Source organism: Camellia sinensis, chromosome 3 (genome assembly GCF_055761805.1).
Source record: "Camellia sinensis isolate YWXY chromosome 3, ASM5576180v1, whole genome shotgun sequence".
Classification (NCBI taxonomy): domain Eukaryota; kingdom Viridiplantae; phylum Streptophyta; class Magnoliopsida; order Ericales; family Theaceae; genus Camellia; species Camellia sinensis.
Genome location: NC_138963.1, coordinates 113,270,720 through 113,342,808, shown reverse-complemented (window position 1 = coordinate 113,342,808; position 72,089 = coordinate 113,270,720). Strand labels below are relative to the sequence as shown.

The following is a 72,089-nucleotide window of genomic DNA, read 5'->3' as shown; positions in this document are numbered from 1 at the left end:
GAGAGAGAGAGAGAGAGAGAAAGAGAGAGAGACAAAGGCAGAGTGATGAGCGAGAGAGAGACAAAGTGGTCGCTAAAAGTACATTTTCTTGTAGTGGATAGATAAATCAAAAGGGAGCTCAGTAAATAGAGAAGCCGGGAGAGAGAAAGTGAGCAACGCGAACACAGAGGGAGAGAGAGAGAGAAAGAGAGAGAGAGGGACAAAAAGATAAAGAGATAGAAAGTGGGAGACAGAAAAAGAGACAGAGAGAGAAAAGAGATGAACGAAAGAGACAGAGAGAGATAGAGAGAAGAGAGATGAGCGAGAGAGACATAGAGAGAAGAGAGATGAACGAGAGAGACAGAGAGAGAGATAGAGAAGAGAGATGAGCGAGAAAGACATAGAGAGATGAAAGATGAGAGAGATAGAGAAAAGAGAGATGAGCGAAGAGATAGGAAGAGAATAGAGATGAGAGAAGAGATAGATGAGTGAAAGACACAGAGAGATAGATAGACAGAAAGAAAAGAGTGATGAATGAGAGAGAGAAAGAAAAGAGAGAGAGGAAGATGAAAAAATGGGTAAAAAGATATAGACAAAGAGAGAGAGAAGAAAAAGAGCGAAAATAGATAAATGAGAGAGAGACAGAGAAAGATGAACGAGAGAGATAAAGAGAAGAGAGACAGAGAGAGAAGAGAGATGAAAGAGATAGACAGAAGAGAGATGAACGAGAGACACAGAGAGAAAGAGAGAAAGAGAGAAAGAGAGAAAGAGAGAGACAAACAGACAGATAGAGAAGAGTGATGAGTGAGAGAGAGAGAAAAATAAGAGAGACAGAGACACAGAGAGAAAGAGAGAGACAGACAGACAGAGAAGAGTGATGAGTGAGAGAGAAAGAGAAGAGAGACAGAGACAGAGAGATAAGAAGATGAAAAAATGGGTGAAAAAGTTCCGTGTCTAACGTCTCATTTTCTAGTAGTGAGTCGTCTCTATCATTCATGGGTAGAATAGAGGCGCGGATTTGGGAATTGTATATTTTATATAAAAATCAAATTGAAATATTTTATACAATCACACCTATTTAGGGAGTGTGATTAAATATATATATATATATATATATAATTACACTTATTTAAAAAGTGTGATTAAAAAGTAGTAATGTATATATAATCATACTTTAATTAAAATGTGTGATTAAAAAATATATATATAATCACACTTATTTAAAAAGTGTGATTAAAAAGTAGTAGTGTATATATAATCACACTTTAATTAGAAGGTGTGATTAAAAAATATATAAATAATCACACTTTAATTAGAATGTGTGGTTAAAAAATATATATATAATCACACCTATTTAAAAGTGTGATTAAAAAGTAGTAGTGTATATATAATCACACTTTAATTAGAAGGTGTGATTAAAAAATATATAAATAATCACACTTTAATTAGAATGTGTGATTAAAAATATATATATATAATCACACTTGTTTAAAAAGTGTGATTAAAAAGTAGTAGTGTATATATAATCACACTTTAATTAGAAGGTGTGATTAAAAAATATATATATAATCACACTTGTTTAAAAAGCGTGATTAAAAAGTAGTAGTGTATATATAATCACACTTTAATTAGAAGGTGTGATTAAAAAATATATAAATAATCACACTTTAATTAGAATGTGTGATTAAAAAATATATATATAATCACACTTGTTTAAAAAGTGTGATTAAAAAGTAGTAGTGTATATATAATCACACTTTAATTAGAAGGTGTGATTAAAAATATATATATATAATCACACTTAATTGAAAAGTGACATAAAAAATAAATATTATCACACTCAATCAAATTAAGTGTGATTAAAATATCAATCTAATTTTTTTTATCACACTTCCAATAAAAGTGAGATCTTTTTTTTTGTCAAAGTGTGATCTTTAACTATTTTTGTAGTAGTGGTTTGAGTGCAGTCGAGCTTCCTTTGCAGGATTAGTTGGACAACGGGGGTGACAAGAAATAACTACAGTCGTAGGTGTAAAGAAAAGCATCACGCAGCGGAAAAATATTATCAGATCATACCTTAGGTGATAGAACCTGAAGCGAAGAATCTCGGGAGTAAATCACGTGCTTTAAGAATGCGACCAACGAACCCAGCAGTGGAGTGACACTACAATATGAGTATCACCCACACAAGTCACAGTGCAGAGGCTAGATCGTTCTCATATGAAAGAGAGTTAGAGAGAGAGTCTGGGAAAAAAGGTTATGGGTTAAAAACCACATAACATATATGATATCAATCCCATCATATCAGATGTATATAATCAAATATATAACAATCAATATCTATCTATCCATCTATCCATATCTCTTGATAAGATATCGTAGATATAGATATTTATTGGAGTTCAAGTTTTTTAGCACATACCTATCTCTTCATCCTCTCTCTCTCCATTTTATAGAGCCCCTCTCCTCGAGACTTGATCCATGCAACTTAGCTCTTTATCATCATTTTGTCAGGGCCCATCTCTCTACTGTACTTCCTTGGAAGGGACATTTTGGTCCCATCTAATGGGTTAATGCCGATTCTCCCTACACATTCGGCCATATTTAATCGGCAATGGCACCCACAATTCGGTACTCCATGCTCTATTTCTTCAAATATCTACTCAGGAATGATGTGGTCTAGTGGGCCTTGACCTTATTCAGCCCATTTTGTTTGGGTTTGGAAGCTCTATTTTCCATTTAGATTTATCATTTGTTTGGCTTCCACAACCACCCATCACTTCTTCCTCCGACTGCATTACAACTACATTCTATCTTCTCATTGTTTTTAAATCTTTATTTTATTTTTATGGAAGCAAGCAACCAGATTCCTCAACCAAACTAGCAGACCCACACACATACACACACACACACACACATAGTTATATAGACATATACATATGTACATCTATAAACCATGGTTCTTCCCTCTCTTTCAGTTCACTACAATGAAGACCCGCACCTATATATATATATATATATATATATATATATGTACATATTTCATGTATGCTCGGTGGGAATCATCACAGCATGGTTGGGGAATATAACACTGACATTCGTGTCTATATTGGCTAATGAAAGAGTTTTTGATTGTGGGCACAAATTGAATAACGAAAATGTCTCTTTTGATTATCAAAGAATTGGAATGATCTCAATTTGTTATAATCTCTATGAACAATTATGAAAATTCCAAATCAATAATCCATTTCAGTGGCTTTGTTATTGGGTAAGCTATCAATATGTTCTAATAGTTTGACATAATTCCCATTAAATCCTATTGAAAATTAATTACAGTAAAATTATTGTTAAAAATAATTTTTTGTAAAGATTTTTTACATATGTTGTTGAAAATTGACAATTAGTAACTTCTTTTTTTTTTATCATGATTTTTATAAGTTATCGCTAAAACCTACAATTAGTGATGTTTTTATGTGACAAAATTTTCAAACTGTTGCTGAAAGTTGAAAATTACTGGCTTTTTGTGACAATTTTTTTAAAATGTCGCTAAAACTTATAATTAGTGACATTTTTTGTGACAGTTTCTAAACTATCGTTGAAAATTAACAATTAGTGACATTTTTTAATAGTGTTTGATAAAAAATGCCATTAATTATTATAAGATATATTGGACAATAAGTTTAACTATTAGGACCTAAACATAAGTCCTCCATTGTCATTTGTGTTCTACGGTGAGGTAGTGGTCCCATGGTGGCTTTGGATTGTTGAAGGAAGTGAGGAGAAAGAAAGGGAGATGAGAATGTGGAGATAATGTGCAGTTGAGAAAAGAACAGGGAAGATAGATTTGGTCACCATTGTGCAATGGTAGAGAAAACAAAGAAGGAAGAATAAAAGAAAAGAAAATAAAATAAAAAACAAAAGCAACAAAAAAAAAAAAAGAGGATAAAAATGTTATTTTTTTAATTATGGACTTAACATAAGTGCTTAATTTAGTGCATGTTATACATGTGCTATTAACATAAACAGAATTCAAAACTTTTACATTTCACTCCGAACTAGAGGGAGGTTTTTATTTTTATTTTTATTTTTATCAGCAAAGAAAAGGAAAACTTTATTGATGGGATGAGCAGATATAAGAAAAAAACTAGAGGGAGGTTAAGTATATATTTATAAACCACATGAGTAATGTGTTTTTAAGCTAAACTACAAAGGGAAAAATGTAATTAACCCAAGAATAAATGATGAGTGCTTCTATTAGCACTCCATTTATTATTTTGGACCCCCAATTTCTATTACAATAATAATCTTAAATGAAATTATTAAAGAGGGCATCAATCATTTTGAGATACCACATCTCACAATTAAGCCCACACACCCACTAAATAGTGAGATAGGGTTTATGAGAGTACCTACTTCCATCACTACCCAACTATCTTCCCCAAATCTCACCCTCAAAACCTTGAGAACCTTCTGGTGGTGATCCAGTAGCAACAATGGCAACCATTCAAGTACACACACATTTTAGACAATGGCAATGGATGAAAGTTTTTTCGACAATCACAACTTAATGAGATGAGAGAAGTACAACAATGTAAGTTTAGAGCCAGTTCGTACCTTTCATGGTATTCTTAAATCCGAGGAGGTTGGCCTTGTAAGGGTAAGTCTCTTGAAAAACACGACAAAAATGATGAAAAATGTTTGTATTTTTTTTCAATACTGAACTCTAGAATATATGACTAAAATTCAGAAACACAAGTCCAAACATTGGTTATTTGTTCGGGAACACAGGTCCGAACATGGAAATTTGATACACTTTGACGAATTAAAATTGTTCACATTTGCAAGAGTTTTCGTTTTAACAAGTTCAGGAACACAGGTCCGAACATTGGTTATTTGTTCAGGAACAAAAACCCGAACATAGCTTTTGTTTGGGAACACGAGTTCGAACATTCTCAGTGAAAAAAGAGAGGAGAGAGACTTTAGGAGATTGGGGAGAAGCAAGATTGAGACTGAGCAAAATGCGGATTTGCTATCTTTGAACTATAAATACATATAGATACACACACACACACATATTTATATGTTGTTTTTAGGGTTTTGAGTTGATCAAATAAATGGATGGAATTGAAGGAAGATATATGACCTGATGCGAAGAAAAAAGTGAAAATTATAGAAAACACATTCTTTACACCAATTGATTCACATCAAAATATTTTTTTTCCACCGTTATGAGAGAGAGAATAGGTTGTAGGGAGTTTTTTTTTTTTTTTTTTTTTTGGTTAGGAGTTTGGGAGATAATGGTTTTTAGGGTGTGGGAGTGTGCATTTAAGAGTAGTGAAATTTTCATAAGGATAATTTTGGGAAATAAAAGACATTTTAAGGGTTTTTATATGAGTGTTGCTATTAGCACCTCATAAATTATTTTGGACCCCCCAATTTTTAAATTTTTTTATTACAATAATAACCTCAAACAAAATTACTAAAAAGGACATCATTAATTTTGAGACACCCTATCTCACAATTAAGCTTACACACCTACTACATTATGAATTAGGGTTTATAAGAGTACCCACCTCCATTACCACCCATCCATATTCCCCAAATCCCACCTTAAAAAACTACACACCCTCAAAACCTTGAAAACCCTTTGACGACAATATTCCGGCGGTAACAGTGGCAACCATTTGACTACCTACACTTCTCTAGCAATGGCAATATTCTGACAGTAACAGTGGCAACCATTTGACTACCTACACTTCTCTACCTATACTTCTCAAACATGGAAATTTTTTCACACATTGAACGGTCAAAATTGTTAACGCTTGCAAAAATTTTCATTTTTTCAAATTCAGGGAATATAGACCCGAACATTACTTATTTGTTCGAGAATTCCCGAGCAAATAAGTAATGTTCAGGAATGCAGGTCCGAACATGAAAATTTCTTAACACATTTGTGGACCGCCCCCGAGAACTCTGCTCTCCGCGCGCGCGAGGGTACGAATCCGTTTTGTTCTAGGGCTACTACAGTTTGGACTCAATGTCATGGATCTGAATCTAATCTCGCAAAGTGCAATGCAAGATCGATAAATCACCAAAGAGTCCAAATCCGACAAATCGTTTTGGAAAACTGATTTTTATAAAGAAGTGCCAAACATGGACTGCTTTGCCAGATACAGAGTCGCCACCGAAATGTTTTATTTTGGGAAATTTAGGAAACCCTGACTCGTGCCTAAGGTCACGTGTCCGTCATTACCAAAGTTGCCTCGGCTCGGGAACTTGGGTACGAGAGGGGAAGGTCATGCAATGAGCACCCCCGCTCGTCCGATCAAAGATCAGCCTTTACTAACATGATATTTTGTTTTTAAAAACACATGTGTTCTTATTCCGGTTATTAACCTAGAATTACTATGTGATGCGCACAGCACACAAGTATAGACTAGATCGCCTAAGTTGGAACAAAACATTTCATGTTCGTTTGTTTGAAAACGGTTTGAAGTTTGCCACTTGCAAGTAGGCTAAGTCGCGGATTTCAATGAATTGTTCCAATTCAAGCAATCCAACCTTCATCCACAGACATTCATGCAGTTATATCAGTTAAGCAATTAACCTCATGGCACGCATGCTAATAGGGCAACATACACATCTCATGTAGTATGCTAAAGCGTAAACACTCACAGTGTACTCCGAGCCAAAACAGAGAACTAGTTAGAAATCATGTATGATCCTAGTTCATGTTAAGATAGCTAATGCAACACATGCAAAAATGCAATTAAAATAGGCTTGGCTATCTAGAATGTCATGTGAAATGCAACTTGATAACATGTTGTTGAACACGTATTCAAGTAAATGTATTAAAATACAATGCAGTTAGTATGATACGCCGAGCCCGGTGCATGCAAGACAGATGAATGAATACACGCATGTGAAGCATAAGGTATGTTAATCGAAATATGCCCTAAAACTAACCATTGTAAGTGGTTAAGTAAAAGGGAGAAAGAAATGGAGGTTGAAAGACATGCATCACACACACACACACACGCTTATTACAACAGTTGGCCCTCTCGGCAGAGTGTCCGAATAAGAAGCTAACTAGCTAATCTAAGCTAATTAAACTAATTATTACATCACAAAACTAATTAACTGACAAGCTAACTAATTAAGTACAAAACCAAGCTAATTAACTAACAAGTTAACTAACTAGTTATTACAATACAAATAAGCAGCTAGACGCATTAACTACTTAAATACAGAACCAAAGCATAAACTAGCTAAGGAAAGTAGTAAAGAGAGTTCCACTGGAAGAGGAGTGCATGCGTGCTCGGTCGCCTCGTTCGGAAATCCAACGCGATACCCCAACTTGCCTCTGTTTGCAATTGTTCTCAGAACCTTGCACCAAGCTCCACAAAGCTTCCAACTCACCTTGGAGACCTATAGGAACATGGCTGACCAGTTTTTGATGTTGCCAGCCACTGGCCGACCACTTTTCTTTGCTACAGACCAGAAAAAGTGGTCGACCAGCTAGTTTTTTTGGTCGAGCGACCAGTTTTTGCTGCACTTCTCCACTTTGCTGCAACAGAGAACTAGAAAGGGCAAGGCAATGTATTTGCAATGTATGTGTGCACAACCACCCTTCCTATCACTTCATAAGCTCAAGGGAGTGTAGTACTTGACCCTCGGGCCACCAATCACGCATTTCGATGCATGATGGCCAAGAAGCCGAATTGCACAATTCAATGTGAAATGAACACACATATAAACACATAAAGGCTTGAACTTTATCTTGTATGATCAAGAGCGTCGGCAACTGAGAATTGAGGCACGTTTTATCACTTCAACTATGAAATGTCTCTCGTTTCTCGTGTTTGGACTAACATCCTATCCAAACACAATGCAATGCAACTCAAGCATGCAAACATGCAATGCAACTTAAGCATGCAAACATGCAATGTAACTACATGGCATACACAATGCAAATAATAACATGGCATACACAATGCTCAATGGACTTAAACCAAAATGGACAGACCTCGGTCATGCCCAAAATCAGTGGCCATAATGATAAAACTAAGGCATGAAGATCAAGACAAAACATGCAAATGCAATGACTCATCAACTAGGCATAAGAGCACAACTCTCAAGAGTGCTCAAGGAGTGACAATTATGGAAGTGTAACAACACTAAATGCACTGAAATTAGGCAAGAAATGATGCCAAATCATTCAAACAACACAAGCAAGGCATGCTATGGTCCTTAAAGCATGAAGCTAGTAAAGAGGATTACAAAGGGGACATGCAATACATGGCACAAATGCATGAACCAACCATGGACAGAGCTTAATTAGGTCAAAACAAAGACCAAAACATGCTAAGATGGGGGCTCAAGGACCTAGGCAAGATGGCATACATGTTAGGCCACTAACAAGGCAACAATGCATAACACTCAAAGGCACTTAAAGAGTGAAAGAAGTAAGAATATGGAAATTCTATATGCTCTGAAATGTCATGATAAATGATGCCAAATCATGTACATGATGCAAACGAAGCATGCTATGGTACCCAAAGCTTGAAGCTAACATGGCCAATTGCACTACAGCTATGCAATACATGAAGCATATGGTCGAGGCAACCCAAAAGAGTCCTAGAACATGTCAAAATGAGTTTAAAACATGCATGGAAGGAAGCCAAAACAAGCTAGCATGAAGGGCATAAGGCATGATGCATACAAGGCCAAAAGGGAGGATTACACTACACCTATCAAGACCAAGCATGAGATGACTTAACCAAAAAAAATCAGAGTCATATCATGGCAAAATAACCCCAAAAACACACTGAAATGATAGCTCGCAAGCTTAGGCATGAAGGCATACACAATGGCTCATGTTTAAGGCATAAAGGACCAACCCTCCAAAGCATTGAAAGAGAGACAAATGTGAGTGCATGAACATGAAACATAGACTGAAATCACATTTCAAATGATGCCAAATCATTCAAATAGGCCAAGCAATGCATGCTAATGGGCTCAATACACAAAGCTAACAAGCTAGAATACACTATAGCTATACAAAGCATGGCATGCATGACCAAAACAACACAAATTAGAGCTAGATCATGCTAAAACATGGACAAAAGCTTCTTGAAGTTAAGCCAAAATCATGCTAGAATGATGGTCTAAAGCATGGTATACATTAGGCTAGTTAATGGAATTGCACTACAAGTGCATGGAGCATGCAAGGGGCTAACAAACCAACCCAAAACAGATCTAAGGCATGTTCAAACAACACCTAAAACCTACTGAGATGGCCCCAAAACAAGCTAGAAAGACATGCTACTTCATGAAGCATATAAAACTAGTTTGCAAAATTTACACTACAAGTGTATAAGGCATGCAAGGGATGACAAAACCAAACCAAAACAGTGGTATGCTATGCCAAAATAATCCTAAATACATGCTAAGACATAGCCAACATAAGCTTAACAAACATGCTCAAACATGAGGCAAATGAAGCAAGCATTCAAAACACAAGGAGAGTGGATGGCCCTCTCCTATTTGGGACTTCAAAACTACCTTTCCACCACTGAAAATCCTCTGAGTTTCAGTGGTGAGAAGGCCAAATCAAGGTGGTCCCAATAGCTTAAAAAGATGGCACAAGAACAAGGCCAAACAAGGCCTAAGAGGGGGTAGACCACCCCAACACAAAAGTGACCTTAAACAAACATTATAAGCATGCAAAATTAGAACTTTTTGCAGTAGAAAGTAAAGCCCAAAATAGCATGAAAATGGGTTCAAAAGCTCAAGCAAAAATAAGGGTTTAAGAGGTTAAAGGCTCACCCTTGTAGAACCACTTTGAAGCTACAAACTCCAGTAACTTTTTTGAGCTCAAACCAAACCAAAAACACCAAAACCAACTTCTAAGAGCCTTAGCAACCAAAGCATGGTGTTTGAGTGTGTGTTTGTGTGCAATAGTGTGACAAAAAGGCACTTTTGAACACAAAAATGAAGAGAAGATGCAAGATAGATACAAAGATGTACGTATAACTCTCAAGCACCAAAATCTTAACCTGGAGAAGGTTGGGAGGGCCTTCCTCTTATAGAAAAATAAAGTGTAAGCTTGTTGGACAAGCTTAGGCCTAAAGCCGAGGATCACTTCTGTGTCCTTCAGCTGTTACAACTGGCTAAAAAATATCTCCAAAAAGGTGCTGGAAAGCTGCCGACAGCTACTTCTACTGGTCGGCCGACCAGTGGAAGTGGTCGGCCAGGGCAAAAAGTGGTCGGCCATGGGGGGAGATGGTCTGCAGCATGAAAGCAAGGCAGTGGTGTGGTGGCCGATCAGAAAAGGTGGCCTAAAGACCAAGAAAACCAGTTAGTTGACCAGAAAACTGGCTGGCAGGAAGGAAAGTGGTCTCCAAGGAGAAGAACTGGTCTTCCACCCTTGTACCACCTTCCAAACAAGGAAAACAAGATTTGTACCAAAAAAAAATCAAAAAGGATGCAAGACGAAAGTCCATGAGGCAAGGCGCGCAGCCGGAAGCCTCGAAAACTAGTTTACGAGCACCAAAAGTGGTCTACGACCACAAAATTGGTCTCCAAGACCACAGTGTTCCTCTAGGCAGAGGCAACAAGGTGTGGTTCAAAAACCATGCCAAACGGAGAACGTTAAGCGGTTCCGAGACAAAGCGCGCTCAGCCGAAGGCTCTGAAAACTGAAAACTAGTCTCCAAGCAGGAAAAGTGGTCTACGACCACAAAAAGGTGGTCTACAGGACCTCTCCCTCCCTCCAGGGAAGGGAAACAAGGCTTGGTTCACAAATTGAGAGGAAACACAAAGAATTTAGAGGCCTGGAGGCAAGACACTCAGCCGAAAACTCCGAAACCTCGAAACGAGCAGAACATGCGCAATCACTGAGCGCTCGATCGATGACGTCTGAGTCTTAAGGTCGGTAAAAAATGGGGTGTCTTCAACGTTAAACAGTGAAAATTTTTAACGCTTGCAGAAGTTTTCATTTTTTCAAGTTCGGGAATACTGGCCTGAACATTACTTATTTGTTTAGGAATGCAGGTCCGAACTTGAAAAATTCTTAACACAATGAATGATCAAAAGTTTTAACACTTGCAGAAGTTATCAAAAGTAGCTCAAATCCATTATTAGGTTCAAAAGTTATTCTTTCATCATGTAACTTTGATAATATTGCCGCGTAGATCTCTGCTGAACTCACAATTTTATAATATTTACCAATAAAACCAACCAAACCAATTATTATAATTTTTTCCAGCAAGAGAAGAAAATGTTACGAGAAAACTAAGAAATTATGCATATATATATAGAGAGAGAGAGTATACCAATCGTGACAATGGTGGATGAGGCAGCATAAACAGTAATCACATTAGATCTTCTTCTTCTTGGTGGGTTTTGTTAGAGTTTTTTGGTAGAGGGGTTTTTTTTGGGGTGTGGATGTGTAGGGGGGTGCATTTAATGGGTGGAATGTTTTCAAAAAGATAATTTTGGAATTATTTGGAGGGGAAAAAAAAATTTTGAGGGTTTCAAAATTTGTAAATTGGGAAAGAAATGGAGGGTCCAAAATAATTTATAGGGTGCTAATATCACCACTCTTTATATTCATAAGAGTCCAAAAAAATAGGAGTCTAAAATAATAAATAAGGTGTTGGTAACCGCCCTCTAAATGATAGGTATAATTTTAAATATTAATCTAGATATAAATATGATTAGATTAAAAAGTTATTGATATTTAATTAATTTAATTTGTTTTTTTTTACTACAATATACTAGTGGACAGATTCTAAAACGATCATCAAGATAGAATCCAAATGAGTTTGACGGGGAACAACCGAAGGATCCGTTTGTTCTCAAAGTTCAACCTCTAGACTGGACTAATAGTGAGCTTCTTCTCACTAAATTCATGTTTGTTTTCCTTTTTCGCCAACGGAGTCTGTAGCAAGCCCGCGGAGGGGACCTTCGCTGCTACAGTTCGGACTCGCGATTTTTGTTGTCGCGGTTCTTAATCTGAACCAAAGAGTCCAAATCTGGCAAATCATTTTGAGAAACAGATTTTTGAAAAAGTAGTGCCAAACATGGACTGCTTTGCCAGATACAGAGTCGCCACCTAAATATTTTTAAAATGGGGAAATTTAGGAAACCCTGACTCGGTGCCGAAGGCCACATGTCCGTCATCACCGGAGTTGTCTCGGCTCGGGAGCTTGGGTACGATCAGGGAAGGTCAGCTATGAGCACCCCCTTTCGCCCGGTCCGAAGACCGGCCTCTACTAACCATGATATCCGATTTTGAAAACGTTATGTGTTCTTATTCCATTTATTAGCCTAGAATTACTATGTTATGCGCGCAGCAAACAAGTATAGACTAGATTGCCTAATTTGGAAATAAGCATTGCATATCCGTTTGTTTTGAAAAGCGCTTTGGAATTTGCTACTCGCAAGTAGGCTAAAAACACAGATTTCAATGAGTTTTTCAAACTCAAACAATCCAACCTTCATCCACAGGCATTCAAACAATTTAACACATAAGCATTTAGCCGCATGGCAAGCATACTGTCATGTTAACATTCACACACATGCGAGATGCTAAAGCATAAATACTTACATCGTACTCTGTGCCAAAACAGTAAACTAGTTAGCAAAACGCGTGTCCTAGTTCATGTTAAATTGCCTAATGCAACACATACAAGATGCAATTAGATAGGCTCGGCTAACCTAAGCATGGCATATGAAATGCGATCAACTATCACATATTCAATTTTTGAATTTAAAGTACAAATGCAGTTAGCGTGATGTACCGAGCCTAATGCATGCAGTACAAATGCATGGATGCACGCATGCATAGCATAAGGTATGCTAAATTAAACGTGCCCTAATCTACCATCATAAGCAGGTAAATAAAAGGGAAAAAAGAAATGGGGATTGGAAGACATACACACCACCCACGCACACTTACTACATATTTACCCTCACTCGGAGGGACCAAATAAATATTACAAATTAATTAACTACGCAAGCTAATTAATTTTACAAATTGCCTAATCAACTAAGCAAAATAACTTAAACTAAGAAAACAGGAAAGACGCCTCGGGAAACGCGCCGCCATGCATATGCTGCCTCTGTTTTCCTTCCTTCACTCCTCTGGAGGCTGTCAAAACCTCAGGACTGCATCCCTGGACACTGGGGAGTGCCACCGGCTGAGTGGAATTACCACCGGCAGTGGTGTGTGGCCATCGGCACAAAATGAAGCTGTCGGCAGAGGAATTGTTGCCGGTCGGCACCTTACACTGCCGGTCGGCAGAGTGTTCCTGCAGAATCTGCAAATGATAGCAACAGAGGGCAAGGCAAAGCATGGCAGCACAATTCAAGGCATATATGCACCAACCATGTCCCTTATCATGATAATGACTCAAAGGGGCATGTGCCTCGATTCTCGGACCACCAATCACGTATTTCTATGCATGATGGCCCAAAGAACCAAGTATGCAACTTTGATTTCAAATGCATGCAAACAAAATCAAACCAAACAAGGCCCAATTCCTATCACTAAGTCAAGGAACAAGGCATGCATGCAAGATGCAATGCAACCTAAGCATGCAAGCTAAGGATGCAACATGGCATGGCGATACACTTATGCAAGCATGCAAGCATACATATGGCAATGCAAATAGACGGAAAGATGGACTTAAACATGAATTAGGCAACTCTAAATAGGCCTAAAACAGTAGCCAAAATGCTATAATATGGGGGCCAAATACATACACACATGCACATAATTGAGGGCCAACACTTAAGCACAAATTGAACAACTCTCAAACACATTTGAAAGGGGGTAATCATGGACACATAGCACGCAACATAAGCATTGAAATCATGCTAAAACATGGTGCCAAACCAAGCAATAAATCAAGCCAAGCATGCACCAAATGGCCTAAATGCTCAAAGCAAACCAATAGAGTATTGAACTACACTTAGCAAGACCAAACATGGCATGAACTCATTGACCAAAACCAGCGTTTTGGGACATTAATACAAGGCCTAAGGACCACTTAGATGGCATCTAAGTGGCTCAAATTTAGAGGCATGCACAAGTGCCAAAACAAGGAGCATTGCTACACAAGCTTATGAGGCATTAAAGATGCATCCAAGGTAAACATATAGGCATGCAAATAGGACTAAAATGACATGGTGGATGATCCCAAATCACCAAATCAATGCAAAGATGTCATGCTATACATTCATATGCTCAAGGCCAACAAGCCCAAATACAAAGGAGCTATACCAAGCATGCCAAAATCAACCCAAACACTTATGGACAGACCTAAAACATGTCAAGATAAGCACAAAATCTTCACAAATGTAAGCCTAAAACATGCTAGAAACAAAGGCACACAACCTAAGACATGTTAAGGCATAACAAGGCATTACATGGCAACTATGCTAAGCATGCATGGAGTACCAAAACCAAGTAAAAACAGAGGCATAACATGACATATTAAGCATAAAAAGTGGCCAAGTCATGGTCAATACACCCTCAAACATAATGCTCTCTCAAGAGGATAAAACATGCCCTTTTCAAGGACAACAAGGAGAGGGGGTGGCCCTCTCCTTCTTGGGACTTCAAGGCATCACCTTCACCACTAAAATCTTTCAAGATTTCAGTGGTGAAGAGACCCCAACACCAAAATCCCAGAGTTCACACAAAAGGGCCCAAAATGAGGCCTTTCAAGGCCTAAGGGTATTCAAACTTACCCAAACCACAAAGCACTCTTAACAAAAAACCAAGAGGGCTTAAAAACAGAACTTTTTTGTATTATACACTAAGCTCAAAAACGAATTTAAGATAGGTAGAAATACAATGCAAAAATGGGGTAAAAAGGGGTAAGATTCTTACCCTTGAAGCCTTCTTCAACAATGATGCTCCAATGGCCTTCCTTAGCTTGAATCCAACACCAAAACCTCAAAATCAGTCCCTTAGAACCTCAGTTCCAAGAGGAAGGTGGAACACTAGGTGCTTGTGTGCAATAGTATGGACTAAAACACACACAAGAGCACAAAAGAGAGGGAAAGAGAGATAGAATGTGTATCTAACCCTAACCCTAGAACTCAAACCCTAACAATGGCTGTCTAAGCTCTCAAAATATCTTAAGTCTCTAACCTCTTAAGCCAAGAGACCAACCTCTCTCTATATGGCACTTCTTGTCTTGTAAAGCTTACAAGACAAGCTTCATAAGAGGGAGATCCCTCCATACACGTGTATGGAGGGGAGCAAAAGGCAAGACAGCTGTCTTAAAATATCTGCAAAAGCAGATGCACAGTAGTCGGCCGGCCAAAAATGCCATCTTGGCCAAAAAGAGTGCCGGCCGGCACTAAATAGTGCTGACCGGCAACAAATAGTGCCGGCCGGTGGTAGCAAAAACCAGCCGGTGGCCTCTAGCCACTGCCGGTGGTGGGTGGGGATGGTCTACAAGCCCTACCCTGCCTCTCAAAGGCAAAACACAAGTGTTTGGTGTGAAACCAGACACTAAACAGTCAAGTTCGGAGATCCTGAGGCAAGGCACGCGAGCCGAGGCCCCCGGGAACTCCAAACGAACACAAACATGGATAATCACCGAGTGTTCAAACGGTGACGTCCAAGTCTTGAGGACGGTCAAAAATGGGGTGTCTACAGAGTCACAGTCCCAATGGACTCTGAATCCCCTCCAATGAGCGAATTAGCATATATAGACCCAGGGGACTTGGTATTAGAGATGAAGCTATTGGTAGTACAATGTGAAAGATAATTTTGCCCATAACAAGATTTAGCCACATCAATGGTATTTCATAGTTTCCAAAATTGAAATTTGCAAGAAGGAATCTCTACTGATGGATAATGGATGAAGCTTTGCAAGAATTGAAATTTGAGGGTGATGATTGGTGTCGGTGTTGGTGTCGGTGTCGGTGTCGGAGTCATCGTTGACGGTGATGATCATGGCGTGTGTATCGAAAGAAGCTCTGCTGACGGATAGATGAAGAAAAACAACAATAATGGGCTGATAGATGGATGAAGGCAAAGCAATACATTGTTTTAAAACCATGGACTGATTTTTGTTATTTATTTTTTGATTCTCTCATTATTTCATAATTATGTTTTATAAAAATAATTTATTAATTATATTATTTTTATAAAACATAATTTTTAATATTGAAATATATCACAAATAAATACAATTTTTCATAATCCACTATCAATTCCCAAATTTGATAGAAATGAGACAAGGGTAGTTTTGGAATTTTACTAGTTAATTCCACTCATATCTCTCAAAACAAACAGGAATTATTGTTAATCTATGAGTTATCAAATAAACACAAATTTTCTTAATTCTCTCAGTATTAGTCCCCTCATTAACAGTCTCCTCACTAATAATCCCCTCATTAATAACCTCCGTCAATCTACCTTTGAAAATAAACAGACCCGAAATTCCTGTGCAAAGAGCAAAACAGTTGTATTGGCTTTTAATTTTTTAATTATTTTGACTAAAATATTGGGCTTGTTTGGTTTACTTTTGACAAAGTTCATTTTTAAAAAAAAAATTTAAAATTTTGTTTGGGTTGTGGTTTTTCTCAAAAAAATTTCAAAATCACTTTCTCTATTTTACATATCAATCAATCACTTTTTCTATCTCCTTTCTCGTTCTCAATAACTTTTTCTCTCAAATACATTTACTCAATTATAATAAAATATCAAATCATTCTAAATTGAGAAAATTAGTCTAGGGTCCCTCTCCCACTTTTCTTAATGGAAGAGATCTACAAAATTATTTTTTGATGTCTAAGGTCCCTAAACATATATCAGAGAAATTTGACTCTTTGTCTCTCTTCCTCTACTGCAGAGCAGCTACAAACCGAATCATCGCCAGTAAACTTGGTCATATGACCTAGAATTGAAAACCCTAGCTTATCCGCACACGACTCGAGTGAGGATTTGTGATCAAAACCTACAAAGACTGCGTGAAAGCGGCAAGGGAAGACCAGTGGAGTCGATTCGATTGCATTTGAAAGTGAATCGATGTCACAAAATGGAAGAGGTGCACAGTATATCTCGATGGATTTCAGCAAGAATGGAAGACCTGTCAACACAATCGAAACACCAAATTCATATATATACATATATATATACACAGAGAGAGAGAGAGAGAGAGAGAGAATGAATGACCTAAGCGGAAGGAGAAGAGAACAGTGAGGGAGAGAATGAGGCGCTTCAATTCGGGTTTGGTGATTCGCATGGTGTTGGGGTCGAAGTCCAAAGGAATTTCTGATTTGTTGTTGTTTTCTGGGGAGTCTGGTGAAGAAGATATGAGTGGTTCTGCTTCTGAGATTTCCGCCATTGTTGGAACAGCTGAAGCTTTCTTCTAATTAGAGACTCTCTCTCTCTCTCTTGATGGTGAGGATGATAAGGCTCAATCCTCACATGAAGAACCAAGGGAAGGGCAGGTTTGCAGTGGCAGTAAAAAGCTGATTCAGATGATCCATTATCAGGAAGAAATAGTAAATCACGATCACCTTAACTGAATTTTCTCTGGGTTGAAACCAGAGAAATTCTCTGGTTTGAACTGAAATTTCTCTGGGTTGGTCCGGAGAAATTCTCTGGTTTAAACTGAATTTTCTCTAGATTGGTCTAGAGAAATTCTATGGTTTGAACTGAATTTTCTTTGAGTTGATCCAGAGAAATTCTCTGGTTTGAATTGAACTAGTCCTCAAGTGTTGTCCAGAGAAATTTGGCATTTTCTCTGTGAATTTTCTCTGGTTTGGAAATCATGTTTTTTGAATCTTTGGTATGTATAAAGGTGTAATGATGTCAACTTGAAAAATGAATTCATTTTATAACCCATAGAGTTCTTCTCTCAGTGCTCTAATTCATTTGAATTCTTTTTTCTTTTTTTGTCCATTGATTAAAATTTCTTTACAAAGTTGCTCATTTTATTCTCCCAAAACGAAAACCACATGTGATTTAAGGCAATTATTGACAAGATATTCTAGTGTTTCATCCCTATAATATGTGGAAGCATTGGATGATAAGGCTCAATCCTCACATGAAGAACAAAAGCAGCAAATCAAAGAGTTAGTTGTGAGAAAATTAGAGAAAATTCAGCCCTAGAGAAATTTCAAAACATAGAAAATCAAAAAAACTGAACAAACCAGAGAAATTTGATTTGAAATTTCTCTGGATGGAAATTTCTTTGGGTTGAAATTTCTCTGGACAGAATTTCTCTAGAGCAGAATTTCTCTGGATCAAATTGAGGGACCTTAGATATTATGAAAATATTAAATGTCCTTTATACTTTAAAGTCTTAATACCAGGTACCCTAAAAAAAAAAACCCTTATAAATTTCCAAACTCCAAAATTATTTTTAAAATATACAATAAAATAAACCAAAAAGATTTCTAAACTCTCTAATTTTTTTTATTTTTTTTTAAAAATCACTCTTTCAAAAAAAACCAAACACACCCACTATGTTTGTCAAAAGAGATGTTAATATTTTTTTTTAAGATTAATGGCAGGGACTCAATATTTTTAAATATTTTGTATGAGCGTGTAATCATATGAACTTGTAGTGTTTCATACATGTGAAATATTTTTTTCATTTTTTACTTTATCCGGCAACGATTGGTAACATCAGTGTAACAAAATTCCAATGAGGACAGCAGGGTTGTCTCTCTTTCCATGGCGACGTTGCAGCAACATCCACATGTCTTGAACACCAACCACCATTGAAACAGAGCCGGTCCTAGTCTAAGGTGAGTAAGACTCGTGCCTTTTTAGATATCAAATTTTGACCAAAAAATAGGACTTCTAAATTTAATAAAATGTTTTCGGGCTAATATTTGTTTTTTTTTGGGGTTTAGGATTAATTTAAACGGCCTCAAAATATTTTATTAGATCCATATATGGTTTAGTTTATATTTATTTATAAGTATAGTTTGGAGCATATTTATTAAAATGAAAATATATATTAAAAAAAAATGTTTGAGCTCAAGAAGAATAATACATATAATATATAGGCCCTAATTTTTTTTTAATCTTCTTTATCTATTAGATTTTAGTAGAATAAATAATTTTACCTTAATTTTTTTACCCAAATCTTTATCAGTTTTAATTGAATATTTTTTTTCTAATTTTTTTGCTATAATATTGTTTCATTAAATTATTTTATTTATAATTTTAATAATTATATGTGCAAGTGAATTTTTTTTGTGGTTACAAACAAATAAAAAAAAAGTTATAACGTATCGTTTATCATTTTTTTGGATAAATTACACTGACACCGTGAGATTTATACTTATTATAGTTCACCCCTTCACATTTGGGAAATTACACTAACCCTGTTAATTTAATTTTATATATAATGATCATTACAGTGAGGGGAGGAACTGCTATGAAACTTTAAATCTCAGGGGACAATCTATAATGAAACTTTAAATCTCAAAAAAAAAATATAATTTCTAAAAAGTGAAGGGAGAAACTGTAATAAACATAAACCTCAGGGGTGTCAATGCAATTTACCTTTTTTTTTTTTTTTTTTTAAATTCAATGCAACGCCTCTATTTTCGAAATTCGCCTTTTAAGTCCTAAATCTCAGGCCGGCCCCGCATTCAAATGACTCACTGGAACAACCCCTTTTACTCGACTACTACCACTCACAATCGCCGAACAAGGCGCCTAGTACTAGTAATCTCCAAGAACAACAACGATGAAGCTTGGATGGAGAAGAATCTGAGCTTCGTAGACTCGGCAAAGGTATTCACAAAGACAGTGTTGAATTGAGTGGTCTCCGTAAAGTAAATCAGATGAACCCATGCACTACAGGCTTCGAGTCCAAGGCGATCGGTTCCACAAGGATTGGACCATCACGCAAGTGGTTCACAAGGTTTTGGAGCTCAATCATTGGCACGACATTCAAGGATTGCTCAATCGTTGGCTTGGAAGGTTTGCCAGAAACAACTTTCCTCTTCTTATCAGGGTAATCAAAAAGTATCACTCCTTTCTCTCTTTCTGTTTAACTTGAATAATTTTTATTTTTATTTTTATTTTTATTTAATTTAATTAATTAATTTATTTTTAACACTGTAAATATACAAATGCAGACATTTGGGAATTACTTAAAATAATTACATATATTGGTATTTGTATGCATATATACATATTTTATATCTAGGGATTCATATAATGGCAATTAGAAATGTAAGATTTGTGACCCAGCCCCTATTTGAAAGTATTGCCTGCTATGGCTCAGGTTTTACGGATTGGGGTTTCGGACTTCCAATGCTGTCTGATATTGACTGATATATGACTGTATCATTGATATGATATATATTTTGATACTGTTAGTTATTTGAAACCTTGAACCTAACAGCCTATCTCACGGGTTGCCTATTTGGGTTCCAAGCCCAAGAGGCGACTCCAAAATAGGAGTGTCAGGCACCATCTTCTAAGTCGATCCTGGACATCATTTGCATTGATGCCAATTGGAAAGGACCCTCTTGTTCTTAAGCGGGCAATTTAAAGGAGCATTTTTTTCCTCTTTGTATATATATATATAGAGAGAGAGAGAGATAGATGGTTAGATATGATAAACACATATACAGACGAATATTATGATAATTGGAAATTGTAGGATGGAAATTAGGTTGGTGATAAGAGCTGTTTTATGTTTTGATCGCTCTTATAGTAGTGAAATGGTCTCTGTGAAGACAGTAATCTTGTTTGTCTCTAAAATTTGGTGATTAGCACCACTTTTGGTCATGGGAAGATATAATGTTGTTACATTGTTGACTCTTCCTACTAGGTGCCAAAAGTTTTTGTGAAAAATTGTTAACTGGAAAGAAAGGAGAAACTTGGCTTTTAAAAAGCTCTTTGTGGGGTAGATCTATGTGATTTTTTATTATGTTTATTTGAAGCACTAAAGCACCATAAAATGGTGCCTACAGGTGAGTGAATATTCCAAGTTTTATCAAATTAATACAAATTTTAATGTTAACAATTGATTACTTGGTCCCTAGACGTTCGAAAACACAATCAATTATCCAATCAATCCATCAATTAAGTAGTTGTAATAAAAATAATTTGCCAGTTTCATCAAAATAGAAATCAATTAATCACAAGACTCTAGATTTGACATGGAAGCTTTATAGAAACCCCCATCCATAGGGAGAAAACAACGATCCCGACACCCAAAGTCGATCCACTATTGAATCTAATGGGTACAAAGACAAAGTTGAAGGAACGACTGCTTCTTAATCAAGTTTATCCATAATTGAGTCCACCACAAGCTTGAACGAGCTTGATCTATGCTCCAAAGCTGCCTTGACACATCAAGTACTGTAGATCCGAGTCTCATCATGAAGCTCCTTGATCCGATTTTCGTCTTCAACATCGCTGTTGCTCAAATGACCATGGTATTATAGGCATATGAAGTACATGGTGAAGGTTTAGATGTGTACTAATTCAATCTAGGTGAATTGAATGGTTTCAAATCATTTGAATTAAAGCTCTAGATTGAAATAGAAGTGAGATTCATCAATAGTCTTGATGAACAACTCGTGAAGCAACTATAGATAGAGAAAATAAATCTAAAGCTTCAATAATTGTGATGCTTAAAGAGCCGAAAATGATGAGTTTTAAATGTTGAAGGGCAAAATGGTTATAAATTTAGACCTCAAAACTCACTGCTAGTGCTTGAGCGCATGTCGAACGCTAAGTGAGCCCCTTGTCAAGTGCTAACCGAATGGGCTTCCAAGAGCCAGAGCCCAACCACTTGTAAAGTGCTGAGCAAGAAGGCTCAAGTGAAGCAAGGATAATGAAAAAAAATGGAAGTACAAAAAAAATAAAGTCCCAATGAACCCAAGATGGGTTGGTGAAAGTGCAAGTACGATTTGAAGTAGTGATGTACAAGGGTTCAGATGGATCTTACACCTGCTATCAACGAAACCAAGTATTGCATCACTTCTCAAAGAAGATCTTTCATGTGGTGAACTCAATCTTGCTAGCTCAACTAAAAATCCTTCCAACCCAAAGCCTCATAAGTACAAACTTCGGAGAATTTGTTCAACTGAAATTGCCAACTTAGCTAAAATGATCATAACATTATCAATTAAAAAACACGATGAAATGCTGCTTTTATGACTTCTATACAATTGTTTGCTAAGTTATAAAGTTTGAAATATTTAATTTCCAAGTAAAAAGAGGTCATATGAATTATTAGTATTGAAAGGGCATACGGTGTATTGAACAGTAGTTGTATGATTCTTAGCTTCACTCTTAGTTTTGTTGGTGTTTATAGATAGCAAAATCATTAAGTGGAGCATGGTTAGATCTCAACTTGTACAAGTATGACAGTCTTAGTTAAACCCCTTTTGTTTTTTGGTAATTTTCTTATATGCCTTAGGATTTCAAGTTTCTTAAAAAAAATAAAAATAAAAATAATCTTGTCTACATAAATGTATAACTTATCTTGATTGATTGTAAGTAATTTTGGCTTTTGGTTTTTGTTAGAGATAAGATTCACAACGTTAATCGTATATTTGGAGATTGGTATATGATGATATTCTTAAGAGATAAGAAATTTCAAAACAATCTTCTCTCTGTTGCTATAATTTTATAAATATGGTTGAATCCTTAAATTTGTTTAAGGTGAGTAAACATAGTGCTATTGACTTCCTCACGCGGATGTAGGCAATACAATCCAACCATATAAACCTTGTTTATTCTCTATTTCTCTATTTTCTTTTATTCTATATACTCCCTCCGTCCCAAAATATTGGTCCCTTTTGGGGAATCCAACTTTTTTTGGTAGTACACTTATTGGATTTGAAAAAAGTTAATTTTTCAAAATTACCCTTTTGATAGTACATTTTTTGGGAATATCAATGTCATAATTGTACTTTTTAAATTGTTTATTAATTTAAAAGAAGGGCAAAATAGGAAATTTACATTATTTTGTACTTGATTTATAAAGAGGGACTAATATTTTGGGACAATGAAAAATGGAATAAGGGACTAATATTTTGGGACGAAGGGAGTATTTCATTACTATTTTTATATTTCTACTTGGTACCAGAGTTGTCAATCTCGTCTTGTATAGGCCAGTACTTACCGTATTGGGAGAAAAACAAGATGCAATTAACCAAGTTCTGTTTCGCCTATAATCTTGCCCTAGTCCAGTGTGTTTTGGTCATACCGGAAAAATACTGGCCAAAAACATGAATCTCGTGGTATACCAGTACTTGACATACAAGATTTCTGTTATATAAAAAAAATAAAAAAAGAAAAGAAAAGAAAAAGAAGCAACTTGACATACAAGGTCTAACCTCTAAAACTTTTCCCTAGACTCCAAATATGCTTCAGCTGCTCACTGTTTACTGCGATCAACATTCAACCTTCATCAGCCGAAGAATCTCTAAATTTCGGCTTCAATGAAGCAGCCACGATTGAGTAGCCATAAAAATAAAAATAAAATAAAATAAAGGAAGTAGCAAGCTGGAAGAGTGAAGGATCATGGCTGTATTCCCATGGTTTCTTCCTCTCTCTCTACTTCTTCCTCTCAAACTCATATACAAAAAGAGTGTTTTTTCCCCTTCCTTTGTTGCTTGATTAAAATGAACAATGAAGAAGACCCATTGAAATGTGTATGGGTTTATGGGTCATAGACTAAGGGGGTTTACCATAATTTACCCGTATTATTATTATTGTTATTATTTTTTCAAATTGCTTCTGATGTGATTTTATCTTGCATATGTCCCTAGTAAAGAATTTAATTAGCAAAAGTGAATTAATAGAAAACAGTGCAACAAAGGTACAAAACCCTCATTGTATTTTACTTGGTGTAGGAAATAACTCAAATGGGTTCTATTGAACATAGCATTCATTTTTTTCCGCTGGATGAAGAGTCAGAAGAATTATTGTGCTTGAAGGGATATTTACAACATGATGATTAGGTTGCATGCCAGAGATAATCAAATAGACCAAGCACGCAGTTTGTTTTTGAGATGCAAGAGTGGAGGTATAGTTGAAGTGTAAAAGCATGGAAAACTTTAATTAGGGCTAGAGAGAAAATGAGAGAGAAGGAAGAAGGAGAAGACTGTATATATTATTAAACGTATGCTTCTTGGTTCCTTTCATAAACCTAAAAATATCAGCAAATATAGAGAATACAATATGACTATAGTAACCCCACTCAACACAAAAAATAACATATATCACTATATATTTTAACACTCTCCCTCAAGCTGGAGCATAGAGATCGAACATGCCCAGCTTGGCAGAGAGACGCTGAAACAAAGAACGAGCAAGTGGTTTGGTGAAGATATCACCCAATTGATCATCAGAGCGAACATATGGTGTCTCAAGTTGTTGACGCAACAACAAATCGCGTATAAAATGACAGTCAACTTCAATATGCTTCGTGCGCTCATGAAACACGGGGTTATTGGCAATAAAAATAACAACTTGATTATCACAGCTCATGCTCATAGGAGTAGGAACATGAATACCAAAATCCTGTAGAAGATAATAAACCCATAACATCTCAGAGGCGGTATGTGCCATAGCACAATACTCAGCCTCAACACTCGAATGAGCAACAACTGGCTGTTTCTTGCTACGCCAAGTAACAAGGTTACCTCCAACAAAGGTGCAATATCTAGATGTAGAACGATAGCCAGTTCGACTGTTGGCCCAATCAGCATCACTAAAGCCAGTGACAGTCAAGGAAGAAGGACGATAAAGTAAACCGTGACTTGGAGCACGTTTGAGATAACGCAAGATTCGACACACAACATCAAAATGGGGTTCACAAGGAGCATACATAAATTGGCTAACAACACTCACAACATAAGTGATATTCGGACGAGTGACGGTAAGATAAATCAACTTCCCAATTAAGCGATGATACCGACCAATATCAGGAAACAACTCTTCAGTATCACTATCAGGTTTAACCGAGGAGTCCATAGGAGTATCAGTGGGACAAGTGCCCAGAAGACTAGTTTCAGCAAGAAGATCAAAAACATACTTACGTTGAGAAAGAAACAAACCCTGAGAGGAGCAAGCAATCTCAATCCCAAGAAAATACCGCAGATTACCCAAGTCCTTTGTGTGAAATTGCTTACCCAAATAAAGCTTCAGATCAGCAATATCGGCGGAGTCACTGCCAGAGATGATGATGTCGTCCACATAAACAATGAGAACAATAACCCCAGTAGATGAGTGGCGAACAAAAACAGAATGATCAGAAGTGGATCGACGGAACCCATATGCAAGCACAATGGTACTAAAGCGATCAAATCAAGCATGAGGAGATTGTTTGAGACCATACAAAGCCTTCCATAACCGATAAATCATATGCGCATGACCAGGAACAACATAGCTAGGGGGCTGATACATATAGACCTTGTTGAGATCACCATGACGAAAGGCATTCTTTATATCAAGTAGATATAAATGCCAAGACTGACTAACAGCAACAGAGAGGAGAATCTGAATAGAATTAAGGCGAGCCACATAGGGAGAAGGTCTCCAGATAATCAACGCCATAGGTTTGAGTATAACCTTTGGCCACGAGATGGGCTTTAAGCCGCTTAACAGTACCATCAGGAAGATATTTAACAGTATAAATCCACTGACAGCTATCAATAGGTTTCCTAGAAAAAAAGAGGTGTAAGTTTCCAAGTCTGATTCTGATGAAGAGCACTCATCTCCTCATTCATAGCATGTTTCCAACCCAACATCGACATAGCCTGCTAATAAGATGGAATAGAAAGACAAGACAAGCTATATGCAGAGGAGTGAAAACTAGGGGCAAGACGAGCATGGGAAACAAAATTAGAAATAGGATACTGAGTACAAGTATGTTTACCTCAACGCAATGCAATGGGTAAATCATCATCAGGTGGCACAGGTAGAGGAGGGGCAGGAACCTTGGACGGAAGATGAAGTAGCCGGGCCATAAGAAACCACGCGACGGGCTTGGGACCATTGATAAACCTGTAGAGGAGATAACGGAGAAGATTCCAAACCGACGGAAGATGATGGGGGAACAAAGGGCACCGAAAGAGTAGGAGTTGGAATGGATGTCTCTCCCTCACGACAAGAGATAAGATCCTTTGACAACTGCTGACCAAATGAGGAGAAAAAAGAGGTGGACTAAAAAAAGGTAACATCGGCACTAATAAAGAACCGATGAGACTTAGGATGATAACACCGATAATCTTTTTGTGTACGGAAATAGCTGACAAAAATACATTTGCGAGCACGAGGAGATAATTTATCCAGCCCCGGATCAAGGACATGGACAAAGGCCACATCACCAAAAACACAAGGAGGAAGAGGAAACGGAGAACAATTGGGGTGAGAGAATGAAGATTGCAGATTATATAAAACAACAGAGGGCATGCGGTTAATAAGGAAACATGCAGTCAACACAACATCACCCCAAAATGGTTTAGGAACATGCATGTTAAACATCAAGGTCTGGGCAACATTTAGCAAATGTCGGTGTTTCTGCTCAGTAACACCATTTTGTTGGGATGCATGAGCACAACTAGTTTGATGGATAATACCACGAGCATCACAAAAATCATTCACAATAGATTGCACATATTCTAAGGCATTATCAGACCGAAATATCTGAATGCGTTTCCCAAACTGAGTAAAAATTTCATTATAAAACTTAGAAATTATTTGGGGCAAGTTAGAACGTTGCCGTAATAAAAACAACCAAGTAATCCAAGAATAATCATCCACAAAAATAACTAAATAAAAACCATTCACAGTGGAAGTGCGAGAAGGAGGACCCCATATGTCTGTATGGCCTAAATCAAAAGACGTTGACACACGACTAATACTACGACTAGAAAAAGAATCACGGTGATGCTTGTTGAGCTGACACGCTTCACATTCAAGTTAAGACAAATGGCTTAAACCCGGAATAGCTAACTTAAGTTTGGCCAAGGATGGATGACCTTGATGGAAATGCCATTGCAAGGGAGACACGGTAGCACTCAAAACAGCTGAACTAAAAGGAGGAGAACCAACCGTGTCCAAAAAATCTAAGTCATCCTTCTCATGCCCGAACCAATCATCTTCTTGGTCTGGAGGTCCTGTAAAACACAAGAAGAGAGAGAAAAGGTTACAGAACATTGTAGAACTTTAGTTAACTGACTAACAAAAAGCAAATTAAAAGGAAAGGACGGGACATAGAGACTAGAGGGTAAGGAGAGAGATAGAGTGGGCTGAAGAGTGCCCTGGCCACTAACAGGTCGGGAGGATCCATTAGCGAGTATAATATTGCAGGTAATAGGACGAAGAGTATGAAAAAGAGAGGAATTACTAGAAATATTAGAACTAGCGTCGGAGTCTAAAAGCCAAGGTTGAGGGGATTGAGCCATGCATGCAATATTACCCGAGCTAGCTAATGTAGTACGAAGAGAATTGACTATCTCAGTAAGCTCGCTAATCTGGGTGGTGAGTGCATCATGAAAATCGGCTGGGGAAGCACTTGCTCCAGAGGCCCCGTTTGTTTTCAGAGATAGAATGGAGGGGATTGATAGTGAGGGATTGTTAGTGAGGGGATTGATAGTGAGAGGATTGATAGTGAGGGGATTAATAGTGAGGAATTGTTAAATTATTTTTATATAAAATAATAAAACAAATAAAAAAATATAAAAAATCAAACATTAATATTTTAAAAAAAATTCCCAATATATAAAAAAAATAAAAAATAAAAAAATTTCTAATCCCCTCACTATTTTTCTAATACCATCTCTATCTCTTTCTTACCAATTCCCCTTCCAAAGGGACTATTAATACCAAGGGATTAATAGTTCCCTCCCCATCTCTCGAAACAAATACCCCATTAGTAATACCAAGGGATTAGTAATCCCAATCCCCTCCCTATAACCCCAAACAAACGGGGCCAGAGGGAACTAAAGTCGACTGAGAGGATGGAGTATCTATAACCTGATTCACATGATCAGGTTTACCATACTTCTGCCAACACCAAGGTTCAGAATGATCCAAGGCACCACAATGAGTACATTTCCGATCACCACGAGATACAACACCAATACCATGGCTACCACCACCATGAGAACTATGAGAATAACGACCACCATGAGAATTACGTGAACCAGTATGGGATCCACGAGAATTAGTGCTGCCAAGAAAATTACCTCGATGAGGCCCTCGATCACTACTGTTAGAGATCAAGGCAGAAGAGGACAAGGGCTGAGAAGAACTAGACGTGGAAGAAGCCTGTCCCAAAGAAGAACGCAACAATCGAGAATAGACATTAGTAGTAGAAGGTAAAATCTTACTGGCGAGAATTTGATCTTTGAAACCTTGTAGATCAGAATCTACGCCCATAAGTAAGGATGTCATCATAAACTCCTCCCAATACTTCTTTTGTTGAGCCAAATCAGTAGTAAAAGGTTGGTGCTGCAATAATTGATCCCACAAGTCTTCAGGCCACTATAATAGTCAGGAACAGGACGGCCAAATTGGCGGGTAGTAAAAATCTGTTCATACAACTCATAAACTCTAGAGACATTACTCTGATTAGAAAATGACTCAGCAAGGGAGTCCCAAATGGTCTTAGAGGTGTCACAAAATTCAATGGTAGTAGCAACATTAGGCTACAAACTATGCCAAAGCCATCCCATAACACAGGAATCCTTCCTCAATCAATCATCATAACCTTTATCATCCTCAGCAGGTGGAAGGTCAGTAAGAAAATGCGACTTTTTCTTGCCACGCAAGAAAATTTCAAAGGTATGAGCCCAAGCTAGATAATTCAGACCATTCAATTTCTTAGTGGTAATAGACTTGGGGAACTCATCATCCTTAGTTATGAAAGATTTCACATCATGTTTTGGCTCAGCCATGATATGGAGAACAACCAGCAGATGTGAAGGGAAAAAAACAAAACGCAGACAATCAACCAACAAGAACAGAGTGGAGTAAGGAAATTACCAACCAACAGTAACCAACAAGTAGCCAAACAACCCAAAGGAAGAGCCAAAATGATCAGCCAAGGCCAAAATAGGGGTGCCGAACAAGGCAAATCCACCAGAAATCGCCAAAAATTGACCCAGCAGCAACACGAAGCAAAAACAATCGCAAAGATGGCCTCCTAGGGCTATTTCGACTCTTAAGAAAGAGGTTTCAACAAGCAAAAACTCTGGGTAAGGAGCTTTATCGCAAATCAGAAAAACGGCACCATTAAATCGAAAATCTTTCAAAAATAGAAAACTCACATAAGATGGTCTAAAAAAAATCCACAAAATCATCGTTAAGATCAGAAGAGGAAGACGACCAAGAAGGGGTCACCTTGTCCGTGCAGTCTGTGACGTCATGCTGACGCAATCGTACGGAAGATGACGTCAGCACGTCGTTGTCACCTCAAAGGAATTGCGAGTAACTAAAGAACACTTTGATAAGGTTGAATTGAAGCTCTGATACCAAGTTGAAGTGTAAAAGTACGGAGAAGACTATATATATTATTAAACGTATGTTTTTTGGTTCCTTTCATAAACCTAAAACATCAACAAATGTAGAGAATACAATATGACCATAGTATCCTCACTCAACACAAAAAATAACATATATCACTATATATTCTAACATGGTCATTATTTTCCCATTTTTTGCACATACGTTACTTTTGCCTTAGGTTTTATAAGAAAAAGAATACCTTCTTTCAACTGTTCCAATAAGACATTTTTAGATTTTGTGTACTAAGGTCTAAAATGTGTTATTGGAATAGTTGAACTAACATTTGTTTAGTAGATATGATAGAAATGTGACTAAAAATATAATAAATAGTAACTTTTGTTAGCAAAATATGTTTTCTATTTAACACCCGCATATCTGGAAAATATGGGTTTTTTGTTTTCTTCAGTGAACAAAGAAAAATTGGAATGCAAATAATGTTGGTTTTTTCTTTTTTATTTTTGTGTACCACTGTTGCTTGATATCATAGACAATCTTATTTCAATGCATATTAATTTTTTTGGGTACATGCAAGGTTCTGAAAAGCGGTTGCGGTCTCCGTAACGGTGGCGGTGGTGCAGTTGCAGGGTGCAAAGGCTGTAGCGTAACTGTTACGGTAACCGGAACTGTGAATTTGTTTTTAATTTTTGCACAATTTAAAAAAAAACTTACCGATACGTATATTTTTTTTCCAGGATCATATTTATTGGGTTTTAAATTAAACTTTGATAAATTTTTGATAATTTTTAAATATGATCCAATATATTTCATATTTTTAAATCACTATAGAATGAGTTTTTTTTTTTTTTTTTTTTTTTTTTACATTTTATTTCAATAATTAATGACTTTACATGTCATAAATTCATATTACACTTGTGGCAAAAATTTCTTTTATTGGACTTAGATGTATAAAATTATTTTAATGATTATACTTGTGGAAACATATGTAGATTTTAATTTAAATAGTTTTAAAAAAGTATACATCCTTAATGGAAGAACCTGACAAAGTACATAACATCATAGCACAATTCACAAATAACAGAGATTACATTTTACATAATGTCTATGAAGCATGGACACTCCAAAATCGGTGCCGTGGTGATATCTGACACGTGGACATGCCAGGGACAAGGGGACACGCCGGGGACATGTACGGGATTCAGATTGTTGAATTTGATAATGTTACTACTAAAATTGCATAATGTCACCACCAAAATGAGTGACGTGGTGCGTCTTGGGATTCAGATTGTTGAGCTTGATTGTTGTTACTACCTTCACCCTACCAAAATGAGTGACGTGGTGCATCTTGGGATTCAAATTATTGAGCTTGATTGCTGCTACTACCTTCACCCCATCTAGTAGGAAATATGTAAGTGAATGTTGTCATCATATCATCCCTTTCTGTTTGGTGCACTAGGAGAGAAAATGGATACCTTGGCTGGAAAGGATCAACATACTCTTCTTGGGCTTGTAGATAATTTGGCAAAGTATATCCTAGACGACCATGTTGTTGAGGGGGGCCAAGGGTAATTTTGTTGAGGTGGGTAAGGATAGTTCTGGCTATCACTACTATAGGATGGGTAAGGGTGATATGGATAACTCTGACTACCATCAAGTGAATCAAACTATTGTTCTCTGCTTCTTATTCTTCTTTCATCCCTACGTGTATCACTATCACAAAACCTCGTAGGTAGTTGGGGTAAAAGGGCAACAGGTTCTTCAACATGATAATGTTCTCCAATATCGTATAATTCAAGTCCTCTAATAAAATCTTCACTTCCTACACCAAAACTAGTACCATCACCACCATTGTCGCTGCAACCGTCACCGTGAGAAGTGCCTCCACCTTCACCACCATCACCTTGTTCATCGGATGGTGTTAAACCACCACTATTGTCATTTTGAGTTGGAGTAGGAGTTGAGCTTTGAGAAGTACGTCGAGCTTGATATCTATGGGTGCCACCGCCATCGTTTCCATCGCTGCCATCACCATTGCTGTTGCCACCACCAACACCACCACCATCATCATCTAAGACCAAATCTAGCCATTCAGAATTATCCATACTAGTAAAGGATTTTCCCTTCCTTCTATCCGTGGACTTATTAGATCTTCTTCAAATATGTAATCCAAGTTAATAGGATTAAAGCTCCTATCAATCTCCACTTGGCTTCTTCTTTTAACGTGTTTCAATTTTAATCTCATATTGTAGGTGATGAAGACTAATCTTTGGATTTTTTTATATTTCAATCTATACCTTGTCTTCGTATGGATGAGACTAAAAGTAGTTCAGTGAGATGAGACTAAAAGTAGTTCAGTGAGATGATGTGGTGGTTTGACTTGACACTTTCACAGTTATTTTTTGAAGTTCAGGAGCACAACTACCATGAACAATCCACCACTCAGCTGCACAAAATTATGTTACATTAGATATAAGTCAAAATAAGATAGAAAATTATTTAAGTATTCATGTTTTGTAAATTCGTAATTTTGAAAATAAAACATGGATTTGATTGTTTTCATGCTTTTTTGTGCTAAAGGAGTGCCAAAAGTTTCCTGTATATCTTGAAACAGCAACAACTACAATTTGGACAATCATTACAAGTAACATTTGCAAAAGTAGATTATTACTATTACAATGTAAATATTTGGTACGCACTTGATTTGTTACTTTCACTTGAGCATCTATATTAGGCTCCAATCTGGTAATTACTTTTTTAAGTCCATCCATCACTTCTCTTATTATTTCATTGGATGAGATAACACCATATTAGAATTGAGGATTTAAAAAATATCCTTCAAAAATAAAAAGACAATTAATAATTGGAAGTAAATATACATGTTGTAATTGACATTGTAACACTTACCAGCTGCATGCAAATCTTGATGCAATCGAAAAGACCATCGAGGATCAATAATTTTCCAATACTCGGTGTAGTAGCGACAATCTCTTTTAATTGCCAACTTTGCTTTATCTATAGCTTCATATATGAAACCCATTGTTGGCTTTTCATCCCCATCAACCAACCTCATTACTCTGACTAGTGGTTCATGAACTTTACAAAGCTTTGTTGCTTTCTGCCAAAACGCCGTTCCCAAAATAATTTTTTTGACCTTGTAAGGCTACCCAGTCTTTACCTTCCCCCATCTAGAATTCTTTCACTCATCACTATTAAACATAGCTCTCAATTGTTGTTTATATCTAACAATACTCTCATTGGCAATAAAATTTGTAGCAAATCGAGTGATGGCAGGTCGAATCAATTCTCTATCTCCAGTGAATTTTCTCATAAATCCACCACCCATCCACTATTATAAATGAAATTGGTGGTGGTTTTATCATCTTCAATCACCTTTGCTACACTTTTCTTATTGGTTATGTCTTTTAGCATGAGATCGATACAATGTGCCGAACAAACTGTTCAATATAAATGTTTCATTTTTCTCATAAACATTTTGCCGGCAACTTTCAGTGCAGGTTCATTATCAGTCACCACTTGAACAACGTATTGCTCTTCAATTTCATCAACAACTTTATCTAACAACCCAAAATAATATTTAGTAGTCCTACTAATAATATTAGAGGCATCAATTGATTTGTAAAATATAGTTCCTCTATTACAGTACACTAAGAAGTTGATGGATGTGTTGTCGAGTTAGATTGCTCCAACCATCACACAAGATGGATACACCTCTCTTTGCCCAAATTGCCTTGAATGATCCTATCTATTCTGTCATTTCATCATGCTCCATGCCCAAATATATACTTCAGAAACTTCATAACCATTAGGACCGTTTACTCCTGGCCCTACTTTAGTAGCAACATCAAGCATGGGTTGTGTATACTCTAAATCAACTGCATTGAATGGAATACGATTATAGAGTATAAACTTGGACACTGCCCGTCCCAATCTCTCCCTTAACTTCTGTAAATTCATTGTAGAGATTTTTTGCTACTTTGTACTCTTGCTCTTTTGGAGGTCTATATCCATTGCTCTCAACCTTGCTTTAGGAGCATTGGGCTTAATCCAATTACATCCACTCCCATCAGTTTCACGAACGGATTGTGATCGACGAAAAACATTAGCAATACCTGACCCTTTTGGGATTCTTTCACCACCACCCCTGCACCAGAACTACCACCTGTATCGTATTGTGATCTATGACCTGCGGCACCTTGTCTAAATTTTTGCTTTTCCTCCCATTGTTGTTGTGAACGAATACTTGCTTGTCTAGCCCTGGTCATATCTGGATTAGAGTCAGAGTCATAATCTCGAAGATCTACAAAATCTTCTTCTTCATCCTAATCATAGAGATCATCTCCCCTAATATGTGCTTCCAATTCAGCTTTTCCCTTTTGTTTGTCTACTTTACTCATTTTCTTATCTTGTAAATGTTTCATCATTTCTTGCATCACGTCTCTACTAACATTAGGACAAGAATGCCCTTGCCCCGTTTGATGTGCTAACTGTTGTTTTAAACGTGTAATCCCACCTTTAATGAGATGTTCACAAAATTTGCAAATAATATGATGCATAGTGCCTTGAACTGGAGTTCCAAATTTCCAACCAATATCATCACTTGGGGGTTCATCATTGGCGCCTTTTTGTCGTGGCATTTTCGAATTTGAGTTCTGCATCATTGATACATTTTTTAATTTATTTTAAATGTTTACAAAATTATTTTTGAGCAAAACTTTAACTAACTAAATAAACAATATTTAAAATTATTAAATGAAATGATTGTAAAAAAAATGCAACCACTATTTATATATTTGGATTTTACATGCTAATGTAATCATATAAAATTTAAAAAATAAATTATAAAGAATTTTTTTTTTAACTATTGATTTTTTTTTAAAAAAAGATATTTTTTTAAAAAAGAAATTTTTCCATAAAAATTGTTGTCACAACTCATTACAATAACAAAATAAAAAAGGGAATTTCTCTGGACTTCCCAGAGATTTTTTCTCCAGAGAAAATTTCTCTGGACCTCCCAGAGATTTCTATCCAGAGAAATTCTCTATTTCTCTGCACTTCTTGGAGAATTTTTCTGGACCTCCCCGTAGATTCTCTGTAGAGATACTCTCTGGGAATTTCTCTCGACTTCCCAAAGAATTTCTCTATGTTTTTGACCAATTTTCTCTAGTTTGCTCGTAATTTTCTTTGTGTTTTCAATCAAACCAGACTGTAAGCCATTTAGACAACAACAAACTTGAGAAAATTGAACAACCATCATTTTGAACAATTTTCTCGGAGTACCAAAGAAATCCAGAGAAAATTGTGTAGAGAAAATTTGTGTGGCTTTGTGTGGCTCTATCTAGAGAAAATTGTGTTAGAAAATTTGTGTGGCTTTGTGTGGCTTTATATCCAGAGAAAATTGTGTTAGAGAAAATTTGTTTGGCTATATGTGGCTCTATCTAGAGAAAATTTGTGTGGCTTTGTCTAGCTCTATCCAGAGAAAATTGTGTTAGAGAAAATTTGTGTGGCTTTGTGTGGCTCTATCCAGAGAAAATTTGTGTAGAGAAAATTTGTGTGGCTTTGTCTAGCTCTATCCAGAGAAAATTGTGTTAGAGAAAATTTGTGTGGCTTTATGTGGCTCTATCTAGAGAAAATTGTGTAGAGAAAATTTGTGTGGATTTGTGTGGCTCTATCTAGAGAAAATTGTGTAGAGAAAATTCGTGTGGCTTTGTCTAGCTCTATCCAGAGAAAATTGTGGTAGAGAAAATTTGTGTGGCTTTGTGTGACTATCCAGAGAAAATTGTGTAGAAAAAATTTGTGTTTTTGATCAAACCAGAGAAAATTAAACAAAGAACAGTAACATAATAAATGTAGAATGTTCAACGGATAACAAAACAGTAGGAATGGTCTTACCATAGCATTGCCCCATCGAAGCCGAAGGTTCTTTGACTCTCCTTGAGTCGCGAAGCTTCCTCTTGATTCGGATTTTGTTCTCTTGAATCAAAATGAAAACCAGGCTCGGGAGGTTGCAAGCCCTGTTCGCAGTTGTTCAAAGTTGCTCGTAGTTGTTTGCACAGCCCGAGAACATTGACCTAGGTCGATCTCACAGTAGTTGGGTCGTCATCGAATCGAGTTCTGTTTGTGGATTCTCTTGTCAATCGACCTTTGTAACTCGCCTTTTGCCCTAGATTTGAGTTCGCAATTTGATTGCGATCTGGATTCAACTTCGTAGATTGAACTCAGACGGCGATGAAATCGACTCCGACGACGATAGTATTTGCGGTGGTGGTGGTGGCAGCGGCCATTGAAGAGAGTGAAGTGAGGTTTGGATTTAGAGAGAGAGAGAGAGAGAGAGAGAGAGAAATGAGGTTTGATGTGAGAGTCAAATTTCTCTGTGATATATGAGTGTGGGGTTGAGGGACCTTAGACATAAAATAATATTGTAGATCTTCCATTACTAAAAATGGGGGAGGGACCTTAAGACTAATTTTCCCTATAAAAAATATTTATAATTAAATATTAAATGAAATGATTATAAAAAATATGCAACCACAATTTATACATTTGGATTTTACATGCTAATGTAATCATATAAAAATTAAAAAATAAATTATAAAGAAAAAATTCATACATAGTTGTTTTTTCGGCTTGAATCACTTAAATATTTGTTATCTTTTTGAATAACCTGCAAATAAAAAAACAAAATAACAATAATCAATAAAAACTGACATATATTAAATGTATTAATATAATTATAGCTGTTATGATTTTTAGATATTATAAATAAAAAAAATCAATCACTAATTATTATATATAAAATGCTAAAAGTGCTTAGCTATATATATTTTAAAATTAAAATTGCTAAATATATCACCATAAATTTTTTTGTTTACAAACAAGCTGGAGATCAATAATCAAAAAAAGGAAAAAAAAAGAAAAAAAAAGGGCCAGTTGGAGACCACACAAACAAAAACAAAACAATATTAAACATCTTCCAAAGGCAGCCAAGCAGCCGGAGACCATTGTTAAAAAAAAAAAAAAAACAAAAAAAACAGTTGTAGACCACACAAACAAAAGAAAATAATATTAAATATCTTCCAGAGGCAGCCATTGTTAAAAAAAAAGAGGAAGTAGAACAAAACTTTTACTTACATAGTCACAGCAATATTCTTCATCTCTTCTTCATCTTCAACACAGGTTCGTCATCTATTCCCTCTTCTTTTTCTCTATTTCTCACTCTTTCGTATTTCCTCCTCTCTGTATCCCTCTTCCCATGAATTACTCTTCTTTATTTTTTTATCATAAACTCAGTTGAAGATGGTTGAAAATTTGTGGATCTGAAGATCTAAATCTTAATTGGAGTTTCTAAAGACTAAAGGTTGTGGATCTATTTTGAATATTATTGAATCTCACTTCAAAGTGGTTCACAGGCTACAAAGAACTCAAGACAAAATCTGTACAAAATTTGTTTAACCATAAAGGTATGTACAAAATCTGTTGAATATATATATATTTTTAGATTTTTCTTTTGTTTTTTCTTTTAAAAGAATCAGTTCAATACAGTGTGTAACAGTGCGTAACGGGCCGTTAGGGCACCGTTACGGCCGCTATGACAGCCGTTACGGCTGACACACCTATGAATCTCAATCACACCGCAAAAGCGGGAGTAACGCATGGTGCTTACCGCCACAACCGTTACGTAATGGCCGCAACCGTTATGTAACACCGCATTTTGAAGCATTGGGTACATGTAAGAATATCATGTAGTTTATCTAAACTGCTATGCGTTGCCTTAACTTTTTGGGGGCAAAATAAAGTTTTGCCAAATTTAAAATATGAAAAGTTGCTTTTATTGAGGAATTTAAAGTAAAACTTGGATGAAAACATGCCTCTTGTTTCTAGATACCAGCACAATGTTTCAAAATGTAGTGTTACGTATCGGTTGCGGTGGTAAGCACCACGCGTTACCCCTGCTTTTGCGGTGTGATTGAGATTTATAGGTGTGTCAGCCGTAGCCATTGTCGTAGTGGCTGTAACGATGCTGTAACGGCTTGTTACGCACCGTTACACACTGTATTGAGCTGATTCTTTTCAAAAAAACAAAAGAAAAAGCTGAAAATATATATATTCAACAGATTTTGTACATACCTTTATGGTTGAACATATTTTGTCTTGAGTTCTTTTCAGCTCGTGAACCACTTTGAAGTAAGATTCCATCATATTCAGAATAGATCCACAGCCTTTAGTCTTTAGAATCTCTCCAATTGAGATTCAGATCCACAAATTGTCAACCATCTTAAACTGAGTTTCTGACAAAAAAATAAGGAAGAATGGTTTATGGGAAAAGGGATACAGAGAGAAAAGGAAATACAGAGGAGTGAGAGATAGAGAGAGAAGAGGGAAGAGATGAAGAACCTGTGTTGAAGATGAAGGAGATGAATAATATTGGCTGCCTCTGTAAGGAGATGAAGAACCTGTGTTAAACCTGTGACTTTGTAAGTAAAAGTTTTCTTCGGTTGCCTTTTTTTTTGAACAATGGTCTTTAGCTGCTTGGCTGCCTCTGGAAGATATTTAATATTATTTTGTTCTGTTTGTGTGGTCTCCAACTGGCTTTTTTTTTTTTTTTTGAACAATAGTCTTAAGCTGCTTGGCTGCCTTTGGAAGATGTTTAATATTGTTTTGTTTTTGTTTGTGTGGTCTCCAACTGGCCCTTTTTTTTTTGAATAATGATCTCCCACTGGTTTGTAAACAAAAAAAATTATGGTGATATATTTACCAATTTAATTTTAAAAATATATATATAGCTAAGCACTTACTTTTAGCATTTTATATATAATAATTAGTGATTGATTTTTTTATTTATAATATCTAAAATTCATAACACCTATAATTATATTAATACATTTTATATATGTTAGTTTTTATTGATTATTATTATGTTTATTTGCAGGTTATTAAAAAAGATAATAAATATTCAAGTGATTCAAGCCCAAAAAATAACTATGTATGGATTTTTTTCTTTATAATTTATTTTTTAATTTGTATATGATTACATTAGCATGTAAAATCCAAATGTATAAATAGTGGTTGCATGTTATAATCATTTCATTTAATATTTAATTATAAATATTTTTTATTTTGTTATTGTGATGTGTTGTGACAACAATTTTTATGGCAACATTTTTTTTTCAAAAATATATTTAAAAAAAAAAAATCAATAGTTCAAAAAAATAAAAAAATTCTTTATAATTTATTTTTTAATTTTTATATGGTTACATTAGCATGTAAAATCCAAATGTATAAATAGTGGTTGCATTTTTTTTACAATCATTTCATTTAATAATTGTAAATATAGTTTATTTAGTTAGTTCAAGTTTTGCTCAAAAATAATTTTTTAAACATTTAAAATAAATTAAAAAATGTATCAATGATGCAGAATTCAAATTCGAAAATGCCACAACAAAAGGGTGCTAATGATGAACCCCCAAGTGATGATATTGGTTGGAAATTTGGAACTCGAGTTGAAGGCACTAGGCATCATATTATTTGCAAATTTTGTGGACATCTCATTAAAGGTGGGATTACGCGTTTCAAATAACACTTAGCACATCAAACGGGGCAAGTGCATTCTTGTCCTAATGATAGTAGACACGCGATGCAAGAAATGATGAAACATTTACCAGATAAGAAAATGAGTAAAACAGACAAACAAAAGAGAAAAGTTGAATTGGAAGCACATATTAGGGGAGATGATCTCTATGATGAGGATGAAGAAGGAGATTTTGTAGATCTTCGAGTTGATGACTCTGACTTTGATCCAGAGTTGACCAGGGCTAGACAAGCGAGTATTCGTTCAGAACAACAATAGGAGGAAAAGTAAAAAATTAGATGAGGTGTTGCAGGTGGATCACAATATGATGCAAGTGGTAGTTCTGGTGTAAGGGGTAGTGGTGAAAGAATGCCAAAAGAGTCAGGTATTGCAAATGTTTTTCGTCGATCACAATCCGTGCGTGAAACTGGTGGGAGTGGATGTATTTGGATTAAGCCCAATGCTTTTGAAGCAAGGTTGAGAGCAATGGATATAGACCTCCAAAAGAGCAAGAGTACAAAGTAGCGAAAAATCTCTACAATGAATTGACAGAACTTAAGGGGGGAGAGATTGGGACGGGCAGTGTCCAAGTTTATACTCTATAATCGTATTCCATTCAATGCAGTTGATTTAGAGTATACACAACCCATGCTTGATGTTGCTACTAAATAGGGCCAGGAGTAAAGGTTATGAAGTTTGGGTATGAAGTTTCTGAAGTATATTTGGGCATGGAGCATGATGAAATGACAGAATGGATAGGATCATTAAAGGGAATTTGGGCAAAGAGAGGTGTATCCATCTTGTGTGATGGTTGGAGCAATCTAACTCGGCAACACATCCATCAACTTCTTAGTGTACTGCGATAGAGGTACTATATTTCACAAATTAATTGATGCCTCTAATAATATTAGTAGGACTGCTGAATATTATTTTGGGTTAGATAAAGTTGATGAAATTAGAGAGCAATACGTTGTTCAAGTGGTGATTGATAACGAACCTGCACTGAAAGTTGGTGGAAAAATGTTAATGAGAAAAATGAAACATTTATATTGAACAGCTTGTTCGGTACATTGTATCGATCTCATGCTAAAAGACATAGCCAATAAGAAAAGTGTTGCAAAGGTGATTGAAGATGGTAAAACCATCACCAATTTCATTTATAATAGTGGATGGATGTTAGATTTAATGAGAAAATTGTTAAAATGTACCATCACCTACCACACACTTACCATCACCTACCACACACTCACCTACTACACTCACCTACACTCACCTACTCCTCACCTACCACCACCTACTCCACTACACCTACATCTATATAAGGAACCATTTGTAATAGACAGAAATAACAACATATCAATCAATAACACATAAATTCTTACATGGTATCAGAGCTAAGTTAAGAACGTAGTATTTTTCGCTTCACCGGCGGGCGGCAACCTCGCCTTGGCCGCCCGCCGGACCTCAACCTATTCCGCTTATGTTCTACACATACCTTTCCATCACTGCCTAAATCCTCTCTCCTTCACCACCGCTGCTTCCTAGTTGATGAATCTGTTCTGAGAAGGTCCCAAGGCAACAAAGCAAGTCACAACACTTCAAAACTTTTCCCAGTCCCTACTTAGAGCTCAAGACTATATCCACATTCATAGATTTGGCAATCTCTTTAGCTTTTTCATCATCAAAACCAAGGGCAACCATTATTTTATGGCCTGCTGATTCTTTTTCCGACCAAATCACCTGATTTCAGTTTCTCATCAACAGCCCAATCAAGAGCCCTCTGAGCTGGTTCGGTTAATGGAGGATGCTCGGGGCTGAAAAAAAAAAAAAAAAAAAATATTGTTTACAGTTTCATCTCGTACTTTGAAAAGAGTAATTCCATTTGCCCTAAAAAATTTTGTAGCTAAACTGGTTCCCTCAACCAAGATACCCATCAAAAGAGCTTCAGTCCCAGTATTTGGATACTTGAGCTTCCTCGCTTCTAGCTCTGCCATCGCGAACGACTTTATAGCCCTCGCCGACCATTTTGGAAGTTTTTCAGAAGAACCCCTCTCTGGTTTCGCAGTTGGGAGGCTAAACGAGACCGTGGCGACAGTTGACGGGCGGTGATTTGAAAGGCGATTCCAGGGGTTGGTGGGCTGAATTGAGAGATGGGTTCCGATGAAAGAGCTTAGCGAGTTGTCTGGTTTGAGAATCAGAGGATGAGGTAACGGAAAATTGTCGGATTTCCTAAAAGAAGAAGGCATTGGAAGTAGTGATATGGCATTAGTGGCCATTAATTTGAAGAAACCCTAGGCTTCGTGAGGAAAAGCTCTGTGTTGATTGCCACCACCTCCAAAGGAATGCCCACATGGCAATATCACAGCGTCATCCATAAGTGCTCCTGTCAGAGGATCCGAAAGAATCATCCTTAGAGACCCACACCATCCCACTTTCTTCCACTAAACACGGTTGTGTGCTGCTGACCCACACCACCTCACTTTCTTTTTATTATTTTATCTTTTCTTCCACTAAACACACTGTTGTGTGCTGCTGCCCACCCCCCTCACTTTCTTTTTATTATTTTATTTCATCTTTCACTTCACACACCACACCACCCAACTTTCTTTTTCTTCTTTTATCACACAAGGGAGACAGCCCCATGTGAAGAGAAATACCATTCACACGGTTTACCACATTAATACCGACGGGAATTGCCTCTTCCCTATTAATACATTTTTTTTTTATTATTCTTATTCTTTCCAAAAAAAAAAAAAAAAAAAAAAAAACAATTTCCACATTTGCACATCAACCAACCATATTTTATTCATCTCAGGGAACAACCCCGATCACCCTTTTACACAAAAAAAAAAAAAAAAAAAAAAAAAAAAACAACCACATCCACAGTGGGCTTTTTCTTCTCTACTCTGCCGCCGGTCTCTTCTTCTTGCCTCCGTCCTGGGCGGCCCTTGACGGTGTTGCCTCCGTGTTTCCCACTCCACTGGGCACGATCACTCCACCATACTCCTCCACTGCAGCATAAGGCGGCCCTCCAAAACGGAACATCACGGTGGCTTTCCGCTTCAGTTCCTTGTTTTCTGCCTTTAGCACGCTTATCTCTGCTCGCGCATCCTTATACATGCGTTGGAGCAGAGCCAGCTGGGAGTTTAACTGCTGCACCTCATTTGCCCTACTCTGCAGCCGGTGCGACAAGTTTGTGACCGCCGTCATGGACTCCACACATGCCTTCAAAGTATACTGATTAGCCTCCACATCCGTTTGCACTGCCATTTTTTGCTCCACCGACTGCATCGGAAAGTTCAACGGAGCAAACCCAGTGGTGTTTGGTTGAGGTTCACGGGACACCGCACCAGTTCTCTCTCCTGTGGACTCGTTGAGATCGGGAAAGAGAGTGAGCAGTCCACGGGAAGACGAAGCCATTTTCTGGGCAACAAAGTGTTACAGACTATCTCTCTCAGCACAAGGAACTCTCTTTCTCAGCAACACGAAGGATTTTTCAGAGGTTTCTCTCAGTTTTTTTTCTCTGCCTCAGCCTCTGCCTTCGTCTTGGTTATATAGCCAAGGCAGCCACGTGTATCATGCGCCGCTCGGCGCTAGACGACAACCTGGGCGCGCAAGCCAAGTCACGCGCCTCGCCATCATGTCCGGTACACCTTTTGATAAAATGGGCACGCCTTTTGATGGCACGCCTTTTGAAAAATTGGGCACACCTTTTGAGGGTGCGACTTTTTAAGGGTCCGACAAGACTCTGTAAACTGTCCCGACATTGATTCCGGTTAGCTCCTTCATGGGTCCGACAAGACTCTGTAAACTGTCCCGACATTGATTCCGGTTAGCTCCTTTATGGGTCCGACAAGACTCTGTAAACTGTCCCGACATTGATTCCGGTTAGCTTCTTCATGGGTCCGACAAGACTCTGTAAACTGTCCCGACATTGATTCCGGTTAGTTTCTACAAGGGTCCGACAAGACTCTGTAAACTGTCCCGACATTGATTCCGGTTAGCTCCTTCATGGGTCCGACAAGACTCTGTAAACTGTCCCGACATTGATTCCGGTTAGTTTCTACAAGGGTCCAGCAAGACTCCGTAAACTGTCACAACAACTGTCACGACATTGTCTGCTACAACGGTCCGACATGACCCCATAAACTGTCTTCTACATCGGTCCAACGCCATCCAGTGTCCTCTACACCGTTATGACACCACCATACAGTGTCCTCTACAACGTTATGACACCCCCATCCAGTGTCCTCTACAACGTTATGACACCACCTTTCAGTGTCTTCACCAATGGTCTGACACGACCATACAGTGTCTCCTATCCTCTTTTATTTTTATGTATTTTCTTGTTTTGTTACTCTCTCCAAACTCAAGTTGGTTAGTTTCTATCCTCCTTGAGTTTACGGGGGGCTGTTAAAATGTACCATCACCTACCACACACTTACCATCACCTACCACACACTCACCTACTACACTCACCTACACTCACCTACTCCTCACCTACCACCACCTACTCCACTACACCTACATCTATATAAGGAACCATTTGTAATAGACAGAAATAACAACATATCAATCAATAACACATAAATTCTTACAAAATTCAATGGAGATAGAGAATTGATTCGACCTGCCATCACTCGATTTGTTACAAATTTTATTGCCATCGAGAGTATTGTTAGATATGAACAACAATTGAGAGCTATGTTTAATAGTGATGAGTGGAAGAATTCTAGATGGGGGAAGGCACAGACTGGGTAGCCTTACAAGCTCAAAAAAATTATTTTGGGAAATGAGTTTTGGCAGAAAGCAACAGAGTTTTGTAAAGTTCATGAGCCACTTGTTAGAGTATTGCGGTTGGTTGATGGGGATGAGAAGCCAACAATGGGTTTCGTATATGAAGGTATAGATAGAGCAAAGTTGGCAATTAAAAGAGATTGCCGCTACTACACCGAGTATTGAAAAATTATTGAAACTTGATGGTCTTTTCAATTACATCAAGATTTGCATGCGGCTGGTAAGTGTTACAATTTCAATTATAACATGTATATTTACTTTCAATTATTAATTGCCTTTTTTTTTATTTTTGAAGGATATTTTTTAAATCCTCAATTCCAATATGGTATTGCCTCATCCAATGAAATAATAAGAGAAGTGATGGATGGACTTAAAAAAGTAATTACCAAATTGGAGCCTAATATGGATGCTCAAGTAAAAGTAACAAATCAAGTACGTACCAATTAGTTAAATTTAATAGTAATAATCTACTTTTGCAAATGTTACTTGCAATGATTGTCCAAATTGTAGTTGTTGACATTTTGAGATAAACAGGAAACTTTTGGCACTCCTTTAGCACAAAAAGCATGAAAACAATCAAATCCAGGTTTTATTTTCAAAATTACGAATTTACATTACATGAATACTTAAATAATTTTCTATCTTATTTTGACTTATGTCTAATTTAATGTAATTTTGTGTAGCTGAGTGGTGGATTATTCATGGTAGTTGTGCTCTTGAACTTCAAAAAATAGCTGTGGAAGTGTTAAATCAAACCACCACATCATCTCACTGGAATACTTTTAGTCTCATCCATACAAAGACGAGTAATAAATTGAAATATAAGAAAATCCAAAGATTAGTCTTCATCACCAACAAAATGAGATTAAAATTGAGACACGTTAAAAGAAGAAGCCAAGAGGAGATTGATAGGAACTTTAATCCTATTAACTTGGATCACATATTTGAAGAAGATGATCTAATAAGTCCATGGATAGAAGAAAGGGAAAATCCTTTACGAGATGGTGTGGATAATTCTGAATGGCCAGATTTGGTCTCAGATGATGATGATGGTGGTAGTGGTGGTGTTGGCGGCAACGACGGCAATGGCGATGGCAGCGATGGAAACGATGGTGGTGACACCTATAGATATCAAGTTTGACGCACTTCTTAAAGCTCAACTCTTACTCCAACTCAAAGTGACAATAGTGGTGGTTTAACACCATCTGATGGAGGAGGTGATGAATCTGTTGCACCTTCTTAAAGCTCAACAATTTGAATCCCAAGATGCACTTGAGGAAGTGACAGTGGAGGCACTTCTCAGGAAGTGAAGATTTTATTGGAGGATTTGGATAATGCGATATTGGAGAACATTATCATGCTGGAGAATCTGTTGCACCTTTTCCCCAACTACCTACAAGGTTTCGTGGTAGTGATACGTGTAGGGATGAAAGAAGAATAAGAAGCATAGAACAACAGTTTGATTCAACTTATAGTAGTCAGGGTTATCCATATCACCCTTACCAATCCTATAGTGGACGCACTTCTTAAAGCTCAACAATTTGAATCCCAAGATGCACCATGTCACTCATTTTGGTGGGTTGAAGGTAGTAGCAACAATCAAGCTCAACAATCTGAATCCCAAGATGCACAACGTCACTCATTTTGGTAGTGACATTATGCAATTTTAGTAGTAACATTATGTAAAATGTAATCTCTGTTATTTGTGAATTGTGCTATTGTGTTATATACTTTGTTAGGTTCTTCCATTAAGGATATATACTTTTTAAAAACTATTTAAGTTAAAATCTACATATGCTTCCACAAGTATAATAATTAAAAATAATTATTATACTTCCACAAGTATTATACATATGCTTCCACAAGTATGATAGTGGTGTTGGTGGTAGATAGTGGCATGTATAGAATATGATAGTGGTGTTGGTGGTAGATAGTGGTATGTATAGAATATGATAGTGGTGTTGGTGGTAGATAGTGGCATGTATAGAATATGATAGTGGTGTTGGTGGTAGATAGTGGTATGTATAGAATATGATAGTGGTGTTGGTTGTAGATAGTGGCATGTATAGAATATGATAGTGGTGTTGGTGGTAGATAGTGGCATGTATATAATAAGATAGTGGTAATATATAATATGTAAGTGGCATATAATGGGTTATGATGATGTTTGTAATATCTCCTATATAAGGAGTGTCATTTGGTCTTGTAAGATAAGAAGTTTTGAATATAACAGAAATATATTCCTTCTTCCTCATATTTTCGGAGTTCTTCTTCTTCATATTTTCTAAGTTGGTATCAGAGCAACAAAAAACACAGCAGCCCTAAAACCGTCATAGCCATGTCGGAAGTCACGTCCGGAACCACTTCAACCCCTGCCGCTACCATTCCGGTGAAAACGTCCAACTCTCACTCTGTCCAAATCACCACCATCCGCCTAAATGGTGATAATTTTCTCCGCTGGTCACAATCTGTCCGGATGTATATCCGTGGGCAAGGAAAGATCGGTTACATCACTGGTGACAAGAAGGCTCCTGCGGTTAATGATCCGCTGTTCGACAATTGGGACGCTGAAAACTCCATGGTTATGACATGGTTGGTCAATTCCATGGAGGAGGATATAAGCTCTAATTACATGTGCTATACTACTGCACAAGAATTGTGGGATAATGTTAGTCAGATGTATTCTGACCTAGGAAATCAATCTCAAGTTTTCGAATTAACTTTGAAGTTGGGAGAGATTCGTCAAGGAGATGATTCCGTCACCAAATATTTCAATTCGTTGAAAAGGTTGTGGCAGGATCTTGACATCTTCAACACATACGAATGGAAATCAGTTGACGACTGCAACCACCACAAGAAAACTGTGGAAGACAGCCGTATTTACAAGTTTCTTGCCGGCCTCAACATTGAGTTCGATGAAGTGCGAGGAAGAATTATTGGCAGACCTCCTCTCCCATCCATTGGCGAAGTATTTGCCGAAGTCAGAAGGGAAGAGAGCCGAAGGAGCGTCATGCTTAAGAAAAAAGGTAATGGTGAATCAATTGAAATTTCTGCTTTAATTAGCGATGCTGCGGCCAACAAGGCTGCAAATTACCAGCGCAGGTTTGATGATAAGCCACGGGTCTGGTGTGATTTTTGCAACAAGCCTCGCCATACACGCGAAACGTGTTGGAAGATTCATGGCAAACCTGTCAACTGGAAAAGCAGCAAACAAGGAGAGAAGAATCGTGGCTTTCCTACCGCTAATGAAGCCGATTCAGGTCCCTTCAACAAAGAGCAGATTGATCAACTCTTAAAGCTGATAAAATTCAACTCCTCAGCCGGTACTCCTAGTGTTTTGTTGGCACAAACAGGTAGAAATCCTAAAGCCTTCTCTTGCCTAAACTTCTCTCCGTGGATCATAGATTCCGGTGCCTCCGATCACATGACTAGTTTTTCCCATTTATTTAGTACCTATTTCCCTTGTTCTGGTCATGACAAAATCAGAATAGCCGATGGTAGTTTTTCACCTATTGCAGGAAAAGGATTTATTAAACTAACTGAGAAAATTAATCTCAATGCTGTTCTTCACGTCCCCAACTTAGCCTGTAACCTTTTGTCTGTCAGTAAACTATCTAAGGATTCTAATTGTCGTGTTACATTTTTTGAATCCCATTGTGAATTTCAGGACCAGAACTCGGGGATGATGATTGGGCGTGCTAGGATGCTTGAAGGTCTTTACTACTTTGATGAAGTACCTGTTAGTAATAAAAAAGCTCAGAGCTTTAATAGTACCAGTTCAATCTCTGTTCGAGAAAAAATAATGCTATGGCACTATAGGCTAGGACATCCTAGTTTTCTTTATCTGAAACATTTATTTCCAGAATTATTTAAAGGGATTGATTGTTCTTCTTTTCATTGTGAAAGTTGCATTTTTGCAAAATTTCATCGCTCTACTTATTTGCCAAAACCTTACCAGGCTTCAAAACCTTTTTATTTGATTCATAGTGATGTTTGGGGCCCTTCTAAAATCACTACTCTTTCTGGTAAAAGATGGTTTGTTACATTTATTGATGACCATACCCGCTTATGTTGGATTTATTTGATGAATAAAAAATCTGACGTGAAAAATTTATTCACAAATTTTTACAATATGATTGAAAACCAATTTCAAACCAAAATTGGTATTTTACATTCTGATAATGGAACAGAATATTTCAATGAGCAGTTGGGTGAGTTTTTGGAAAAAAAGGGGATTTTTCATCAATCTACATGTCGGGATACCCCTCAACAAAATGGCATTGCAGAACGAAAAAATAAACATCTACTTGAAGTAGCACGTGCTATAATGTTTTACATGCATGTTCCTAAATATTTATGGGGTGAAGCAATTTTAACAGCCTCGTATTTGATAAACAGGATGCCTACAAAGGTGTTAACATACAAAACACCTTTTGATTGTCTCAAAACTTTTTTTCCTGACACGAGGTTGTTTTCTGATTTACCCGCCAAAGTTTTTGGATGTACTGCCTATGTTCATGTTCCCAGTCAATTTCGTTCAAAACTTGACCCCCGTGCTATAAAATGTGTTTTTTTGGGTTATTCCTCAAACAAAAGGGGGTATAAGTGCTTCGATCCTCAAAACAAGAAATTTCATGTGAGTATGGATGTGTCATTTGTGGAAACAAAATCCTATTTCCCCAACACTTCTCTTCAGGGGGAGACAAGTGGAGTAGAAGACCGTTTTTGGGATATTTCTATCCCGCTCCCCAATGTCATTTATCCTACACAAAAACCACATCTGTCTGATAATGATCACTTAGGAGAACCAAGTTCTATGGTGCCTAGTCAAGAAGATTCTTGTTTAGGGGGAGAAGTACTACAAAATGATCTAAATCCTGAGCTTCAGGTTTATACTAGGAAGCGATTTCATCTGAGGAATAATGACCCGAATGTCCATCCTAATGACCCGAATGTCCACCCGAGTTCTGGCATCGAAATTTTAGGTAATCCTATTCCTTCTATTTCCGACCTTGATGTACCTATAGCAATTAGGAAAGGTGTCCGAAATTGCATTAAACATCCTATTGCAAATTACCTCTCCTATCAAAGACTGTCTAAAAACCATAGAGCTTTCACATCTAGGATTTCACACTTGTTTGTTCCAAGGAATATACAGGAAGCATTGGATGATCCGAATTGGAAATTAGCAGTCATGGAGGAGATGAATGCTTTAAGGAGAAGTGGTACTTGGGAGATAGTTGATCTACCCAAAGACAAGAAAACAGTTGGGTGTAAATGGGTGTTTACGATAAAATGTAACGCAGATGGAAGCGTTGAGAGATACAAGGCGAGACTGGTAGCTAAAGGCTTCACTCAAACTTATGGGATCGACTATCAGGAGACGTTTGCTCCTGTTGCTAAAATAAATTCCATCAGAGTACTGTTATCTCTTGCAGTAAATTCAGATTGGCCTCTACATCAACTTGACATTAAAAATGCATTTCTCAATGGTGATCTTGAAGAGGAGGTGTACATGAGCCTACCGCCGGGATTTGAGCAGAGACTTGGAAGTGATAGAGTATGCAGATTGAACAAGTCATTATATGGACTCAAACAATCACCAAGAGCGTGGTTTGAACGCTTTGGGAAGGCAGTTATCAGTTGTGGCTTCTCGCAGAGTCAAGCAGATCACACAATATTTTATAAACATTCAAAAAACAGTAAAATTGCAATTTTGATTGTTTATGTTGATGACATCATTTTAACTGGTAATGATGAAGCAGAGTTAGCAGCCCTCAAAGAGAAACTCGCAAAAGAATTTCACATTAAGGATCTGGGAGCCCTCAAGTATTTCCTCGGAATGGAATTTGCAAGATCCAAGGAAGGTATATTCGTTAATCAGAGAAAATATGTTCTTGATCTCCTTGGAGAAACAGGTATGCTTGGTTGTAAGATGGCGGAGACTCCGATCGAGCCTAACTTGAAGTTACAAGCTGCTAAGGCTGAAGAAGTCAAAGAGAGAGAACAATATCAGCGACTTGTAGGGAAATTGATTTACTTGTCTCATACACGGCCTGATATTGCCTTTGCAGTCAGCATGGTAAGTCAGTTCATGCACTCACCAGGGGCAGAGCACTTTGAGGCCGTTTATAAGATCTTAAGATATTTGAAAGGAACTCCAGGGAGAGGCTTACTATTCAAGAAACATGGACATCTTCAAGTTGAAGTATACACAGATGCAGACTGGGCAGGAAGTGTTACAGACAGGAGATCAACATCCGGATACTGCTCCTTTGTAGGTGGGAACCTAGTTACATGGCGGAGTAAAAAACAGAATGTGGTAGCTAGAAGTAGTGCAGAAGCAGAGTTCAGAGCTGTTGCCCATGGAATCTGTGAAGTAATGTGGATTAAAAGAATTCTTGAAGAATTAAAGCTTTCTCACCCGACACCTATGAAGGTCTATTGTGACAACAAAGCAGCTATATCTATAGCTCATAATCCAGTTCTACATGATCGCACAAAACATATAGAAGTGGATAAACATTTCATCAAGGAGAAAATCAATGCTGGCATAATCTGTATGACCTACCTTCCAACAGGTGAACAATTAGCTGATGTGCTAACGAAGGGACTACACAAGAAGCAATTTGATAAGCTGACTAGCAAGCTGGCTATGGAAGATATCTTCAAACCAGCTTGAGGGGGAGTGCTGGAAATTGTGTTCATGCATATAATATGATAGTGGTGTTGGTGGTAGATAGTGGCATGTATAGAATATGATAGTGGTGTTGGTGGTAGATAGTGGTATGTATAGAATATGATAGTGGTGTTGGTTGTAGATAGTGGCATGTATAGAATATGATAGTGGTGTTGGTGGTAGATAGTGGCATGTATATAATAAGATAGTGGTAATATATAATATGTAAGTGGCATATAATGGGTTATGATGATGTTTGTAATATCTCCTATATAAGGAGTGTCATTTGGTCTTGTAAGATAAGAAGTTTTGAATATAACAGAAATATATTCCTTCTTCCTCATATTTTCGGAGTTCTTCTTCTTCATATTTTCTAAGTGCTTCCACAAGTATAATAATTAAAAATAATTTTATACATCTAAGTTCAATAAAAGAAATTTTTGCCACAAGTGTAATATGGATTTATGACATATAAAGTCATTAATTAATGAAATAAAATGTACAAAAACTCATTTTATAGTGATTTAAAAATATGAAATGTATTGGATCATACTTAAAAATTATCAAAAATTTATCAAAGTTTATGTTATTATCCAATAAATATGATTTTGAAAAAAAAAAAATATGCGTATCGGTAAGTTTTTTTCAAATTGTGCGAAAAATAAAAAAATCCGCAGTTTCGGTTACCGCAACCGTTACAGACCTTGTACCAACAGCTTTCATAGGAAGAGAAAGGGGGCACTAACATGTTGAAGTCTACGAAAAGAACATTGGTTGCAGGATTATTTGAGGTTTTTGTAATGTTAAGGTTTCAACTTGTAAGAAGCTAAAGAAGTTGAGTTCCCATGAAATTGAAAACTTGGAGTGCTTGGCACAAGGAAAAGAGACTTTGAGGTGTTTTTTACCTACACAAAAATCCTCTTACAAGCAGACTTCTAATCCTTCAACAATGAAGCATTATATAGTTGACACATACTAAAAAGCATGAACTCAGTTATCAAAAAAAAAAGCATGAACTCCTTTTTTTATTTATTTATTTTTAACTTGGACCTTGTTGTGATGTGTAAGATGCACTGGTCCCATTAGAATTTTCCCCAGTGACATTATTGTCTACAATTGTTATTTTTCTGGTAGGTGTAAGCCTGATGCTGAAACTTACAATGCCCTCATCAATGCACATGGTCAAGCTGGTCAATGGCGTTGGGCAGTGAATATTATGGAAGATATGCTTCGGGCATCTGTGGGTACTCTTATTCCTTATCAAACTAGTGCTTGTAATGATTTTCTTTTCATGCTTAGATGTTATCTTTGGAGAACGTAATATTTGTTATTACTTGGAAACTTCATCATTTTGGGTTCATTTCTATTATTACTACTATCATGATAACAATTTAACATAGTTCACCTCTTTCTTCATTATATCACTTGTAATATTCTTTATGGATTTTTGTTAGTATAAATTTTGATAGCTCAAGTCATGGTTTTAAATCGTAGTGTAATGTTAGCTGGAGTCTTATCTAATATATAGTAGGAATTCACAATGGGAAAGGCTACCGTGTACACCCAAGAAGGGTGTATATGGTATGCACTTTATAAAAAAAAGTATAACTTTTATCACAAAATGTATAACTTTTTGCTTATCACAAAAAATTTAACTTTTTTGTTCATCACAAAAAGTATGACTTCAACTTTAGGATGTACACCATAACTTCACCATTCATAACTTTCACCTAAAAAATCATGACTTCCATCACAAATATTCGCAACTGTGTTTTTACAAGTGCACTTTTTAGGGGGTGCATATTGTAGATTTCCCATTGGAAACTAAACTCATAATTATTTTTTTGAAGTACTAACACATGCCAAAAAACTCATTGATAAATATGTTCTAAACCTATTTATCACAATTTGAATGTATAATGATTTTTAATCGATGTTGTGGAACCTAAAACATTTTTGTTCATAAATGATATTGAATTTTATGTTGTTTAAGGTCAAAAAGTGGAGAAATTCATCTAGTAAGGAAATTTCAGTAACTAGAATAATTGGAAATGCTACTAGAATGGAAAGTTGTAAAAATAAAACAACACGAAGCCAATTCATCTTACAAGTTACAACACACAAGATATTGAAGAGAACACATGGTATATAACACTAAATTTCCTAAATAATATTTATATATATAAAAAAATCATTGCCAAAAAAAGAAAGAAGAAAAAGCACTTGAAATCAAGTACATCTGTGGATATGAAGCAACTAGCCTTAACACCAAGAAGAAATACCAATATCAAGCTTGAACTTTGAAGTTTTGAGCCCTAATGGAGTAGATTACAGTATTTCGAACATGTAGAGTGCAGCTGCAGAGAGGGAAAGGAAGAAAAAGGAGTGTAAAATGTGATCCATATAGCATTTGGGTGTGTTTATGTTGACTGTAGCTGTAACGGCCGCATTGGCTAACTAATGGCCAATACAGCTTGTTAAGGTACCGTAATGGCTGATACAGTGTCACTCTTTCTTACTGCTAATATATTACCTTGTACCTAAATCAGCCTTCAAATTCCTGTTACATAACGGCTGGTATGTTATGTAACAGGCGTTATGTAAAACCATGGTTTAGATGCTTAGTTATTTATTAAATTTTCGATCTACTGGTACATATGGCTGACACAAAATATAGTTGCAAATTATGATCATTCTAGAATTTCAGGTGGAGTTTTGGAAGGATTAGCTCTAATTTTTGCATGATCTGATTTAAATTGACAGGGTTGTTGAAGGAAATCAGTGTGGTTTGTGGGAACAAAAGATTTAATTAGTTTGAAAATAGGTTTAGTTAATTTGGAGTAGTGTCTATTCTTTGTATTTAGCACTGGAAAGGGAAGATCCTATCAGAGTTTTGATAAATAAGTTATTATATGAAAAAGTCAGTGACTTGAAAAGTGAAAAAATAAAATAAAATAAAATTGGTCAGAGTTCTCTCTATTACAATAAATCACTTGAATTGAAGGAATTGAGACGTAGATTCTTTAGTTGGAGAAGTATTTCAACTTGTCAAATAGTGTTTTGTTTATTTAATTTTTCTAGTGGGATGTGACATCTACAGATCGTCATCATGTTAGAAATATACCAACTCAGGAACTAAGATACATTCAGATTTACTTTACACTTGACTTGTGCTGGTAATTTTGCGAGTAATTTACTTTTTGAGAGAAATTATGAAACTCCTACTCAGCAACACTTTGCCTTGGAGGTTGCGTCATTTTTTATCTGCCTAGTTGCCTTGGTGATCTTAATTGAATGTCCCTTGCTGAATTCTATTGCAATCCTAGGTTTCTTGCTAGCTTAAAGGTTTTGAATGCATAAAGCAATTTAGTTAGTCATGGTGATCTATGGTTTTGTGGTTATTGATTATAATTGTTATTTAGGAATGCGTGAATTTTTTATGTTGTTCTAGCATCATGCATAACTCTTCTATTAACAATTTCTATCTTGTTTATTCTTATTATGGAATATTATCTGTCGTCATTTTATTTGTTGTCATTATCTGAAATCCATAATACGTCTCTGATGCCATCTTTCTACAGGATAGATCTTTGATTTTTATTTGTATAATTTATTTGTGCAGTTTCTCCAGTCTCTGAGGCCATCATTCTACAGAATACATCTGTGACCTTAGCTTATTTAAGTTATTGTGCAGATTCCTCCTAGTCGATCAACACATAACAACTTGATCAATGCATGTGGATCTAGTGGAAAATGGAGAGAAGCTCTGCAAGTTTTCAGGAAGATGACAGAGAATGGAGTTGGGCCTGATCTAGTGAGACACAATATTGTTCTGTCTGCTTACAAAAGTGGAGCTCAGTATTTGAAAGCCCTGTCCTATTTTGAACTAATGAAAGGGACAAGTATCCGTCCCGACACCACTACCCTTAATATTGTGATACATTGCCTGATAAAGCTTGGACATTATGGGAAAGCTAATTGATATTTTCAATTCAATGAGGGAAAAAAGAGCAGAGTGTCATCCTGATATTGTGACATTCTCTAGCATGATTCATTTGTATTCTGTTAGTGGATAGATTGAGAACTGCAAGACTGTTTTAACACCATGATTGTAGAAGGCTTACAACCCAATATTGTTTCTTATAATGCTTTGATAGGTGCCTATGCTTCAGATGTTATGAGTGAAGAGGTCCTGTCAATTTTCAACAAGATAAGGCAAAATGGTTTTCGACAAGATGTTGTGTCTTATACATCTTTGCTCAATGCGTATGGAAGATCTGAGCAACCTGAAAAGGCCCGGGAAATATTTGACCTGATGAAACGAAACAATTGGAAGCCAAATGTGGTAAGTTACAATGCACTGATAGATGCCTATGGATCTAATGGGTTTCTAGCCAAAGCCATTGAAGTGCTGCGTGAGATGGAACAAAATGGGATGCAGCCAAACATTGTCTCAATTTGTACCCTCTTGGCTGCCTGTGGGCGTTGATTGATTCCATACTTTCAGCTGCTGAAATGCGATTGCGTATAACTCTGCCATTGGAAGTTGCCTGAATGTGGGGGAGTATGAGAAAGCTTTGAAGTTACATAGATCTATGAGGAAAAAGAAAGTTATACCTGATTCTGTTACTTACACTGTGCTAATAAGTAGTTGTTGTAGGATGTCAAAGTATGATGAAGCTCTAGAATTTCTTAGGGAGAAAAAATTCCCTTGTCCAAGGAGGTGTACTCATCTGCGATCTGTGCCTACAGTAAACAGGCAAGGTTTTGGAAAACTTATCTCTAAGTAATCACTTACATGACTTGAAAGGAATCTCATCTGTATACAAATTTTCAGGGTCAACTCACTGAAGCAGAATCTATGTTCACCATGATGAAGAAGGAAGGTTGTTGGCCTGATGTTATTACATATACCACAATGATACATGCATATAATGCTGTGGGTAAGTAATTTAATTATCTGACATTGACTAGAAGGATATACATGATGAGCTAAACTTAAAGAGTTCTCTAATTGCAGAGAATTGGGAAAAAGCATCTGCAATACTTTTGGAAATGGAAATGAATGATGTCCAACCGGATGCTATTGCTTGTTCATCTCTGATGAGTGCTTTCAATAAAGGATGCCAACCAGCCAAAGTATTGTCTCTTGCAGAGTCTATGCGAGGCAAGGACATCCCCTTTAATGATGTTACCTTCTTTGAAATGGTCTCGGCCTGTAGCATGAAAGTTCAATTTGTTTTAGCCCAGCCCATTAAAAAAAAAAAAAAAACGTTCAATTTGCTTTCAATCTTCTGCCTCAAGTTTTAAGCTTAAATACATTGTATTGCACTCTCTCTCTCTTGAATATGCCTGACTGTTCCAAAATCTTGTGTTTCTGTTCTTTGTGCTGTTCTTGACTTTGCATTCTATTCTGAACGAGTAATGCTAAGGATCCCCCAAAAAAAAAAAAAAAACCACTACCCAACACAATACTATTGTGTAGAATTTTTGGTATTTTTTTTGGAGTCTCTAGCATTTTTTATTCTAAACTCCATGAACAATAGTTATGACTTGCCATTTGCAAATGTAAATAATTCTCTTTATAGTGTAATGGCAAATATAAATAATTATCTTTATAGTGTAATTTGAGTAACCATCTTGCTGATATATCACGACATCATAGCCAAATGGTATTTGTGTGATTTAATATGATCCCAAAGATTGGCTACATCAGATCTATTAATACTAAACATAGGTTCACATATCTCTCACACATTTATTGGATGCAAGGGATACTAATTGTGAAGATACACACACTCCCCCTGTAATGCCCCAAATTTTGAAAAGATTAATTAGGCGAAAACTAATTAACCTATGTGAAATTTGAATAAGTAGAAATCCATTTCTCTTACTAATTAAACTCACAACCTCCAACTATTTTAATAATGAAATGAAAGAAATCAAGGAAAGGATAAATATTCATTAACTAACCATTTGATTTATAGAACCGGGATTAATTACATGACAAAATGACAAAAAGACCGTTGCCTAAAATTAATACTAGGTATACAATCTCCAGTCCAAAAGGTGAAATCCCTCTCTAAGCTTAAGAAGCCGGTCTCCGATTCAAACGTGAAATGTAGGGGGTGAGCAAAAAAAGAACGTGCTTTCCATGGATCCATAACTATGCGTATGCATGCAATGACAATCACATAAGAGAATATATTACGGGTTGAATTAAACCATATCATTTCTTAACAATTTTTCCAACGCAACCGAAACCGGCAACATTAGCCACTCATAACACAATCATCATTTCTAAGGTTTATTCACAAGTTGTCTTCCTTCATCCCTGAGATACAATATCGGGAATACGCGGAGGTTATGATCCTCAGTCCAAATTCTCGGGCTCTAACTGGCGGATAGTCTTCTATTACCATCCCATCGCATTTGTGTCAAACTATGCCAACTGGCAAACTTAACCATTCATTTTGTACAAATAAATGATTAACAAGAAGCAAGGATAAGGGAAGGCAAGCCCTAAAACTTCATCAAATCTACTGCAACAATCCTGACCAAACGAACATATAGCGGTCAACCGCTCTTCCCACCGGCTGGATAATGATGGAGAAATTGTAAAACTCATCAAGACGAGGAGGAGTGCCTCATCACGAGAAATTTAGTGTAAATAAAAAAGAATGTAAAGGACAAGGCAACCATCATGGAGATGTGAAAAACAATCTAAGAGAAAAGGAGAGAAAAAAAAGCGGGGGAAATATCAAATTTGAACAATTAATTACTGATCAATGAGAAACTTTATAAATATATTAATAATTAAAATTGTAAACTTTTTCATGCATATGTAATTATTTTTTCAAAATCTCACTAAGATGTAATTACCCCCCAAAATAACAGGTCTTTAATAGTATATTAATCTATTTTAAAAATAAAAAAAAAATCTGGTATGAAACCCAAAATACTTGACGGTTGTGTAACTTTTTGGGTTGGGGGAAGGTGGGAATGTTGAAGGGCGTCCTATCAGGTTTCAAAGCATCTCAACCCATTTTTAAATGGCCATACGATGAATCCAAGCAAAATCAACCTCCAACAATGTATGACGTTGTGAATTGAAAATCTCCCTTGGACATGGATTGATAGAGATAAATCTCTTTTTGCTAATTTTTTTCCTGGACTAGACAACTGAAGAACTTGAGCCCTTGCCATCAAGGTTGAGGGACCAATGAGGTACGACAGCCTACTAGGCTGGCAGTCTCTGGAATGATAGATTTTCTAATTGTATCATAGATTCTTGTACTGGGCTATTATTTTCCAAAACTGACATTTGAATTTTGTCTGAAGGCTACAAGATTGGAGGACAACAATGGATCTGATAAAAATGATGGAACCTTGATTCCCTGTTATTTCAGTTGGACTTCTGAATCAGCTTCTGCATTTTATTGGAAAATCTGGGAAGATTGAGACTATGATGAAGGTAATTGAACTATTTTTTTTTTAAGTATGGAAAATATTATAACAATGCAAAGCTCAAAGATTGCCTCTTGTAGGTAATTTAGTTTTTGTTCTGCTCTAATTCTTTTTTTCTTTTTATTTCATGTATGTTCAATCAAGAAGTTCTATAAGCACTGGTAAGTGTCTGATGGTTTTGTTTAGCATATTTACTCATTTTTATGCTATGCAACAGGAATCCTAATTAGGTTATTAGAATTCAAATTGACCTCTCAATGTTGTGACAAATTTCTTCCGGTTTTTATCACATTTGTAGTTGTTCTATAAAATAGCAGCAACTGGTGCAGATCAACTTCTCTACTTATTCAATTTTGTTGAAGAATCTTTTGGCTGCTGTAAATTGGAGGAAAATGTTAACGCAACTGCATCAAACTTCAGTTGTGCTACCTTTTATATCTCATAATATGGGAAATAATGCATGTCTTGTTTCTTGAATTTACTTCAACATAGTGCTAATTGTTTGAATTTCTTTTAATGAATTGGACTATTAGGATTAGTCCTCCTACATGATAAATGTGGGTCCCGCACAATTATTAGATTGGTTTATACATGTATTTAGGTTAGGATAGTAGAGTCCGGAATCTACTAGGAAACCTAATATGTGTAGGATTTAGTAATTTAATTGTATGGATCTCGGATTTTCATGGGTAGACTATTATAAATAGTCATGTGGATTGTAGGTTTTTCTTGAAAGAGATTGAGAGAGTAGTGAGAGAAAAAATAGAGATGTAAGGGGTGAGAGAAAAAAAATACCGTGAGAGCACTAGGATGACTAAGGGTTGAACTACCCTTGAGCATGGGGTTTGGGTAGTGTGTGGGTTTTGAGTATTTTGACCATCTCACATGTATTTTTTATTTTATTCACAGTGGAACTTCGTCTCCCATGGATGTAGGTAGTTTGAGCCGAATCACGTAATATGTGAGTGATTGATTTTTCTCTTTGGTATGCGCATGGTGTGTTTCCGTTCGCGTTGGTGGGATATGGTATAAATCTTAACATGGACAACATTTCAAAGTTATCAAGCATTGATGCATTTGTATCTGTAAACAAAACATATCCTAAGTTTCTAGGTTAAAGTGTAGAGGTCTGAGTGTCTAATTGCTGTAGATTGAAGATGTTCAATGTAGGGATGGCAATTTGATCCGTCCCTGCCCCTCTCTCCAATAGTGGTGGATTCCCACCATTTTTTTTTCAAATTAGGGTCAGGTTCAGTCAGATTTTTAAAGAACAATTGAGGGGATAAGGGTCCCTCGCCTTGTTTAGGTTCTATAATTTTAAAAGTTTACCCCTACAATTATTTAGTATTAGGAAAATACCTGAAGTGTATAAATATAATCTTTTAGGTTTAGGGATTTCATTTTAGCCTCTCACGCTTATGTGAATTGTAAAAACAGCAAGTGTAGTTTTCCATACTTCATTGGAACACTGTGGTGGGGGTGGAAGGGCCTGGTGTTGATTGGGGGTGAAGAGGCTGCATTCCATGGCAAAAATGTGTTTTTTTTTCTTCCTCCGGATATATGTTTTTTTTCTTTTTTTTTTTTGGAATGTTCCTCGTTCTCATATTTGGCAAAGAAGCACTGGCTCTGTGGCCTCATTGTTGCTGAGCTGGTCAATCTAGTACAGATTGAAAAGAGGGTTTTCTTTTACATTTTCTTAGGATTATGGATGGGGTGGGGGAAACCATTCTCCATTAGGGGGATGGGATGCTCAAAATATTCCCATAAGGGATTGGAGTGGGGATCGGGGAATGTAACATACTAGGGGATTGGAGATGGGGAATAGGAAATCCGGCCCCCCCTCCCCCCCCGCGCACCGTCCCGCCCCGTTTTTTAGCGACTATGCAAATTGTGCTTCAATCCAATCTTACATAAAACTGCATGAGCATTTTGCATTAGGTTAGGACACATTATGCATAAAGTCATCAAGTGTTTAACATATTATAGATGAGTCAAGTAAAAGTAAAGTAGTCAAAACTTCTCACACTTGGTTTCTGTGAGGGTATGCGAAAGGATAAAACGTCAAAAATACTAAATCTGAATATCACATGATTAGTTTGTTTGCATTTTTGTAATGTAGAGTTGAAAATAGGAATTAGAATATCTTAGGTTAAGGTAAATACCTTATATTTGAGAAATCACTACTTTTAACGTCTCTCAAAATTTTTAGATTTTGTTCTTGGATAGGAGAGTTGATTTTTTAGTTATTTGAGTTTTCGTTGTTTTAATATTTTTACGAATTTAAATAAAGGGTAAGTAGTTATTTGCGTGTAATATCTTAGACATATACTTGAATGATGTGTAGTGTAAATAAGCTTGTGCAATGAACATTGCTTTGCAAAGATCTAGGGAGGTCTGCTCGAGCGGGCACATGCACTTGGCATACATGTTCTGGGGAAAGTATGCAGGCACCCTTTGTGGAGATACAAAAAGCTTCGCTCACTACCCACTCTACATACCTTGAGCAGCCATGCAGGATTTTACCCAATTCATTTCTTGTTTGGATATCACCTCCAAAGCCGATGTAGAACAAGATTTTTACAATTTTTATGATTTTGGAATTAGATTTTGACTAGGATTTTGTTATTTAGCCTAAAGTAGCCTAGAAGATCCGAAATAGGATCGCAAGTGGAGGCAAGGTGATGGAAGTTCTACTTGATATTTGATTATGTCGGACCCATCATATGTAGGATTGACCTGTCAGTGTGTGAATTAGTTAGGTTTCCTTTTATGTATCAATTTTAAGTTTTTGATTTTAAAATTATTTGTTCTACAAGTATTAGGTTTAATTTAGCCATGTAAGCCTATGGGCATAAGGGAGATTTATTCATTCACTTAATAATATTTTCGGGAAATTCTATTTCCACCCACCTAATAAACTCATAGCACATCTTTTTCTCAATACACATCCCTATTAATTTAATTATTAAGTAATTATCTCAATCCACATTTTTAAAATTACAAATAAATCCTCCACTCATAACATATACACACACTTTACCCTCAAATACACACACTTCAATTTACCCCAATTTACGTTTCTACTTCCACCCACTTTGACTAAAGTGACTTGGTTCAAACAGGAAGAAGAAGAAGTTCAAACAGCAAAAAAAAAAAAAAAAAAAAAAAAATCTGCACTTTCCTCACCTCCATTGAAGATTTCAAGAGCTCTATTGAAGATCTACTAAACAGTGTTGAAAATCTTGTTTAAGGTAAGAAATCTTTTAATTTTATTATTAAATTTATCATTTTGTTATTACATTGACAATTTTCGAATCTCTCTTCACTCCACCTTTTCTATTTAATGTTGTGGCAGAAGGTCTTAATATATTGTTGGAAAGGGCAAAGCAGCTGGGTTTGATCAAGGGTGCGGTTGTGGGTTTTGATCTTAGGATCACGCACTTGCAATTTGCTGATGATATTATATTGTTCTGTGAAGCTGAATGGGAGGAGATATTAAATATTAAGAGAATATTGAGATGCTTTGAAATTCTGTCGGGCCTGCAAATCAATTACCATAAAAGTGTGGTATGTGGGGTGGGTATATCGTCAACTCTATGTCAAGAGTTTGCCTCTAAATTACACTGCATTTATCAAAAACTACCTCTGAAGTACTTGGGAATGCCTTTGGGAGCTAGCCCTAGTAGAAAGTTGACTTGGCAGCTTGTGATTGAAAAGTTTAAATTAAAGTTTGCCTCATGGAAAAGAAGGTTTCTCTCCTTTGCAGGTAGATTAACACTTATAAAAGCTGTGCTGTCTAGTTTGCCTATATATTATCTTTCTCTGTTTAAGATGCCTACAGGAGTAGCAAAAGAGATTGCGAAAATCCAATCAACTTTTCTTTGGGGAGGCTCGAACCTTAGAAGGAAAATCCATTTGGTTAAATGGGGAGAGGTTACTCTTAGTAAAAGTGAAGGAGGGTTGGGGGTGAAAAGAACTGATCTGATGAATGTATGTCTACTATTAAAATGGTGGTGAAGGTTTGGGGCAGAAGAGAAAGCCCTGTGGAAGGATGTGATTTGCAAAAAGTACTATGGTTCTACCGATGAGTGGTCACCTGCACTTGTAAGAGGTGGAATGATGTCTAAAATATGGGAAGATATTGTGGGAATTGTAGTATCTAAACCTGAAGTGCTGGGCTTTTTTAATTCGAATACTACAATTGAACTTGGGGATGGCTTGAGGGCAAAGTTTTGGCTTGATAATTGGGCTGGTTCTGTTTGCTTGAAGGTTTTGTTCTCTAGACTCTTTTTATTGGCTCTAAATAAATCTGAATCTGTGTATACAGTGAGAGCTAGAGTTGGTCAACATGATTGGCATTCATTGTTTCGAAGGAGTTTATTTGTATGGGAAATGGAGGAATTAGATAGATTGAAGGGCATGTTGCGTAATGCAGCTGAGTTAAGGGGGAATGTCACTGATAAACTGAAATGGATGGCGGACCCTTCAGGAGTGTTTTCTGTCTCATCAGCAAACCATTGGTGCGAATCCTCCTTGGGTTCTACTTTCAGGATAACAGAGTGCATCTGGAAGAATGTGGCGCCCCCAAAAGTCCAATTCTTTGGATGGCTTGCTTGGAAGAGAAGGATTAAGACTTCGAACTACCTTCAAAGGATGGGGATTCTGGAGAATTATACTAGTTTACATTGTGTGTTCTGCAATGAGGAGGAGGAAACAGACAACCATGTACTCCTGCATTGTCCTTGTGTTTGGTTAGTATGGTCCAAAATTATGAGATGGTGGGGTATTCAATGGGTGATACCAAAATCAGTGGATGAGCTGCTTCTTTGGTGGTCAGGATCAAAGTTCAAAAAATTAGAGAAGAAGATTTGGAGAATCATTCCGTTGGCGGTGCTCTGGTCAGTATGGAAGTTAAGGAATGATTGTATTTTCAACAATGCCCAACCCAGCTTGGAGGAACTCTGTGAATTGATCAAAGTGAGAATTGCAATATGGGTCAAAGCATCATGCTCAGGTTTGCCCCTCTCAGTAAATGACATTATGTTTAATCTACATCAAATTAGACTTTGCTATAGGTGATATCTGTTAATTTATAATTCTGGGTTGGTCTGGGGTGGACTGCTGCTGGGGTCTGTTGATATCTGTTAACTTGGGTCTGGGGCGGACTGCTGCTGGGTGAGTAATGTTATGCTGTCTATTCTATTTTCGGCTCTGTTTGCTGCTGATATCTGTTAATTTGGGTCTGGAGTGGACTGCCTGCAGAGTGTACTTGCCACTGTTATGTTGTTTGTTCTGTTGTTTCTTAAGGGTCTGTCGAGTAAAGAATGTTAGAGGTTGGAGCATGTCTATCTGCTGTTGATTTTGGAATTTTTTGTTGTGAGTATTGCTTCAGTCAAGGAGTTATACTGATCTGGATCAATTTTGGTGGGCTGTATCAGTTATTGGTTAGGTGTACTGTATGTTGATTGGCAATACTTGCTAGGTGAGTTTCAGGGCAATAGAGGTTCAATGCTGGTGAAGTATAGCAGCAGTCATGGAGGTGGACTGACCTAGATCAATTCTAGTGGGGTCTGCTGTGTATGCTATGTCTTGGAGTAGTGTATGCTATGTCTTCATATGGGGACATATTATCTATTTGGTTTTTTCACAAGGCTACTACTGATCTATTTGGTTTAGACTCAAGGCTCCATCTGGGGACATATTATCTGTTTGATTTTACCACAAGGTTGCTATTGATCTCTTTGGTTTCTTCTCATAGCAGCACACCCAGCTGGTTAGTCTCTCTTAGAATTGGCTGATTGTTGAATGTTGCTGCTAATGGTTGGGTTGTTCAGGTGGCTGTTCTGCCTTGGTTGTGTTTTTTCTCTTCGTTGGTCCCTCACCAACTATGGGGTGCTAGCAAATGATAGGATGAACTTTTTGGTGCCAACCTAGTTGGGATCAATTAGCTCATTATGATGCGTTGCACTCCCATGCCCTTTATTGATGTATTTAGCTTGTTTCCTTGTACTTGTTTTTTCATCAATAAAGTTTCATTTTGCCGATCAAAAAAAAAAAAAAAGTATGTTTTTTCCTCGGCACTAGGTTGCTGAATATGTGTGTTTCATTCGGCACTTGGTTTGCGAATATTGTGTATAATTTCGGCCAGTAATTCCGGAAAAAATACATAATTTCATTCTTTGATTTCCGAATTTATTATATATGTTCGGTTCAATTTTTTCGAATAAATTCAATAATTTCGGTACTTAATTGTTGAAATATTTTTTTATGTTTGGTCCTGAAGTACCAAATGGGTTTTTTTTGTTTTTGTTTTTAGTAATACATGATATAGAACCAGGTTAACAAAGGCCACCAATATTTGTTTTACATTAATTTTATTTTATGGGTATGTTTATATATATATATATATATATTTTTTTTTTTCCCGAAATTGAATGCATAACAATAGAAACAAAAATCTGTGTAGTATTGGTATTTCCACATGATATTGTTAGCTTAGTAGTTGGGTCTTCATAAATTTTGTTAGCTAAATAGCTGAACAAAACAATTGCATTATATAGATTATTGAAGCTTGAGTTATTTTGCCTTTGGGGTTTGTCATTTCAAAGCATTGAAATTGGTGCCAAATTTGGTCTTTGGTTGTATGCTTACAGGTACAACAAGTTTACAATCAAGGGCATGTAGAAAGACAAGTGATGGGTAGTCATTTGATTGTTTGAAAAATGATGTTGGTATTGATTAATGGTTTATAACTGCGTATTAGATTTCGTTAAGGTGGCATGGTTAGGCTACTTATTACCCGCATTGATGTGATCCTTTTATGGGAGTGCTTATTATGTTTCATTATATTGGGTTGATAAGAACAACTTTTCTTGTGCAGATGGATGTCGGTCCTAGTGAACGTCGGTCGGTAACAGCTTCGAACAGAAGACTCCGTGAATTAAAGAGACGTGGACGTGGACGTGGACGTGCTCGAGTTCGTGATTATGACATGCACATTGCCATGGATGATGATCCTATACATGGTGCACCAGTTATAGATGATATTGCTATGATGATAACCCTACTGGTGATGATGCTGACATTGTTGATGAAGATATCCTTACTTAGCCATTTTTGAGAGGTCCAACTGATCCATCAATCCTTAAAAGTTTTAAAAGTCATGTTGCCGCAGCTATTTGGAATGGTGCTGATGAAAGGGGGCCTTTAAAGTGTCATAATCACTCATCTAAGATTCGTTCGTGGCCGTGGTGGGAACAAGGAAACAACGCTACATTTGTAAACATTGTGGAGATGTCAGGACTTGCACAATTAGCTCGTTGCACGTACCGCTTTGTCAATAAAATTGTAGTGTCTAGTTTCGTTGAGAGATGGCAACCGGAGATAACACCTTCCATTTGACTGTTGGAGAGATGACTATCACATTGGACGATGTCGCCACTATCCTAGGCCTTCCCATTGTAGGCAAATCTATTAGTGTGCGTAAGTTGTCAGAAAGGCGGGCCATTGCATTAGTAGTTAATACCTTCGAAATTGATGAGCAAGGCGTCAGACATGAGATATGTAGTGCTGGAGGCAATTCAGTGAGGCTTGAGTGGTTGAGGGCACACTTTCATAATGTCACAGACAATGATTCAATGGAAAGAATTGCATGTGCAGGTAAAGCATACTTGCTATTTTTGTTGGGTTGTACACTTTTCAGTGATAAGACTTGTACTAGAGTGCCCGTTGTTTATTTGAGTTTGTTGTCCGATTTGACGATTATATCTTCATATGCTTGGGGTGCTGCTGCATTGGCGTACTTATATAGACAGTTGGGGTACGCTAGCAGGTTCGGCGTGAAACAAATAGCCGGTTACATGACACTCCTTGAGGGATGGATTTATGAGCACTTTCGTGGATTCCGATCACACTTGAATATGAATTACACTCGAGACATGCCACATGTTTACTGTTGGACTTCTCGGAGAGAGTCTGGTGAAGAGACACAGTTGTAGGCTTTTCGAGAGGAGCTTGATAGGTTAGGTGTACATGATGTAAGTTGAAAAGTCCTTCAAAATTTGAAACTCTATATCATACAAAATTTACAGTTGTCATATCTTACAGTTTTTATTGTTTGTAGGTTATTTGGGACCCGTACCAGAGTTGCAGAGATGTCCATCCAGGTCATCCAGTTAGGTTCTATCATGGTTGCCTAAAGTGTTTGGAAGTAGTTGAACCATATCACCCTGATAGAGTGTTGAGACAGTTTGACAGAGTGCAGACAATCCCTAATCCACCACTTGGCCCTATGCGTGCTGCTTCTCAAGGAGCCATAGCTCCATGCTACAATGTTATGTATGCATACTTATGGACATCATTTGGGAGGCATGGGACAACCATGTGTTATCTGATCAGAGGAGTACACTGGTACGACAACCTTGGGATTGTGTTCCTGGCTACACGGATTGGTACCAAACCATATGTATGTACAAAACCCAGCGCGTGGTTCTCAAGTGGACCCGAATATCCATCATTATCAGTATCCTAGCCAAGACGCACGTGTATCCTTTTTTTCATTTACATTGCAAATTATTTATGTACACTGTTACAAGTTTGTACATAATGTTATATTTGTTCTTGTAATGCAGCGTATGTCACAGATACATCAGATTACTCATCCTTTCATTGAGGCTGGCTATGAGGACAGTGTTCATCCTGATAGGCTTTACTATGCGATTGATGCAATCGAACAACTTCTTCAAGATCCACATTACTGAATCTGCGCCCAGCACATCCACTCAGGGTCTGCACTCGGCTCTTCCACTGCACATCATTTTGGAGCACATTACACTCACTGGTCACGTAGTTAATAGTAGTTCACAATGTTAGCACAAGTAGTTTCTGATGATGTTAGACAAATATTATTATTATCTTCGGATTATGTATTTTTTAGATTATGTACAAGCACACATGTAGTTTGTGATGGTGTGGATGGATTGAACTACTATTTAGTATATATATATATATATATGTTTACATACTTGTTTAATCTTATTAGTTTTTAATAGCAATTGCACTTGGTTAATATTATTTTCATTACGTTTTGTGTTTAGACAATGTAAAAATAATGACATCCATTTCATAAATTAGAGAACCATAACACATATAATATTTTATTTTTTTTTAAAAAAATTGACCATTACAAAATTCAATGGCAAAATGATATCTACCTCGTTACTCTATGCTAGTAAATCATAAAAACTAATGTCTTAAACCTGTCATTATTACTCTGTAATACCTCAATCTATGTCAACTACATGAAATGTCTCTCGAGTAGCTACATTAGGTCCTATTTTGTCTTTGAATTTTTGAGCGCGGCTAACATATGCATTCTCTCATTCTGACACACAAGGGTGATGGTGAACTCACCAAAGCACATCAATGGGAGGAATTGGATAACCGACTTCCAAAAACTGCACGTACATCCAAAAAATTACATATCTTTACCAAATACATAAAATTTGCAATTACACAAATATTAGACAACAATGTTTGGTTATTTTCATAACTTGTATCTGCACAAAATGATTTCCATTGACAAATCCAATGGCAATCTCGCGACGATCAGCTAGGGTTACTGGCGATGATCTCAAAGGCAAAAAAGTGAGACACTGTTGCAATGACAAGTGGTACAAGACTACATTATAAAATGATGCAATAAGATGCCCCATGTCAAGCATAGTCATCCAATGATCAAAGCCTGGGCTATTTTCAAAATATGAAAGGATGTGTGTCAGCTCCTTAACCCTCTCATGCGAACCATATAGTATGACGTATTCATCTCTGTGATTATTCAATTCAAATAGCAGATCACGCCAAACTTGCACCCAGTCATTCTCTCCAAGACCAAGTAAACCTGCAACAGCTCTAAATCCACAATTCCCATCACCATCTACATTATTCATCAACTTTATGAATGGTATTAACATAGGCGGGAAGTCAGCAACATATGCACTCGGTAAACTTGTTCTTCTACGATATGTCTTTGTCTTCACATTCCGCTTCTTCTCATGCACGTTTGAAGCTCTCTTTTTCTTTGATTGACTGGAAGCTAATGTGCTCTAGCTATCATGCTCATTGTCAACCAACTCAAATGCATACGGGTCACGACGACAAGATATATCAATTTTCTTATGTCCTCGACGTGGATTAGGTTTCACATCGAGCTTAATAAGAAAAGTGCTCGCTGGATTTGCAATTTCCCTCAACTTCTTCAACATATCCAATTGCGTGGCAATATCAGACTCTTCGAACCGCTTCCAAATCAACTCAAGTTCTGGGATACAAGTCAGTTCCAACTTTTGTTCCGTCGGATTATGCACACATATAGTAAGGCGTGTCCAATGTACATGTATGCTACTGAGTGGAATAGGACGGCCTTGTCTTATGTAATCTGCAATCTCGTGAGCACAAGGTAAACCATGGGTGCGCCTAAGAACACACCCACATGTTGCAACATCAATTCTAACTGAATTTGCTCTCTTACTTTCTGCCAACACGTACTCCAATGCACAAATAGACACATTATCCCGGAGCTCTCTGAATTGAGAAGGTTTGAATTGATGTTGTAGAGTTGTCAAACTCTTCTCAAATGATGCTTTAACTTGAATGTGCTGCAACTCAAGTAGACAATGTATTTTTTCAAATGAAACCTCAAATGTCGTTTGACTTGAACCAAATTGCCTCTTCAATCTAGCATGAGCACTCTCAACCCTGTTCATATGGATGTAAACCAAAATAGTCAAGCATAATAATTAAAAGCAACAATATGATTTATAATAAATTAAAAAAAAAAATTTCTTACCGATTGGTTGCTATATTGCCAAAATGCATACACATGTCTGTATGTACCGCAATGAATTTTTCTTTATACAGATTCAACCAACTCACAGTAACATACTTGATTGCCTCCGAATAGTTACTAAAATCTTTATGTAATATTGCAAGGTGATCATTGTATTCCTCTTCAGTCGATGACAATATCAAATAGTTCCATACAGTGTTAAATTTGTCCCATTTTTCTTTTGTCTCAAACATTTTCTTGCATTTTGTCAATACATTCTTATTAATATGCCAATGACAAAACAAATGTCGAGCATTCAGAAAGGTGTTGTCAATGGCATTCATCAAAGCAAGCTCTCTGTTTGTGACAATGACTTCAGGTAAAACACTATCGTCTATAAGATTATGCAATGTTTGTAATGCCCATGTATAATTATCAACCCGCTCAGTTTGCAAGTATGCGATAGCCACGGAGAATGTCATATGAGTTGATATTACTCCCACAATTTCAAGAAGAGGAAGTCGATATCTATTCGTCTTATATGTGCAATCCATAATCAACACACGAGGGAATGTACGAAGCAAATCCAAACTCACTGGATGTGCCCAAAACAAGTTCGTGACAGTCATAGAGCCTTCCTCACATCGATGACGCTCAATGTACTTATGTTTCGCTAATTCACCCAGCAGTTGTTGCATTTGGGATCTACCAACTTTCTGTAGAACCCTACATCGATGTCGTACATTGTAAACTGTCTTCGTTGTGCTCATATTAAGGGCATCCCTCTATTTGAGTGTAATGAGTATCTCTTTTGGTCTTACTAGGCTCTTTGACATATCAACTAATAGCGACTTTTCATTAGCTGACAATCTCCCTGCATATGAATGTCCTTGGAGATGCTCCTCAACTAGATGATTATGCAGCCCGCAAACCACATTCAATGTCCATTCATCGTTTGTTTTCAACTTGAATGCCCTAAATCAAATGGACATTCGCACTTCTTCGTACCAGTTTGTCTCAATAAGTCTTTTGGGCCATCTTTCAACTTTTTACGCAATTTATACTTCCCACTCCGCTCACAAGCAAGATAAATTCATGGTCTCTTACGACCGCCACCATAGTCCGACGTCCTTATAATAATAACAAAGCCATTTCTCCTTCCAATGCCATGCACCCAAGTGAGCAATTCATCTTTGTTGTCGAAAACCTATATACAATGTCACACAGCTTTCATAATAACAAACTAAACAAACTAACTAATACCTGTTAAAAATTTTATGAACTTACAAATTTTATGTTAAAAATTACTTGTTTAGTTGTAAAATGATTAGTACAATCCACTATAATATCCGATCGAACCTCAGATTCTTCAGTGCATGTCATCTGAAGAGGAGGGGGAAAATTTTAATTCGGTTCTACAGATCCGAAATAAATAAAAAAATTCGGCCATAAAAAAGTGAAAATAATAACAAATTTCAGCCCTCTAATACCGAAAATATTAATTTTATTCGGAAAGTTACAACCGAACTAAATTAAAAAAATTGAAATTCAAGTAACGAACTATTCATATTATTTCAGTGTTTGATTTTCGAATTCATTTAAGAAATTCGGCACTGCGTTGCCAACTAAAAAATGAAAAAAAAAAAAAATTACTACACGATTTTACCTTCTCATCACTGATTTGGCTATCACCATTGCTTGAGTTTAAACTTCCATAGGTTTACAACTCTTCCATATCAAAATCAAGTAAAAATTGTTGAATTAATAATTAAATGATGTTAATAATCGAGTATAAACTTAAAGATTAAAGTAAGATGAAAGATGTTTTGTTTGCAAATAACAGAGAAGGGTACAGAGTGTGTAAGAAGCAAAGTGACTACAAAAGAAAAATTAGGGTTTAATTTTTTTGTTTCAAAAAGTGTATATTGAGATATTTTTATTTCTAAAAGATATGTATAGAGAATTTATATATATAATATTAGGTGTGTTGATCAATGGCTATTATAGTAATTTTTAATTAGGATATACTTGTCATTAAATGTATTTTTCATTAGGTGTGTTCCTCGAGTTTATCAAGTGGGTGGAAATAGAATTTCCCAATATTTTCAAGTAGTTTCTATTGTTTTATTTTTTCGTTTTGCTCGAATCCCATGTTTTTCTTAATCTCAGAAGAAGAAATTTTCAAATCACATGTTCTAGATTGAGTCTTTCCAAAAAAATTCCACACTTGCATTGTCTCTTTAATCATTGGTTGTTAGATACAGAGATTGGAGAAAGGATATGCTATAGGGAGGAGGCTGATTAGGTAAGAGCCACATGCTGTGGAGATTGAATGCACGCAGAGATTGTCTGACCTTTTTTGTTAGGTGAACCGAGTAAGGGGTTGTAATTCCTAGCATCTCAAGTCTTGTAACTTCTTGATTTCAGTGAGGGATTTTGGGTTGATTGGGATTATGATTTTTTTTTTTATAATAAAAATTGGAGAGTGTTCTCTTTGACGTTTCCACATAAAATCTTATTCGTATTTGTTCTTTATATATTTCGTGTGTTAAATATATTTTATTGCTACTGAATATTGAATTTGAACTTAATAATTACTTGGTAAATCAAAATTGGTTGATGGTTTTTCAGTTTAGCCTATTCAGAATCACTCCCCTAGGCACAAACACCCAGTCTGCGACTTCAAGTCTTGTTGCTAAAACCTAATATTAAGTGATTGTTTTATGATTATATCTATATGTTCCAAATAAAGTAAATTGTGGCCTAATGTTGTGAATGGATATAAGGTATAGTTTTTTGCTTTGGGGTTTTATTTTTCATTGCTTGGTGTGATGGTACAAGTTTGGGATGTAAAGTATGAAAATGTAGGTTTAAGTTTGAGGCCAGGTTTAAGTTTAAGGCTAGGGACTTCATGGAAATTATAACAACCCTCATTCTGCCTTGGTCATATTCTTGAAGATTTACATGATTTTGGTTTGTTAAGCTCGCATATTGTGAACTTTGAAAATTTGTCTTGGGAGTATGTCTTGTTTTGTGCTGTGGTGTTTTGTCTAAGTATAAGATCCATTCTTTGTTCCTTGCTTTGTGTGTTGAACCTAGGCCATCTATCTTTGCTACCTCACACCTAGGTTACACCTTTGAACCTCTTACACCTAGACCATTAAGTGTCAACACCTAGGATCATCTTGGATCCATCTTGGTTGACCTCCACCTTCACCTTTGCATCTTGGCCGAGATGTGCATCATCTAGGCATCCGAGATCT

The 72,089-nt window shown here is 36.7% G+C and overlaps 3 protein-coding genes and 1 pseudogene across 5 annotated transcripts; 1 reads left to right on the top strand and 3 right to left on the bottom strand.

Annotated features, from left to right (window-relative positions):
* The first annotated feature begins 19,606 nt into the window (after nt 1-19,606).
* LOC114293947 (uncharacterized) lies at nt 19,607-55,951 on the top strand. Of its 3 annotated transcripts, none has more exons than XM_082920550.1 (5): nt 19,607-19,998; nt 51,669-51,774; nt 54,229-55,293; nt 55,372-55,477; nt 55,555-55,951. In XM_082920550.1, the coding sequence occupies exons 1-3, from the start codon at nt 19,823-19,825 to the stop codon at nt 54,514-54,516; spliced, it is 570 nt and encodes a 189-aa protein (XP_082776676.1). In that variant the 5' UTR covers nt 19,607-19,822; the 3' UTR covers nt 54,517-55,293; nt 55,372-55,477; nt 55,555-55,951. The 3 variants fall into 3 exon arrangements, 2 of the variants coding, with proteins under 2 accessions (XP_082776676.1, XP_082776677.1); XM_082920551.1 differs by having other exon boundaries at nt 19,607-19,987; nt 55,555-55,950; XR_014364420.1 differs by lacking the exon at nt 51,669-51,774 and having other exon boundaries at nt 19,613-19,987; nt 54,157-55,293; nt 55,555-55,948.
* On the bottom strand, nt 40,258-41,808 carry LOC145822732 (ATP-dependent Clp protease ATP-binding subunit CLPT1, chloroplastic pseudogene; annotated as a pseudogene).
* An 11,457-nt stretch (nt 55,952-67,408) lies between the features above and the next one.
* On the bottom strand, nt 67,409-67,972 carry LOC145821775 (uncharacterized). The gene is made up of 2 exons (XM_082918338.1): nt 67,553-67,972; nt 67,409-67,456 (listed from the first exon to the last, which is right to left on the bottom strand). The coding sequence occupies exons 1-2, from the start codon at nt 67,970-67,972 to the stop codon at nt 67,409-67,411; spliced, it is 468 nt and encodes a 155-aa protein (XP_082774464.1).
* A 132-nt stretch (nt 67,973-68,104) lies between these two features.
* LOC145821773 (PKS-NRPS hybrid synthetase cheA-like) lies at nt 68,105-69,596 on the bottom strand. Its single transcript, XM_082918337.1, has 2 exons — nt 68,848-69,596; nt 68,105-68,756 (listed from the first exon to the last, which is right to left on the bottom strand). Exons 1-2 carry the CDS (start codon nt 69,594-69,596, stop codon nt 68,105-68,107), a joined length of 1,401 nt encoding a protein of 466 aa, XP_082774463.1.
* Nucleotides 69,597-72,089: the final 2,493 nt, after the last annotated feature.

What these genes read in the sequence shown, in the direction of transcription:
- LOC114293947 (XM_082920550.1), top strand. Translation starts at nt 19,823, where the DNA reads ATGCACTACAGGCTTCGAGTCCAAGGCGATCGGTTCCACAAGGATTGG. An exon ending in CTTATCAGGGTAATCAAAAA is followed by an intron (nt 19,999 to 51,668) that starts GTATCACTCCTT and finishes TTTTTCTGGTAG; the next exon opens with GTGTAAGCCTGATGCTGAAA. An exon ending in AAGATATGCTTCGGGCATCT is followed by an intron (nt 51,775 to 54,228) that starts GTGGGTACTCTT and finishes GTTATTGTGCAG; the next exon opens with ATTCCTCCTAGTCGATCAAC.
- LOC145821775 (XM_082918338.1), bottom strand. Translation starts at nt 67,972, where the DNA reads ATGTTAATACCATTCATAAAGTTGATGAATAATGTAGATGGTGATGGG. An exon ending in ATCATTTTGTGCAGATACAA is followed by an intron (nt 67,457 to 67,552) that starts GTTATGAAAATA and finishes ATGTACGTGCAG; the next exon opens with TTTTTGGAAGTCGGTTATCC.
- LOC145821773 (XM_082918337.1), bottom strand. Translation starts at nt 69,596, where the DNA reads ATGAGCACAACGAAGACAGTTTACAATGTACGACATCGATGTAGGGTT. An exon ending in GGCAATATAGCAACCAATCG is followed by an intron (nt 68,757 to 68,847) that starts GTAAGAAATTTT and finishes CCATATGAACAG; the next exon opens with GGTTGAGAGTGCTCATGCTA.